Raw genomic sequence first — 72,089 nt, 5'->3', positions numbered from 1 at the left:
CCGTGCTGGGGGGCCTTGCCAGCTCTGGGCCCTGCTGTGCAGGAGGGTCCCTGTGTGCCACTGGCAGCTGGGGCCTCAGCCGCCTCCTCTCTCCACAGTCGCGCTGCCGCCGCTCCAGCATCCCGGCCGAGAAGGCGTGCCTCTCCCTCGCCCCCAGAGAGCCCAGAGACCGTCGCCTTTGACAGCTCTCACACGAGGCCTCGGCGGCAGCAGTTGCCCAAGAAAGCAGAGCACCAGCCCTCCTTGCCTCCCCCACGGCCCCCCAGCCCGGCCTTGAAGCGGAAGCCTCCCGAGATCCCCCCACCTCCTCCCCTCCCGAGCCCACCGCCCTGGTCCAACTAGGACTGCAACTGGGCCAGCCACGCAGGGCTTGGGCCACCAACAGCTTGGCCACCTGCCCTCCTCTACAATGAGCACGTGTTACCTACAGGCAACAGCCAGAGTCAGTTTTCACACTCTTGGACCTTCAACAGGAAGGGCTGAAGATTCTTCCCATGCCCTTTCTCATCCTTTACCTCTTTGCTTTTCATACAGCTGGGAGCTGGTTGCATCTCTTAAAGACTTTATTAGCACTGCATGTTTTGCCTTACCTGTCAAGGGAAAAATAAAAAAAATTTCAGTTTTGATTTCATTTTTAGTGTGGTTGGGCTGCTCACATTTTCAGCAATTAATTTTCCATGGTATTGCTTCCTTTTTCCTTACTATCCATAAAAAGTTCATCTGGACATAAAAATCACCAGCATTACTGAGATTTACCTCAAAGCCCAAATAGGGAATCTAGCACCAAACATTCTTCCTGTGTACTGCACAACAAGAAATATTCAGAGGAAAATATAGTTGCAGGTGAGGCTCGTGGAACTCCCAGAATACTGAGCCTGCAGAGGAGGCAGACAGCCCTGGCAGTGGCTGAGGGGACTTCTCGTCACAGACTCCTCTGAAAGTGTGTCACTCCAGGAGGAGAAAGCATTTAAACCTGTGCCTTACCTTCCTCCTGTGCTAAAATGTAAGGCTCCTCCTGAGCTACAAACAATTCTCCATTCCTCAACAAAGCTACTCATGTTCTTGACTTATCTTAAAGAGCAAAAGCAAATGTGGTCAGAAATTTCTCATCAAAGCCTCTTTGCAGAGAAACGCCACCATATGTGAGAAAATAGTTCTTAGCATCAATTCACTCAAAAGAAAGCCAACCCTGAATTGAGCAGTGCTTTAAATGAACTTGAATTCTCCTTCCTCACCTATCAGCCGGATTGGTTTTATGGTAAATAGGTATGAATTTTGCTGCCAAAATTTATACAATAATCAATATTCACTCAGTAATTAATATTTGGAAATAATAAAACAGTTAAAACGTGTCATGCCAAGAAAGAAAGGGAGAGGAGGGTTTCCACCCCCCACCTCTTTCCTGCAGATGTTCAAGGACATGAAAAAGCAAGAGATAACAGTTATTAAAATTAACAGAAAGAAGGGAAAATCTGGATGGGTCCCAGGAAAATGCCAGCTATAAAAGATTTATTGCTTTGATGCTTAAATGTGGTAATATGTTAGTCTTGCCTTACATTCTTCTGGCTGGATGCACATGTGTAACCCAAGGGTGAGTTAGGGACATCGAAGAAGAGGAGAGGCCTTCATCAAAAATGACCCCCAAAGAGAAAAGGAGGCCGTGAGTATCACCAGGTTTTGGGTCTGGGGGGTGGCTGTATGCATGTGTGAGTGTGTGTGGAGTATCTGAGACAGAGGCTGGGCAGTCCTGCACCCCTGAAGCGGGTGAGGCCTCCCGGTACCGCGTTTCCAAGATATCCGCAAGGAGACTGGCCAGTAAAGGAGGGATGTGAAAGAAAAGTGAACGAGTGGAGACCCCAGGAGGGTTTGACCATGGGGGAAGGACGGCGTCCCTGGTCCAAGCACCTGTGGGAAGGTCCATGGGCAGGAGGGATTGACTCAGTAGGGAGAATGAGAAGGAGAGTGATTGAATAGGTTCAATTTCCTTGGAGGGGTTGGTAGCTGGCAATTTAGTATGAGATTAGATGGTGAGAGAACATGGCTAATGGATTCAGAAAGAGTGAGAAATAGGAGTGGAACAAGTAGATTGAAAAGGCAGTGAGACAGAGTAGTAAGTGAGGAAGTTGAACCACGAGGTGAGTGTGGAAAACCAAGACTCTCCTGGTACTGGGGATCTCTTAGTTTGTTGCTGCCAGAGATGGGTCAGGGAAAAAGTAAGTCCTTAGACCCAGGGGCTGCGGATTGTGTGAAAAATTCGCAGGAGTTTAGGGTATCTGGGAACTTTGAGGGCGGTTCTCAGGAAGGGAGCGTTCCTCAGGACAGCCCACTGGCGATGATACAGTTTTGGGATGGAATGGGAATCTTGAAAGGGAAAAAGTAAACGAAAATGATTAATTATTGCATGTTTGAATGGACAAAGGAAATGATCCTGAAAGATATATTGGCCAAAGTTTGGATCATTTGAGGATTGGATTTCCAGGCTCTAAATATTTATGTGAATTCGAAAAACCCTGTTAATCAGGAGGCGAGTGAGTATGCTGCCTTATGGAGTCCTGAGGGGAGAAGTAGGTTTGTTGTTCAGAGGCAGGAAGCTGGGGGTTCCCGATGTATCCTTTATTAACCAAAGGGCAGGTGGTTAAAAGGAACAGGCAGGAGCCGCGGGACCCACTAAATCAACTCCCACCCCCTAATGGACAACCCAACCAACTAGCTCAGCCACAGGCCCCTGAGAGTCCCCCCATAAATCCAAATGCACCTCCTCTTCAAGAGGAGCTGGTGGCACACAGAACCAGAGGCAGAGGGAGACAAGGGGAGGAAAATGATGGAGATGAGGGGGAATCAAGGGAGAATCAATTGTACCCACTTAGAGAGGTTCCCACTGTTAGCGTTCAAAAACACATAATCACAGAGCGATTATATGCGGTGCTTTTTATTAAGAGCTCTGGGAATCGGGGTATATTCAACCCAAATCTGACTCCGACCATACATCCGAATTGATCATGTTTTATACTCTATCGTTACATAACTTTCATGTTAATTATTAAACTTATATTGTTCTATTGTGTACATAAATTTAGCCCCTCTCTGAATTTCCAACATAGTTTCTCACTATTCTTCTTATGGTTATATAATAATTACATTTAATTACTAAACAATCATCACATCTAACAATTATATAATTTATCATACTGCTTATGCAGGTGCAGTTGATCTGGGAAAGCACAAAGCCTAACATTTTAGATTCTATCTTTAACTTTTTCCAGGGTTCCACTATCACCATGGCAAATCCAGGACAGAGGCAACCTATTGGTTATGTGAGTGTTCCCCTAAAGACCGAGGATGTCAGGGAGTTTAAGAAGGAAATGGGTACACTGATAGAGGACCCCGTCAGAGTGGCAGAAAAGTTAGATCAGTTTTTGGGACCAAACACATATACCTGGGTGCAGATGCAGTCTATGCTAGGAATTTTGTTTACAAGAGAAGAGAGAGAGATGATCAGACAGGCAGGAATGTGGATTTGGGACAGAGAACTGAGGGACAAGGGCAGAGTAATCAGAAATGGCCTATGCAGGATCCAAATTGGAATAATCAGAATGCAAAGCATAGGTAGAATATGAGTGATCTCCAGTGAATAATTGTTCAAGGAATTTGTGGGGCAGTCCCTAGGGGACATAATATAGGAAAAGCTTTGAGTCAGCAGCAGAGAAAGAATGAGTCCCCGGCAGAATGGTTAGAGAGATTAAAGAAAGACTTGCAATTATATTCAAGCATAGATACTGATACTGCAGCGGGGCAGGTTCTTTAAAAACTCAGTTTGTAGCAAAATCCTGGGGAGACATCAGGAAGAAGCTGGGAAAATTAGAAGATTGGCAGGACAGGGGACTTCAGGAATTACTGAGAGAAGCACAAAAGGTGTATGTAAGGAGAGATGAGGAAAAGCAGAAGGCAGGTGCATGAATTTTGGTGGCAACAGTTAAAGAAATGCAGGCAGCTTTGATTACAGAAAAACCTGCAGGAAAGAACAGAGCAAATGTCAGCATCTATTTTTAGGAACACAGGACCCATGTGTTTTTCTTGCCACAAGAAGAGGCATTTAAAAATTCTTGCCCTACCTTGAGGGGTGCAGGACCCACCTGTTTTTACTGTCATAAAAAGGGGCACCTACAAACAAGTTTTAGGAAGAAACAGCAAGAGGAGAAAAAGTTTCAGGAGGATTAGGGAGGTCAGGGGCTCTATTTAATGAAGGGGACCAAAACACCACCAGAGGAGCCCTTGATAAAGTTCAAGATAGGTCCCCATGGTAAAGAAGTTGTATTTTTAGTGGATACTGGAGCTTCTTGGGCAACAGTTAGAAAATTACCCCAGGGATGTAAGATAAGTCATGAGCGAGTTCCAGTAATTGGAGTTAAGGGAGAGGCATTTCCCGTCCCTGTAATTAAAGGGATGCAAATTGAAACAGATGACAAATTTGGAGTAAATGATTTATTGTTGATGCTGGAGGCCGAGAATAATTTATTAGGCAGAGATCTAATAATAGCCTTGGATTTACAGATAAAACCCTATGAAGAAAAATCTAAAAGTTATTCTTTAACTGGAGAGGATAATCTGGAAATTAATGATATGGTTTGGCATTCGGGTGAAGGGGGGAACCTCAGCATTCCGCTTATTAAAACTGAAATACAGAATCGAGAAGTACCAATCTGAGTGAAGCAATATTCAATATCACTAGAGGGGCAGAAGGGATTAAAACCAGTGATTGAAAATTTAATACAGCAAGGAATATTAGAACTTTGCACGTCACCCCCTAATACTCCCATCGTACGGGTAAAGAAACCTGACGGGAGTTACAGGCTGGTTCAAGATTGAAGGGCAATAAAACAAAGGACTATTACACATTTTCCAATAGTGGCTAACCCCTATACTTTGTTGAGTCAATTGCCTCCTAATTACATGTGGTATAGTGTGGTGGATTTAAAAGATGCCTTTTGGACTTGCCCTTTGGATGAGGGCAGTAGAGATTATTTTGCTTTTGAGTGGGAAGATAGGCAGACAGGTAGAAGAAAACAGCTCAGGTGGACGGTACTACCGCAGGGTTTCACCGAGTCACCTAATCTTTTTGGGAGAGCATTAGAAAATCTCTTAAAAACTTTTGAGTTGCCTGAAGGAATCAAGTTGTTACAGTATGTGGATGATTTGTTCTTAGCAGAGGAAAGGGAGGAGAAAACTAGGAGGAGCACTATTCATTTGCTGAATTTTTGAGGTGAAAATGGTCTGAAAATATTCAGATCCAAATTACAGTTTGTGGAGTCAGAAGTCAGGTACTTAGGTCATTGGATCAGTAAGGGAAAGAAAAAGCTGGACCCTGAGAGGGTTTGAGGAATATGAAAGATGGGACCCCTGAAATAAAAAATAAGACAGTTTTTAGGTCTTTTGGGTTATTGCAGACAGTGGATTGAAGGATTTAGTGGAAAAGTGAAATTTTTGTATGAAAAATTGCCTACAAACCATTTTAAGTGGACTACGGAGGATTAGAAAAAATTTGAAGAGGTTAAAGAAGTTTTGTTGCAGGCTCCTGTACTAAGTCTTCCTCATTTGGGAAAACCCTTTCAGTTATTTGTAAGTACTACTCATCAGACAGCCTATGGGGTACTGACTCAAGACTGGGCAGGAAGCTGGAAACCAGTGGGCTATTGTTCAAAACTATTAAATCCAGTTAGTAAAGGCTGGCCAACATGTTTAAGGCTTTGGTAGCGCCTGCCTTGCTAGTGGAAGAGGCCCAAAAAGTAACCTTTGGTGCACCTTTGGAAGTATACACCCCTCACAATATTAGGGGAATTTTAGCACAAAAAGCTGAAAAATGGTTAACAGATAGACGAATACTGAAGTACGAGGCTGTCTTGATTACCTCCCCGGAATTAGACTTGAAGGTGACACAAGTACAGAGCCCTGCTCAGTTTCTTTATGGGGATCCAGGGGAACAGCTGGTACATGATTGCATAGAGGTTACAGAATTACAAACAAAAATACCTCCAGATTTGGGAGACCAAGAATTACAAAGGGGAGAAAAGCTAGTTACAGATGGGTCATCTCGGGTAGTGAGTGGGAAAAGAAAATCAGGTTATGCTATAATCAGTGGGGGACAGCTTGAGGTAAAGGAATCTGGTCCCCTTAGTCCATCCTGGTCAGCACAAGCTTGTGAACTTAATGCATTACTCCGTGCATCATTAATACTAGAAGGGCGAGAAGGGACTATTTATATGGACTCCAGATATGCTTTCAGTATAGTACATACTTCTGGAAAAATTTGGAAGGAAAGGAGACTTATAAGCACTCAAGGAAAAGGGTTAGTACACGAGAGATTGATAATTCAGATACCTGAAGCTTTAAAGGGCCCAAAGAGAATAGCAGTGGTTCATGTAAAGGGGCACCAGAGAGGGAGGGATATTAGTCAGAGGAAATAATCTGGCCAATGAAGAAGCAAGAAGAGCAGCCTTAAGGAAAAGAGATACTGAAATCATGACCTTACAAGAAACAGACATTCAGCAGGAGACACTTTCCCTTTCACTAGCAGAACTGGCAGCTATAAGGAAATTAGGAGCAACATTTAAGGAGGGAAAGTGGCTTCTTCCTGATGGCAGGATTATGATGCCAAAGCCAGTGGCACATCAGATCTTAGATAACTTGCATAGACAGACACACTGGGGAACAAGAGCCCTTTGTGATCACTTTTTAAAATCTTATGGGTGTTTAGAGATATTTGAAAGTGGAAAACAAATTACCCAGGGGTGTCTAAGAACGTGTTGAGGAGCCCTCTCTCTGGAGGACACAAAACAGCCTACAGGCCATTTGAAAAGATCCAGGCTGACTTCACAGAATTGTCTAAAGTGGGTCAGTGGAAGTATTTGTTAGTTATAATAGATCCATTAACTCAGTGGGAGAAGCATTTCCAGCAGCTTGGGCTACAGCTCAAACAGTGCCTAAAATCTTGTTAGAACATGTAATTCCAAGATTTGGATTAGTGAGGGTCATTGATTCAGACCAGGGTACGCATTTCACTGCAATTTTAGAAACTGAGATTGATAACACCTGTTGTTAAAAGACCTCAGAGACAAGTAAAACGTTGGGAGTGCGGTGAACATGGTTTAAAGTGTCATCTCTGGATGTGTATTGTTTGCACACTTTGCTTTAACTTATGGTTGAGAGTAACTAAGAGGAAAGAGAAGGAGAGACAATTGATTTGTTGGTTTTGCTATGGTTATGTATTTAGCTGGCTAACTATAGAACGCATTGCTAGCGATTTTTTGAGATACCTTTGACACTGGGAGACGGGACCCTTCCCGCAACAATTGGATTAGCAGAGAACTTAGATCAATTGGTTCTTGCTATATTGGCTGTAGCACAAATAAGAGAACGAGCAATTAATGCTCTTATAGACCAGTGTCTTATAATCAATAGTTGTTGTGGAGAAGAAGTCTATATACCACATCATAGGCACATTCCAGGGGCATATTGGTGCTGCAAGTTTGCCTATTGGAGGCGGTGACTTAATGAACTCCCCGCCCTTGAAGCAGAAAATAATTGGAAAAATCCTATTATGGTTGGCACATCCCTGAGATTTTGGAAAATATAGGTTTATGGTGTTTCAGCCTAACCTTTTCCCTGTTCTTTTAATTTTAATTATCTTTCCTTAACCAGCCTGAACTGGGAAATGGCATTTAAAAGGGGAAAAGCAAGCTCTGTGGGGCTATGGGTACCAAGGAAACCAAAAGCACCAGTGACTGGATCCCGGGATATTACCTTTGCTACTGAGAAGACTGGCATCTTGGCCCTTGGTAGCAACCCAAGGGGCCTTGAGAATGGTAGAAAGGTAGATTTCCTGAGGATTATTTTCACTGTGTTTATTATGGTACCCTGGACAGTTGGCCAAAGCCAGAAAGCCACACTGGACAGAGTTCAAGAAATGAAAGGATTGGCAATGAAAAAGCAAACAGAGAAAAACCAAGTCCCAGCAATTTCAACATTTGTGACTATTGCAATCACCCTGTTTGGATTAGGGACAAAATAGAATCTGTGTTAGTTCTGCCTGCTACAATTGCAGCAGCTTTATAGATGTTTGTGTTAAAAAGGGAAAGATGTATTGGGTAAGGAAAAATTTGGAATACAATGAACGAGCTCCTTATCCCCATGGCGATCAGATTTGCCCTCAATACGAAAGATTCTTTTGTTTTGAAAGCGATGATAATGGAGATGATCCACGTATAGGCATAGGAGGCCAAGAAATAGGAGAAAAATTAAAAGAGAACAGGAAAGAAGAAAAGGAACCAAAGGGGAATAGAGTAAAGAACAGGAGAAAAAAGAGTCAAAAGAACTGGCCGAATTGTATAAACAACTAAAACAGCACTACAAAGATTGGGACCTGCCAGCCTCAAAAAGAATCCGTTTGTGGGATTGATGCAAGAGATTGCTGCAGAATTGGGATTATCCAAATGTTGGATTTATGGGGGTCTAAAAATGGCTGAAACATGGCTGTGGAAAGGTGAGAGCTTAGCTCCAGAGCAATTTTTAAAATGGAACCACACCCAAATTTCTGGAACATTGAAGACCTGAAGGATAGATTTTAAGCCATCAAGTAATTGGAACCATTTGTATAACCCGAGAAGGAAAGAAATGTAATAAAATAGTGCAGCATACTCCTCTTAAGTCCACATTAGTAGTCAATATGGATAATGGTTCAAAAGTTTGGCGACCTGAAATTCCTGATGGATATGGGGGACCAATAAAAGAAATAAACTGGGAGTGGGATGATCAAATTGATTTATGCTGGTACAGAAGTCCTGGAGCTAACCCCTACCAATCCATCAACAGCCTGAGGTCTTATTGGGAACAGCCAGAGAAAACTGATAAGAGATGGAAAGCCCCATAGGGGATATATTAGATTTGTGGGCAACGAGCATACAGTGAGTTACCTCAAAAATGGGGAGGAACCTCTACCTCAGGAGTAATACAACCGTCCTTCTTTGTTCTACCGAGTTCTAGGAGCAATACTTTAGGAACTCCATTGTATGAAACCCTGCAGTGGAATAAAGGAGATTTGAATTTCAATTTTCCAACAGCAGGAGGGAACCAAAAATGGGGAGAGAACAAATGGCCTGCAGAAAGAATTATAGCATATTATGACCCAGCAACATGGGCTCAGGACGGGCCATGGGGATATAGGACCCCAATTTACCCGTTGAATTGATTGATAAGGCTCCAAGCAGTAGTGGAAGTGGTGTCAAATAACACCTCCGGTGCCCTAAAATTGCTGGCCAGGCAATATTCACAAATGCGGGCGTTTGTGTACCAAAACAGGATTGCCCTAGACTATCTGTTAGCAGAAGAAGGAGGAGTTTCTGGCAGATTTAATGAATCTGAGTGCTGCATAGAAATTGATGATTATGGAGAAGCTATCACCGAACAAGCGGAGGAAATTAAAAGGGTGGCCCATGTGCCAGTACAAAAGTAGAATTCAATCTTGAAAGCAGATTGGTGAGATAACCTCTTTGGAGGTGTTTGGTGGAAAAAGTTAGGATTCACGTGGTTATGTTCAGTTTTGGGACTTTTGTTTCTGCCTTGTATGATTCCGTGTTTTAGTAGGCTAATTCACTTGTGATTCAAGGGATGCAGATTACAACAATGCCTCTAGATCCAGAATCAGCAGTGAAAGGAAAACCAAGATCTATCATGGTAGTAAGAGCTAAATCGACCTGTGTTAAAGAACAAGGAACCGATTAACTGTGGCAGGACCTGGAGAGATTGAAATAACCCAGGAAATGCTAACCAAATTTGAAAAAGAGTGTGAAAAACTAAAGGCAGCGAAAGAAATGCTAGAAAAGTTTGAAGTTGAAATGAGACAACGAGAAAATCCAAATTCTGAAGAATATAAAGGATATCAGGGCACAGTTTTTTAATAAAGCACAAATCAATGATGAAGAAGAGAAATGGGGGATTTGTGGTAAATAAGTATGATTCCTGCTGACAAAATTTAAACAGTAATCAATATTCATACAGTAATTAATATTTGGAAATAATAACACAGTTAAAACGTGTCATGCCAAGAAAGAAAGGGAGAGGAGGGGTTCAACCCCCCTCTTTCCTGCAGATGTTCAAAGCAGGAAAAAGAAAGAGGTATCAGGTACTAAAAATTAACAGAAAAAAAGGAAAATCTGGTTGGGTCCCAGGAAAATGCCAGCTAACAAATTTATTGCTTTGAAGCTTACATATAATATTATGTTCGTTTTGGCTTGCATTATGCTACCTTAGTGTACATGCGTAACCCAAAAGTGAATTAAAAGACATCGAAGAAGAGGAGAGCCTTCATCCAAAGGTGACCCCCAAAAAGGGGTGCGACCACCAAAAGAATGGTGGAGCATGCGTAGTAAAGGTGGTGATCAGGGCGGAGGTAGAAGTGTGATGAATCGAAAATGGGAGGAGATGCCATTGGCATATGGCATAGAAGAGGAGAATCTTCAATTGGCAAGCTTGTTCATGAGGTGGCAAGGGTCCAAGAACCTTGCAACCTGTACCCCACAGTTATCTTTTGCTTATGCACTATTATTGGAACCAAATGATCCCTTATTTTTAATCAAAATATACTGTCAATATTTCAAGTGTATCCAATTTTATATATTTTCTAAACTATTCAATTAGATTTGCTAATACCTCTAATATTGTTGGGTTTTTCTGATGATGGGGTAATTGGGGAAACATAACAATGAGCACAAAGCCTTTATTTCTGCAAGCTCAGGGATGCTGGGGGGATCTTTGCACCATCAGGCCGAGGTACAAGGCTCGGGATACTCCAAAGGAACAGAGCCAGCCCCCTTGAGTGGGAGAAGGTGCGGCCTCAGTTGCAGCCCCGGGTGCCTCCTGTGGGCCAGGGTACAGCCCTGGCTGTAAATGTGTTGGGCTGCAGCACAGGGCCAGGGCGGAGCTCAGCAGCCTCATCAGAGCCCAGGGCCATGGCCCTTCCCTGCCGGGGCCCGAGCCTGGCCCGGCCCGGCCCGGCCTGAGCAGCCCGGCCTGGCCCCAGGGGATGAGCTCCACCTGTCCGCTGTGCCCGCAGGCCGGGCCCAAGGCTTTGCAAGAGGCTTTCTCCCAGCTTTGCAAAACCTCGGGCAAGTGACCCTTTGCTGTGCTGAGAAGAGTAAAGAACCCCCTCAAATGTAACCCCGCTGCACACCTCATGAGGGATCCCTGCACACCTTAGGAGTGGCCATCAATAATCATTTGTGATTCCTGAGGGATCCCTGAACCCCTCAGCAGGGACCCCAAAATATCACTTTTTGCCTCATGAGGGACCCCTTCACCTCTGAGCACAGACCCCAAAATATCACATTGTTTCTCATGAGGTTCAGGCCCAGATCATCCCCCAGACGGCAATGTGCCCTCAGCCCAGGGACGCTCAGCATGGGCTCCCCCAGCCCTCGGTGCCCCGCTGCTGGTCACAGCAGCCCCTGCCTGGCTCCTGCCTGCCCACACCGTAGGCATCCACGGCTGCTCCTGGGCACGGAGCTCAGCCTGTGCTGCTGCCAGGTGGGCTTTGCTGCTGCTGCTGCCACCCGGACACTGGGCTGGCAGCTCCATCTCTTTATTGCAAGAGAAGAGCTCATTTGGGAACTGCTGCAGTGCCCAATTTCTTCAGCCCGACTAGCTGTCAACACCACCAGCCAGAGTGGGCCGCCCCCAGAAAACTGTCAGCTCTGGGGTCTGTCTGTAGGGCACAGCTGCTTTACAGCACAGGTGGACTGCGCTGGGGTAGGGACAAGGAACACGGAGAGCTCTTCTGTATGCTTGTTCCCTGCCGACTCGGCAACAGAATGACACTGAATTAAAGCCATACACCGATTTCCAAACTGGGGAGGTCCCTGGGGAGGACACAGTCCAATTGGGAGAAACTGAGGGTGGAACATAAGGCGAGGAATACAATGTTTAAACCAATAGGGGATTACAGGGGAGGAGGACAACTTAAACAAACCAATAGGGTTTCAAAGCATAACTAATTGATAGGGAAGTATCTAGAGAAAGGGGCAGGCTTGGGGAGGGATTGACATTGAATGGGAGGAGGAACAGGAAACAAAAGGGCAGGTCTTTGGGGAGATGGACAACTAGGGAAAAACCAGCAATACAGGGGGGAATCGAGCAACTCACTGGCAATAAAATATGGTATAACAATACCAAATAAGGGGTTGTGATAAAACTGACTAGTAGGACCGAATTACAATCAAAAACATGCACCACAACAGGGAAGCTCTCAGTCAGGGCTCTGGTGAGTGCTTCCAAATCCTTTCCAGCATCAACAGAAGGTCAAACTTGCCCTTATCCCAAGCAAACAGAGTGTTCCCCAACAGCAACCCATTCTGAGGTCCTCTGAGAAATGTGTATTTTATGATTGGCTTTTTGCAAATATAGCAGCCACAGGACACCGACATCTTCCACAGAGAAAGAATTTATTGCTCTCCTATCAGAAGAAACTGACTACTTCTGCCTCGCTCAGCCCACAAGAAGCCGGTTAGGACTAAGAGGGAGAAGCTGACGATGACCAGACAGAATCCTGTGCTTGAATGGAATTTATGCATCATGTATGAGATGCATGAATAGGCAACAGGTTATGGTTTCCAAGGGTTAATCCTCCGTTCAAGTCTGTCCTTTATCGGGCTTATGCTGCCCAGAAAATAGGTAGGCAGATGTCTGTAGCTCTATCTTTCTATTGTCTCCTATTCTCCTAATCCAGATTGTCCAAAATTTTTATCACTCTAATGATATTGCTATTTTTATAAACATTTTATTATTAATAAAATTTAAAAATTTTAAAAACAAGTGATTAACATTTTTCACCCCTCTTCTGGGAATCAGGAACACGTGTGGTGGGGCTGGCTGCACCTGTGGGAGCAATGGGGAGCGTGAGCTTGTGCTATGCTGCACTGCTGAGCTGCCAGCACAGTGGATGCGGGCAGGACGTTCTCCGTTTCCCCCAGAGCTGGGGCCTGCAGGCACCTTGCCGCCCCTTGGCACAGGCTGTGCCACCCAACAAAGCCCAGCAGGCCGGGAGGAGAGCCCGGGGCCAGCGCAGCTGCTTGGGCAGTGGCTGCTTGGAGGGACACGGGCCAAAGCCATCCCTGAGCAGCCACTGCCAGCCCTGGCCCTCCCTGCCCCATGACAGCTCCCCCAGCCCCAGGGCACAGAGTCAGGCCCTGTCAGGACCCAGTGCAGCCCCTGCCCAGTCGGGAGCCAAGGCTGGCTCTGGCCCTGGGCTCGTGGCAGGGCTCCCACTCAGGGCTGCTCCTGTGCCTTGGGCCTCTGGGCACTCAGGGCCAGCTCCGGAGCAGCTGCAGCGGGAGGGACGTTGGTGCACGGGTCCCCTTTCCCCGGGGCTGTGAACGAGCTCCAGAGGCCTCCAAGGCTCCAGAGGCCTCCAAGCCTCCAGAGGCTCCTCCAGCTTTGGCTGGTACTGGGCCATGCAAGGGTAGGCTTTGGTGGAAAGAGCTACCACCACACAGCCCCTCCAAGGGCTGACCATGGCAGAGCAATTACCTCCTGCGCCAGTGCCCATGTCTGGCATCTCCTCGTCTCCTGCAGCAGGGGCTGCCAGTCGGCCTCTGCTTGCTTGGGGAAACACTCCCTTCTGTCCTGCCTTTTGCTCCATCACTTGAAAAAGGAAAAAGTTCAGCTGGTTCAGATGGAACAATTTCTGATTTCTTTTGGTGGCATCTTCAGGACATCATGCTTATCAAAAATGGGGATAAGATTCAAAACCATCTGGCCTTTTGGGGCTGGGCCAGGGCCCACCTTCCTCCAAATAGCTGCCAGGCCTGAGCAGAAGGTGTGAGGGCATTGTGCAGGGCAAGGGCACACACGTGCATGGCTCTGTCCTGGCACCTGCAGCGATGCCCCCTTGGCCGAGCTTTGGGCTCTGAGCTGGCAGCTCTTCCAGGGGAAAGGCCTTGACCTACCCTCGCCATGTCCCAGAGGCTCAATCCTGAACGTGGGTTGGGAAGCCAGATCCCCTTCACCAACAGGTTCAGCTGCAAAGAAAGGGAGGACAGAACAGCTCCTGTGTCACTGCAGGAGATCCTCAGGCTGCAGGAAAGGCTCAGCCCCAGGGCACAGCCCTGGGCCCGGCACCTTCCCTCTCTGCTTTTCTCTGTGACTGGACAGACTGCACGGAAGGACACAGTGGCATTGCACATGGGAGGAGGACGGACGGCTAAATGCTCCTTCCTCCCACTGACAGTCATCCTGTGGGATCACTCAGGGCTCCAGAAAGGAGCAGGGCAAGGTTTTCAGAACCCTTCTGCCCTGACTTAAGCTCTAACGAAAATGGCAGATGAACGAGCTCTTGCCACTTGGATTCTGATTAATATGTCACTAGAAAAGGGAAATTCAGAACTTACCTCCAGCATTCTTCAAGACATTCGAAATGTCATTCAACAACAATTCTAAATCATCAAAGTCACGATCCAAATCTAGAAGGGAGCAAAGACCAGACCCATTTCCATGATGCACTGGCATCCCCTTCTCCCTCCGGGAACTGGGCACTGCAAAGTGGTCGGGTAAGGCTGTGGGGGCCAGATGTCAATGGACAAGGCCTGAGCTGCACAGGGGCCTGGGAAGCTCTGAGCAGGCTCCTGGTCACTCTGCACCCTCTTTGCAGGCCCTGTGACACATCCCGGGAGAGGAAACTGGGGCAGCCCAGGGCCCTGGGGGCTCTCTCCCTCCCCCAGAAGAAACCCTCCCTCAAGGCCTGGGGAAAACCATCCCCAGCGCTTCCCGGGGAGCAGGGAGCGCTGTCCCGGGAAAGGGGAGCCAGGCTGCCAGCTCACCTGCTCGCTGCGCTTGCAGCGGAGCAGCCTGGGCAGCCCTGGCAGGCAGGGCCACGGCCAGGAGGAGCAGGAGGAAGAGGCGCAGAGCAAGGGCCATGCTGCCTTGCCCTCTGCCAGTCCCGCAGCTCTTGCTGCCACCGCTGTCCTGACACCGCTGTCCCAATGTCAGCACCACTGCTGCCACCGCCGCTGCTGCTGCCGCAACAGTTGTGCTCAAGCACTGACTGCTCGCTCCTTCTGCTGCTGTGCAACCACGGGGCTCTGCCACCTCTGTGACCTCAGAGCATGCTGTGACCTCATGGCTGGGGCAGGATTTTGTTGGAATGGATCTCAAGTGGTACCCTTCCAGGGAGGAGAGGATGTCCCTCCTGGTACCTATTTGCAATATCATTTTGTTTTTCACAGGAAGTTAGTTATAAAACATTGGACAAGTGAGGCTTTTCATGGTTCTACATACAACAGCAATGCCAAATCCAAAATTCCACTCATGTTGGTGATTCCCACTATTGCAGGCAGCAGCAGCCCTGCCATGCTAACACCGAGTCCCTGCTCTGCGCTGTGCGGCCATTTGGCCCGTGTTTAAAAAGTGAAGAACTTGATGCCAAAGCTGACAAAAATTATGCAGCACGGGACATCAGGGTACCTGCACGCTATAGGGGACACCGAAACCCCGTGCACATCGCATGGTTGTCCTCAGCCGCCCTAAAATCCCCCTGTGGCCTCCACAAGAGACCCCCAAGCCCTGCTCAATTTACAGCTGTCCCTCAGCCCCTGTACACCTTTCGGCACACGTTAAATTCCCTTCACAAATTCTTGGTGTCCCCAGTCCCCTGTACAGCACAGAGGTGACCCAAAGCCCCTGCATGCCTTTAGAGGGACCCAAATATAACACTCAGGGAGCAGCACCAGAGCGGATCCATCTTCTGTCTGTTTGTGTTCACCATGTGTCCCTTGGTGAACACATGAGGCCTGGGGGGCAAATCCCCTCTCTGCTCATAAGAGATCCAGGGCTGCCACAGGCCCAGTGTCTGTCGGGCTCTGAGCTCATCCCTCAGGCTATGAAGGACTTCCTTCAGAGTCCAGCCTCTTTCCATTATTCTCAATGAAAGCACCTCCGATGGCTTCCCTCTTTCCCTGGGCATGCCACTGGAGGCGGCCCAGGCCCAGCTGATGCCAGGGAAGGAAATGTGCCCTCAGCCCAGGGACACTCAGCATGGGCTCCCCCAGCCCTCGGGGCCCCCGCCGCTGGTCACAGCAGCCCCTGCCTGGCTCCTGCCTGCCCACACCGTGGGCATCCACGGCTGCTCCTGGGCACGGAGCTCAGCCTGTGCTGCTGCCAGGTGGGCTTTGCTGCTGCTGCTGCCACCCGGACACTGGGCTGGCAGCTCCATCTCTTTATTGCAAGAGAAGAGCTCATTTGGGAAGTGCTGCAGTGCCCGATTTCTTCAGCCCAACTAGCTGCCAACACCACCACCCAGAGTGGGCTGCCCCCAGAAAACTGTCAGCTCTGGGGTTTGGCTGTAGGGCACAGCTGCTTTACAGCACAGGTCACTGTGCTGGGGTAGGGACACGGAACAGGGAGAGCTCTTCTGTATGTTTGTTCCTTGCCGACTCGGCGACAGAATGACACTGAATTAAAGCCATACACCGATTTCCAAACTGGGGAGGTCCCTGGGGAGGATACAGTCTTTAGCCAATTGGGAGAAACTGAGGGTGGAACACAAGGCAGGGAATACATTGTTTAAACCAATAGGGGATTACAGGGGAGGAGGACAACTTAAACAAACCAATAGGGTTTCAAAGGATAACAAATTGATAGGGAAGTTTCTAGAGAAAGGGGCAGGCTTGGGGAGGGATTGGCATTGAATGGGAGGAGGAACAGGGAACAAAAAGGCAGGACTTTGGGGAGATGGACAACTAGGGCAACACCAACAACACAGAGGGGAAAGGAACAACCCATTGGCAATAAAATATGGTATAACAACACCAAAAAGGGGGTGTGATAAAATGGACCACTAGCACCGAATTGCAATCAAAAACATGCACCGCAACAGGGAAGCTCTCAGTCAGGGCTCTGTTGAGCACTTCCAAATTGTTTCCTGGCATCAATAGAAGCTCAAACTTGCCCTTATCAGAAGTAAACAAGAGTGTTCCCCAACAGCCATCACTTCCAAACCCCTGGGAAACATGGTTGTTTTATGATTGGCTTTTTGCAAATATTAAAATGAAATTTATATGTGTTATTTTAGAACTAATGTATTAATTTTCTCAAGTACTCTTATAAATATAATTATAGGTTATAACAGAATGTTAGAATATAAACTACACTATGTAAGATACTTGTTTGAAAGCAAGGGCTCATAGCGACGTAGCAGCCATAGAACACTGAAATTTTTCAGAGATAAAGAATTTATTGCTCTCCTATCAGAAGAAACTAACTTCCTCCTGCGTCGTTCAGCCCTCAGGAAGCCAGTTAGGATTAAGAGGGAGAAGTTGACGAGGACCAGACAAAATCCTGTGTTTGAATGGAATGTATGCCGCATGTATGAGATGTATGAACATGCAACAGCTTATTGATTTTAAGGGTTAATTCTCCGTTAACATGTGTTCCTTTCTGGACTTCTGTTGCCCAGAAAATAGGTACCCAGATGTCCGTAACTCTTTGTTTCTATTGTCTCCTATTCTCCTAATCCAAATTGTCCAAAATTTTTATCACTCTAATGATATTGCTATTTTTATAACCATTTTATTATTAATAAAAATTTAAAACTTTACAAACAAGGGATTGCCATTTTTCACACCTCTTCTGGGAATCAGGAACACGTGTGGTGGGTCCGGCTGCACCTGTGGGAGCAATGGGGAGCGTGAGCCCGTGCTGTGCTGCACTGCTGAGCTGGCTGCACGGTGGATGCGGGCAGGACGTTCTCCGTTTCCCCCAGAGCTGGGGCCTGCAGGCACCTTGCCGCCCCTTGGCACAGGCTGTGCCACCCAACAAAGCCCAGCAGGCCGGGAGGAGAGCCCGGGGGCAGCGCAGCTGCTTGGGCAGTCACTGCTTGGAGGGACACGGGCCGAAGCCATCCCTGAGCAGCCACTGCCAGCCCTGGCCCTCCCTGCCCCGTGACAGCTCCCCCAGCCCCAGGGAACCGACTGACACAAACTCCACAGGCAGCAAAGAGATTGTCCCAGTAATTGTCTGCTGCTCTTCTTCACTGCGGTTGGTCCCAGAAGCATCCCTCACACTGCTCTAAATGCCCACACATGGGCTGCCCAGCCCCTATGCTTTTCCAGTCTGCCCTCTGAAATTTTGCAACAAATCCACCAATAAATTCCACGTTACCTCTGGGAATTGCATACTAAAATTTTCTTCATTTTTCCCAATACCTGGAATTTCCTGTATATAGTAATGCTCTTAAGGATCTCTGATACTTTTCAGCAATTTTTTTGTACTTAGACAGATGAAACAGCCTTAGTGGTTTTAGTATTGGCAGGTCTGGTTTTTTTCTTAGCAAGGTGGTTTACCTATTATCTACATGTAAACTTATTTTTATTTATGGTATATTGTTCCCCAATTACTTTGACAACCTGTCATTCACTTCTTAGCCAATGCTCCATACAAGATTCAAAATTGTGCACTTTCTATAGGAATATAAAAATCTCAGAAAGCTGTCTTTTTAATTTTGATGACACACTTTCTGCCCATTCCTAGCTTTTATAATGATCCTTTTTGAAACATCCCTGAGCATAGGTAGGCTTACTTGGGAAATGATTGGTTTTACCTGGGAATGGATTATTACTTTTAGTGCTATAAATCTACATTGCTTCAAGCTTCACAGCCACAGGCCAGATTTGTTGCTCAAGGCATGGATGCCTGTCTGAATTAAAACAATGTTTGTGAGGCAGCTGAAGAGCTTAGACCTCAGACATTGAAATTCCTGGGACGAGGAGGAAGAAAGGATAAAATTGTGTTTCAAAGGCTGTTTTTTCACTTCTAGTATGCCAGAAGTATGGTAGACTACACATGTCTTCAAGTGTCATTTAATTCCAGAACAACTCTCTACAGTGCCAGACACCAGGACAAATTACTCAAAACTTTACATCCTAATGCATCAGCTTTAATTCTAGTGAGAGGTAGACCTTAATTCCAGTCCGATTACCAAATTCACAAAGCAATCTTGCCGCTGTGTGAATGGAAAGAAGAGTTTGTTTGTGAACAGGTGAATATGTCCCACTCAATCATGACCAAAATTTGCCTTGACTTGGAAGCAAGTAGACAAGGAGCAATGCAGTAATTGTGTTTCATCCAGTGATAAATGAGGCAAGAAGCATTAACAACTTACATTATATACAGAACACAAGTACTGATACGGCCAATAATGCGCCCACATGAGGGGATCTTCAGCACATTCCTTTATTTCTTAACTAGGAATGGGTAGCAAAATTTATCTGAAATAGAAGCAGTGTTCCTCCCCTGTTTCTCCTGGAGCACAATGTCTGTTATTTGCAGACTTCACTGCCCAGCCCATGAATGCTCTCAGGGCCAATTGCTAAAGGACAGAACTAGCAAAATGCAGGTGCCACATATTCACCCCAGCACTAATCCAGCACTGCTTTGATGGTGCCCAGGAGCACAGAATGGCTTGGCTTGGAAGGGACATTTAAAGGATATCTAGTCCAATACCCTGCAGTGAGCAGGGACACCTTTAAGTAGGTCAGGTTGCTGAGAGCATGAGCTTGAATATCTGCAGGGATGGATGTCCACCTCTCTGGGCAACCTGTGCCAGGCCTTCCAGACCTAGTGTAAAAAATGGGGTCCAGTCTGAATCGACCATCTTTTAGATTGAAAGCATTCCCTCTCGGTCTGCTCACAAAAGGCTCTACTAAAAGTGCTGTCCCATCTCTTTTACAAGCCCCCTTAAGGTACTGAAAGGCAGCAATCAGGTCTCCCTGGAGTCTGCTCTCTTCCAGGCTGAACGCCACCAGCTCTCCCAGCCTGTCTCCAATGCAGAAGGGCTCCAGCCCTCAGAGCAATTTGTCCCTCCTCTGGACTAGATCCAACAGGACCATGGCCTTCCTGTGTGGGGAGCCCAGAGATGGATGCAGTACTCTGTCGTGGTACAGACAAAGATAGTACAAAGCAACACACTCCATTTCCAGAAGGCTTCGAACACTGTTTTTATTCTAGCATGCATGCTCGTTCTACATTCTTACAAAGCTCATAGGTTTACACTTTACTCACTGGTCACGAGAGACAAGCAAAATGCTTCATGGAGTAGGCAGTTTCAGATTTATCTTATTTATCCTTCTTTCTTTTTTGGTTTCTTTGTCAACAACCTTGGTAGGAAATTCTTTCAGGGGTAAACATGGATCCTCTTGTCAAAGTTCTCAGTGGCTCACAGAGGCCACTGTAAAACCTCTTCCACTGTACTCCAGGTGGGGTCTCACCAGAGCAGAGGGGTGGAATCACCTCCTTCAAGCTGCTGGGCACTCTCTTTGGATGCACATAGCTGGCTCATGTGCAGCCTCTCATCTTGCAGCACCTCCAAGTCCTTCTTGGCAGGGCTGCTCTCCATCCCTTCATGGCCCAGCCTGTGAGATCAGCTGGGCTGGGACTGTGTCACAGCCCTTGGACAGAGCAGCTGGGCAGGACGAGCTCCCTGCCAAAGAAGGCAGATCCCACTCCCCACACAACTCCACCCTGGCCATGAGGTCACAGCAGGCTCTGAGGTCACAGAGGTGCCAGAGCCCCGTGGTTGCACAGCAGCACAAGGAGCGAGCAGTCAGTGCTTGAGCACAACTGTTGCGGCAGCAGCAGCGGCGCTGGCAGCAGTGGTGCTGACATTGGGACAGTGGTGTCAGGACAGCGGTGGCAGCAAGAGCTGCGGGACTGGCAGAGGGCAAGGCAGCATGGCCCTTGCTCTGCGCCTCTTCCTCCTGCTCCTCCTGGCCGTGGCCCTGCCTGCCAGGGCTGCCCAGGCTGCTCCGCTGCAAGCGCAGGGAGCAGGTGAGCCGGCAGCCTGGCTCCCCTTTCCTGGGACAGCGCTCCCTGCTCCCCGGGAAGCGCTGGGGATGGTTTTCCCCAGGCCTTCAGGGAGGGTTTCCTCTGGGGGAGGGAGAGAGCTCCCAGGGCCCTGGGCTGGCCCTGTTTCCTCGCCAGGGATGTGTCACAGGGCCTGCAAAGAGGGTGCAGAGTGACCAGGAGCCAGCCCAGAGCTCCCCAGGCCCATGTACAGTTTGGCCTTGTGCATTCACATCTGGCACCCACAGCCTTACATGACCCCCTTGCAGTGCCCATTTCCTATAGGCAGTGGGGGATGCCAGCACACCATGGAAATGTCCTGGTCTTTGCTCTCTTCTAGACTGGAACGAAAAGATTGCTTATATGGAAAAGCTGGTGAACGACAGTATGAAGACTCAAGGGCATGGTGCAGGCAAGTTCTCTGTGTTCCTTTCCTGAAAAATAATCAGTGTCAATGTGGCAACGGCTCATTCATGAGCCTGCTCCCTTAACATAATCTCTGGGTTTAAAGAAGCTGTAAATATTGCCCTTCTCCCTTCTGTGATCCCACAGGATCGCTGTCAGTGGGAGGAAGGAGCATTTATCTGTCCATCCTCCTCCCGTGTGCAATGCCACTGTGTCCTTCTGTGCGCTCTGTGCAGCCACAGAGAAGAGCAGAGAGGGAAGGGGCCGGACCCAGGGCTGTGCCCCGGGGCTGAGCCTTTCTCAGCTCCTTTGCCGGCCCCAGGGAGCCTGAGCTGCTCCTGCTGCCACTGCCAAGCCCTGGCCCTGCCTGGGGCTGGGTTTGGAGCTGCTGGCAGCTCCAGGGAGTCCTTTCTGCCCCGACTGCCCCGCAAGGGGCTCCTTCCATCCCAGTGTGGGGCCACTGCAGGCACGAGGTGCCCCTGGCCCTGCTCCTGAATGGAAGGCAGAGCCGAGGGAGTGCCTTGGAGGGCACCAATCACCCAGGTGCCCTCACTGCCACTTGTGCCTGAAGGAGAAATGGGACTTTCCATTAAGGTCCTCCTAAATGGAAGAACCAAGACATAGGAGACACGAAATCCTTGGACGCAGCCAAACTTCTGGAGCAGATGCTGAATGACCTGGAGAGGCGCCGTGGTGGGTGCATTTCCCTCAGCCTTGTCCTGGGGCTTAGCAGCCGGGGGCTTTGGCTGCACATCTGGACACGCCGTGCCCGGTACAGCAGGAAGGGATCCATGGCAGCCTCGCTGCCCCGCTGCTGCTTCCACGCCCTGCAGGGCTGTTTGCCAGCCTGGCCTGGCTGCAGCTCCTCCCCAGCCTCTGCAGGAAGGCATTAGGCATCAGTTCACAGGCAGCCCAAACTGCACCACGGGCCATACATGCCCTGAGATCCCCTGCAATTTCCTAATCTCCAGTCAAATCAGGTGTAGGGGCTTTTTCTGTCAGGGAGGGCCCTGGCCCAGACCCAATAACCTGGCTATTTTTCTGATCCTTATCTATGACTTGACAAGTATTGTCTCCTGAAGTTGCCACCTCCTGCAATGATTCCATTGGATCCAGCTGTGCTTTTTCCTTTCTCAAGCGATGGAGCAAAAGTCCATGCAGATGGGGCCATATCCTGTAGGAAGCAATGGCTTTGTGCCAGCCACTGATGCAGGAAAGGAGGAGATGCCAGACATGGGCACAGGTACAGGAGATAATTGCTCCGCTAGGCTCAGCCCTTGGCGGGGCTGTGTGGCAGCAGCTCTTCCCCCAGGACCTGCCCTTGCCCGGCCCGGCAGCAGCCAAAGCTGGACGGGCCTCTGGAGCCTTGGAGGCCTCTGGAGCTCGATCACAGCCCCGGGGAAAGGGGACCCGTGCACCACTGTCCCTCCCGCTGCAGCTGCTCCGGAGCTGGCCCTGAGTGCCCAGAGGCCCAAGGCACAGGAGCAGCCCCGAGCGGGAGCCCTGCCGCGAGCCCAGGGCCAGAGCCAGCCTTGGCTCCAGACTGGGCAGGGGCTGCACTGGGTCCTGACTGGGCCTGACTCTGTGCCCTGGGGCTGGGGGAGCTGTCACGGGGCAGGGAGGGCCAGGGCTGGCAGTGGCTGCTCAGGGATGGCTTTGGCCCGTGTTCCTCCAAGCAGTCACTGCCCAAGCAGCTGCGCTGGCCCCGGGCTCTCCTCCCGGCCTGCTGGGCTTTGTTGGGTGGCACAGCCTGTGCCAAGGGGCGGCAAGGTGCCTGCAGGCCCCAGCTCTGGGGGAAACGGAGAACGTCCTGCCCGCATCCACCGTGCTGCCAGCTCAGCAGTGCAGCACAGCACGGGCTCACGCTCCCCATTGCTCCCACAGAAGTGCTTGGCAAGTCAGACACTGACGCCCAGAATCCACGGAACACCCCAAGAATTATCTGCCCCCATGACGTGCGCTGGTCCTGCATGATAGGCACGGTAGTGACACTGTTCACTGTGCCAATTTCCATGGTGCTGTGCTATGTTGGGTTCCGGTGGTGGAAGGGAAAGAAACGGTAAGTTGTTGCTCATCTCTACCCGCCAGATTCTTTAAAGGCCGCACACAATCAGGGAACATTCACGGAACAAAGAGGCTGCAGTGTCGGTGTGGCCAGTCCATGGCTGTCCAAAGAACTCTCCTGAGGGTTCTGCTGCTGCCCTGAGCTTTCCTTGGCCTCTTAATTGCTGGACCTTGTCCTGGGGGGCCCGCTGGGGCTGCAGCCAGTGCTGGCTCCCACTGAGGCTGCCTGGCCAAGGGAAACCCCAGGGGCACAGGGCAGAGGCACAGCAAGGTGGGGAGGAAAAAGAGCAGGGATGAGATTGCCCTTGAAAGGCAGAGGTGCTCTGGGGCCCGCTCCTGGCCAGGGAGCCTGCCCAGAGCCGTGCCCTGCTCCCCGGGGCCTTGAGGGGCAGCTGTGCAGCTGGGCCAAGCTGTGCCAGCAGCTCCAGCCATGCTGGGGGGCCTTGCCAGCTCTGGGCCCTGCTGTGCAGGAGGGTCCCTGTGTGCCTCTGGCAGCTGGGGCCTCAGCCGCCTCCTCTCTCCACAGTCGCGCTGCCGCCGCTCCAGCATCCCGGCCAAGAAGGCGTGCCTCTCCCTCGCCCCCAGAGAGCCCAGAGACCGTCGCCTTTGACAGCTCTCACACGAGGCCTCGGCAGCAGCAGTTGCCCAAGAAAGCAGAGCACCAGCCCTCCGTGCCTCCCCCACGGCCCCCCAGCCCGGCCTTGAAGCGGAAGCCTCCCGAGATCCCCCCACCTCCTCCCCTCCCGAGCCCACCGCCCTGGTCCAACTAGGACTGCAACTGGGCCAGCCACGCAGGGCTTGCGCCACCAACAGCTTGGCCACCTGCTCTCCTCTACAATGAGCATGTGTTACCTAAGGGCAACAGCCAGAGTCAGTTTTCACACTCTTGGACCTTCAACAGGAAGGGCTGAAGATTCTTCCCATGCCCTTTCTCATCCTTTACCTCTTTGCTTTTCATACAGTTGGGAGCTAGTTGCATCTCTTAAAGACTTTATTAGCACTGCATCTTTTACCTTACCTTTCAAGGGAAAAAAAATAAAATTCTTCAGTTTTGATTTCATTTTTAGTGTGGTTGGGCTGCTCACATTTTCAGCAATTAATTTGCCATGGTACTGCTTCCTTTTTCCTTACTATCCATAAAAAGTTCATCTGGACATAAAAATCACCAGCATTACTGAGATTTACCTCAAAGCCCAGATAGGGAATCTAGCACCAAATATTCTCCCTGTGTACTGCACAACAAGAAATATTCAGAAGAATATTCACTGGCAGCTGAGGCTCATGGAACTCCCAGAATACTGAGCCTGCAGAGGAGGCAGACAGCCCTGGCAGTGGCTGAGGGGACTTCTCGTCACAGACTCCTCTGAAAAAGTGTCACTCCAGGAGGAGAAAGCATTTAAACCTGTGCCTTACCTTCCTCCTGTGCTAAAATGTAAGGCTCCTCCTGAGCTACAAACAATTCTCCATTCCTCAACAAAGCTACTCATGTTCTTGACTTATCTTAAAGAGCAATAGCAAATGTGGTCAGAAATTTCTCATCAAAGCCTCTTTGCAGAGAAACGCCTCCATATGTGAGAAAATAGGTCTTAGCATCAGCTCAGTCAAAATAAAGCCAACCCTGAATTGAGCAGTGCTTTAAATGAACTTGAATTCTCCTTCCTCACCTATCAGCCGGATTGGTTTTATGGTAAATAGGTATGAATTTTGCTGCCAAAATTTATACAATAATCAATATTCACTCAGTAATTAATATTTGGAAATAATAAAACAGTTAAAACGTGTCATGCCAAGAAAGAAAGGGAGAGGAGGGTTTCCACCCCCCACCTCTTTCCTGCAGATGTTCAAGGACACGAAAAAGCAAGAGATAACAGTTATTAAAATTAACAGAAAGAAGGGAAAATCTGGATGGGTCCCAGGAAAATGCCAGCTATAAAAGATTTATTGCTTTGATGCTTAAATGTGGTAATATGTTAGTTTTGCCTTACATTCTTCTGGCTGGGTGCACATGTGTAACCCAAGGGTGAGTTAGGGACATCGAAGAAGAGGAGAGGCCTTCATCAAAAATGACCCCCAAAGAGAAAAGGAGGCCGTGAGTATCACCAGGTTTTGGGTCTGGGGGGCGGCTGTATGCATGTGTGAGTGTGTGTGGAGTATCTGAGACAGAGGCTGGGCAGTCCTGCACCCCTCAAGCGGGTGAGGCCTCCCGGTACCGCGTTTCCAAGATATCCGCAAGGAGACTGGCCAGTAAAGGAGGGATGTGAAAGAAAAGTGAACGAGTGGAGACCCCAGGAGGGTTTGACCATGGGGGAAGGACGGCGTCCCTGGTCCAAGCACCTGTGGGAAGGTCCTTGAGCAGGAGGGATTGACTCAGTAGGGAGAATGAGAAGGAGAGTGATTGAATAGGTTCAATTTCCTTGGAGGGGTTGGTAGCTGGCAATTTAGTATGAGATTAGATGGTGAGAGAACGTGGCTAATGGATTCAGAAAGAGTGAGAAATAGGAGTGGAACAAGTAGATTGAAAAGGCAGTGAGACAGAGTAGTAAGTGAGGAAGTTGAACCACGAGGTGAGTGTGGAAATCCAAGACTCTCCTGGTACTGGGGATCTCTTAGTTTGTTGCTGCCAGAGATGGGTCAGGGAAAAAGTAAGTCCTTAGACCCAGGGGCTGCGGATTGTGTGAAAAATTCGCAGGAGTTTAGGGTATCTGGGAACTTTGAGGGGGGTTCTCAGGAAGGGAGCATTCCTCAGGACAGCCCACTGGCAATGATACAGTTTTGGGATGGAATGGGAATCCTGAAGGGGAAAAAGTAAACGAAAATGATTAAGTATTGCATGTTTGAATGGACAAAGGAAATGATACTGAAAGATATATTGGCCTAAGTTTGGATCATTTGAGGATTGGATTTGCCAGGCTCTAAATATATATGTGAATTCAAAAAACCCTGTTAATCAGGAGGCGAGTGAGTATGCTGCCTTTTGGAGTCCTGAGGGGAGAAGTAGGTTTATTTTTCAGAGGCAGGAAGCTGGGGGTTCCCGATGTTTCCTTTATTAACCAAAGGGCAGGCGGTTAAAAAGAACAGGCAGGAGCCGTGGGACCCACTAAATCAACTCCCACCCCCTTATGGACAACCCAACCAGCTAGCTCAGCCACAGGCCCCTGAGAGTCCCCCATTAAATCCAAATGCACCTCCTCTTCAAGAGGAGCTGGTGGCACACAGAACCAGAGGCAGAGGGAGACAAGGGGAGGAAAATGATGGAGATGAGGGGGAATTAAGGGAGAATCAATTGTACCCACTTAGAGAGTGGGTACTTTTGAACACTGTTAGCGTTCAAAAACACATAATCACGGGGGATTATATGCAGTGCTTTTTATTAAGAGCTCTGGGAATCGGGGTATATTCAACCCAAATCTGACTCCGACCATACATCCGAATTGATCATGTTTTATACTCTATCGTTACATAACTTTCATGTTAATTATTAAACTTATATTGTTCTATTGTGTACATAAATTTAGCCCCTCTCTGAATTTCCAACATAGTTTCTCACTATTCTTCTTATGGTTATATAATAATTACATTTAATTACTAAACAATCATCACATCTAACAATTATATAATTTATCATACTGCTTACGCAGGTGCAGTTGATCTGGGAAAGCACAAAGCCTAACATTTTACATTCTATCTTTAACTTTTTCCAGGGTTCCACTATCATTCTCCCCCCTTTGAAAGCATTTTCACTTCACTATAGGTGTAAATGTTTTCACTTGATACAGTCCTTTATTCCTCAGTTCGTACTTGGTTCTTCAAATCCAGGGTTGATGTAAACGTTGTCATGGATGCTGTTACAAACTGGAGAACCAGAAGATGGTGGGCGTGGATCTCGTGTTAGTGCCTTTATTATCCTCTGGTTCCAGGATGTTTTCTTCTCTATCTCTCCCTTTAAGATGCTGTAAACTAACCAAATTGCTAAGAATACCTAAGAATACAATTAGTAAGATTATCACACTCTCAATGATAGATTTAATAAATGAGCTCACATTCCACCCTAATCCTTTAAAGATTTTTTCCTAACCAGCTTGTAGCCAAATCCTTTTGCTCTTCTTGTGCTTCATGATCTATTTGTTTCAACTGATTGATGTCATATTCTACATCTGCAGTTACATTTGGGATATCAACGCAGCAACGATCAACTTGTCCCTTTAAAAATCCACATGCTCCATGCTCTTTCAGGAGTAACATATCTAGGGCCAATCGATTTTGTAAAGTCATTTTTGTGTCTGCTTGTAACTGTATATTTAATTCTTTAAATCCTTCCCGGGTGACTCTTGCCAGTCTACCTACCGGACCTGTAAGTTCGTACAGCATCTCTCTGCTCTTATAGTTTGCTATAGGACCAAGCAATGACTCTAGGGCCCATCCAAATTTCACTCCACTAGAGGGTTCTTGCCAAGTGTCATCTGGATTTTCATTGTCTATAACTTCTCGTCTGGCTCTTATCTGCAGAAGTTCATGTTTTCCATTAAATGGGGACTTTTTCCAAATTGGACATAAGGTTGGCAGGCCTAAAGTAATCTCCTTTACTTTCCCGTCTACAGGCAGATGTGTTGTCCAGGTACCATCACTTGCTGCCCATACAAATTGTCCTGGACCTCGGATTGTAATCCTGGTACACCCTATAATTACTTTATAATTCACTCTGCCTTGGTTATGTTTGATCCCTCTGCAAGCGCAACCAATTTGTAGGGCTATTGCCAGGGGTGGCATCTGTTTTATCTCTTCATCATCTGAAGTGCAGTCGTAAGTTTTATTACATGTCCACCAACTTACTTTGTCTGCCCTCGTTCTGCTACTAGTGTCAGTGTTCGTTATTGCTGGATCTGTTTCATTCTCAGGGCCTTCCCACTTAATACACCAAGGGGTGTTTGCCATATATTGGAATCTTTGAAGAATACTCATAGACCAAGCACTGTCCCAAGGTTCTATCTGATCTTTCTTATCCTTGGCCTCACATTCCCATACCAGAGTTGTTTCTGTAACTTGTCTTGATTCGGGTACCAGTTTACATGTAATTGTTTTGTTCTTTTGTATTTCAGGTAGTTTTGATGTTATGATTCCCCAATTTACTGGGTCTCCTGCTGCCTTTGGTATTGGCAGACAGGCAGTTATTCAGCTGGTGTTTTGCATTTTGGCAAAATCGTTGACTAATCCAATCATTACATTCTCAGCCTGAACTGCATTAGAAACCTTTATCACCTGTGTTTCCATTTGTACCTCTCTCTTCATTCTAGAATGAAGAGTGGTTAGTTGATCATTTTGCATTCCACATCCCAAAGATATTAATAACCATAACATTAGCACAATTACGGATAGCATTCTGAAAGCAATTAAACACGTCTTATCTGCAGCCTTTGTTCATTCCAGAGTTTATACAGTCTGTGATCCAGGATGGACTTTCTTCACTCGGGTATAGTGAATCCAGGGGTCCACGCCGGCTACTTTGACTGCTGTAAAGGTGGTCAGTAGTACCTGATGGGGTCCACTCCACTTTTCTTTCAGCGGTTCCTCGTTCCAGTTCTTGATGTACACCTCGTCTCCTGGATGTATGTTATGGACTGGGTTCTCGAGAGTCAGTGGTCTACTCCACACAAGGATACTCTGGAGCCAAGCTAAAGCTTTCCCAAGAGACAGAACATAATTATACACTTCCCGCTTTACTGTGACATGTACATTAGGGTTAGGCTCAGGAGATTCATATGGTTTCCCATACAATATCTCATAAGGACTGACTGACATCCCACTCCTAGGCTTTATCCGAATCCTCAACAGTGCTATTGGCAAAGCCTGGGGCCACTGCAATTTGGCTTCTTGGCATATTTTACTGATTTTCCTTTTTAGTGTCTGATTCACCCTCTCTACCTGTCCACTTGACTGGGGTCTCCACGGTGTGGGGAGGTCCCAATTTATCCCCAACAATCTACTTACCTCTCTTACTACTGTAGCTATGAAATGGGGTCCCCTATCTGATGATACCCCTAGGGGTACCCCAAACCTGGGAATAATCTCTTGTAGTAACCACTTAACCGTTTCCTTTGCTTGGTTCGTGCGACAGGGAAGGGCTTCTGGCCACCCAGAGAATGTGTCAACCCCCACTAACAGGTATTTGTATCCTCGAGTCCTTGGTAGTTCTACAAAATCTACCTGCCAATAGTCTCCTGGTTCTATTCCTATCTGCATTCTTCCTAGCTGTGCCTGTCACCTGGCCACCGGGTTGTTTTTCAAGCAGGTATTACATTTTGACATTACTGATTTTGCCATTGTTAACATCCGTCCTGAAATTAAACTCTGCTTTAGCAATTTTACCAATGCCTCTGCTCCCCAGTGACATTTGTTATGTTTAATTTGTAGAACTTCTCTCATTATCAAGGGGGCTACCACTATTTGTCCTTGTGTAGTTACATACCATCCCTCTGAATTCTTTTGTGCATTTAGCAAATGTGCCAGTCGCTCATCTTCTACTGAATATTTTGGTTTTGGAGGCAAATTGAATTGGGATACATTAAGCTTCAAAGGTATCAATGCCATTGTTGTTTGTACCTCTCGAGCAAACTGTCGGGCTGCCTAGTCCGCCTTTCGATTTCCCTCACAGATTTTGGAGTTTCCTGATTGGTGTGCTTTGCAGTGTATGATTGCCACTTGTTCAGGTTTTTGTACTGCCTTTATCAATTGCAGGACTGCATCCTGATGTTTAATGTGTGTACCCCGAGAAGATAACAGTCCTCTTTCTTTCCACAGTGCTCCGTGTACATGCACCACTCCAAAAGCATATTTTGAGTCAGTCCAGATATTTACCTTTTTCCCTTCACTTAATTTTAGTGCCCTGGTTAAAGCAACCAGTTCTGCCTTCTGGGCAGATGTATTTGGTGGTAATGCCTTTGCCTCCACTACTGTATTGACTGTTGTTACCGCATATCCAGCATATCTGGTTCCGTTTTCCACGAAGCTGCTCCCATCTGTAAACAGCTCCCACTCCGGCTGGTCTAGTGGGACGTCTTTCAGGTCTTCTCTTGCTGAATAGGTGTACTCTATTACTTCTACACAGTCGTGTTCTAATGGGCCTTCTTCAGTTGTGGTACCTAGGAACAAAGCTGGATTCAAAAGGTTAGTTGTTTTTAATGTGACATCATCCTGTTCAGTCAGGACTACCTGGAATTTCATCATCCTGCTGGGAGATAGCCAATGGCCCCCCTTTTGTTCTAAGACAGTGGTTACCATGTGTGGTACATAGACATCTATGTGCCTTCCCATAGTAAGTTTCCTGGCTTCTTGTATCAGGATCACAGTAGCTGCGACTGCCCGCAGACATGGGGGCCATCCGGCACTTATGTTGTCGAGTTGTTTGGAAAAGTAGCCCACCAGCCTTTTCCAGCTTCCCAGACGTTGGGTAAGGACTCCTAGTGCTAGGCGCAGCCTTTCGTGTACAAACAGCTGAAAATCTTTAGACAGATCAGGTAACCCTAATGCTGGAGCAGTTGTCAGTGCTTCCTTTAATTTTAGGAAGGCTTCTTTCTGTGGTTTGCCCCAGGTGAATGGCTGCGTCTTCTGAGCTTCATACAGGGGTTTCGCAATCAGTCCATAGTCCATGATCCACAAGCGACACCATCCTGCCATCCCGAGGAAGACTCGCAGCTCATGTAAATTCTGGGGCTCTGGAATAGCACAAATAGCTTGGATACGATTAGTACCTAGTTTTCGTTGCCCTTGTGAAATTTCACACCCCAGGTAAATCACAGTCTGTTGTGTGATTTGTGCCTTTCTTCTGGATACTTTATAGCCTCCCATTCCCAGTGAATTTAAAATCTCAACGGTTACCTTTATACAGGTTGCTCTTTCTTCTGTAGCTATGAGTATATCATCAACATACTGCCACAATAAGTATTGTTCTCTTGGTACTTGCCCATTTTCAGTCCAAATCTCCAGTTCCTTTGCCAGTTGGTTTCCGAATAGGGTGGGACTGTTCCTGTAGCCTTGTGGGAGTCGTGTCCAGGTGAGCTGGGTCTTTCTTCCGTTCCCTGGGTTTTTCCACTCAAAGGCAAACAGTTTCCTACTTTCTTTGTCAAGGGGGATGCAGAAAAAGGCATCTTTTAAATCAATTACGGTAAACCATTTATATATCTCCTTTACGGATGTTAGCAATGTATAAGGGTTTGTTACCACTGGATAAATGTCCTTTGTTATTTTATTTATTGCTCTCAAATCCTGCACTAATCTATATTCACCATTTGGCTTCTTTACTGGAAATATTGGTGCATTAAATTCTGATTCACATTCTTTTAAAATTCGGTATTTCAAAAATTTCTCAATAATCTTTACTATTCCTTGCTGTGCTTGTGGTTTTATGGGATATTGTTTGACTTGTACAGCCCTTGCCCCTTCTTTTAACTCTACATGCACTGGTTGTGCCAATTTAGATTTCCCTGGTATATCTGTCTCCCATACAGAGGGAATCACTGCATCTTCTACTTCCCTAGGGATAGAGGGGACAGGTTTTTCTTTGATCATTAATATCTGTCCCATCTTTGATTCAGGTATTTTCATTATAAGCTCTCCATTTTCAAAGGTTATTACTGCATCAAGTTTTGCTGGCAAATCTCTCCCTAAAAGCGGAATTGGACACTCAGGTACGTATAAAAATTCGTGTGTTATAACCTTGTTTCCAAAACACAAATCTAGGGGTTGCAGGAAAGGCCGTTTTTCCTCTTTCCCTGTAGCGCCGACTATTGTTTCCTTGTCCCCAATTTGTCCTTGCAAATCATTCAATACAGAAAAAGTAGCTCCCGTATCTATTAGAAATCTGACCTCTTTATGCCCTAACTGTATATTTACAACAGGTTCCTTAACTTGTTCTACCGGTTCTACGTCTAGTCAGCTGGTATACTCTCCCAGGACCATCTCCTTGGTAGCCTGCTGGAACTGATTGCCCTGGTCAAACTGGTTATTCAAACTTGGGCAATTTCGCTTCCAATGCCCCTCCTGCTTACAATATGCACATTGATTCAGGCTTAACCCCTGGGTAACTGGTCTCCTACCCCAACGATTCCTGTTACGCCCCCTGAAATTTGGGTTCCCTCTCCCCTGTATTACTGCCAAAAGATTCTGCTGCTGCCTTTTACTGCCTTTTACTGCCTTTTCCCGATTGTTATATACCTTCCAGGCGACCTCGAGTAACTTATCCAAATTCCTTAATTCTTCCCCATCTAATTTTTGCAATTTTCTACCAATGTCATCCTGTGATTGGCCCAAGAATATGAGAGCAAGCTGAACCTTTGCTTGCTCTGTATCCATTTGAAGGTCTGTATATTTCTTTGCTACCTCCTTAAGCCTCTCCAAAAACGCAGTGGGAGATTCCTTCTTTTCCTGTCGAACCTCATATAGTTCGGACCAATTTATAGTTTTGGGGACAGCATTCTGAACTCCTATTTGGATCCACTCTTTGTATTTCCATAATCTCCTCATATAGCACAATAAATTAGGGTCCCAATTTGGATCCTCAATTGGGAAATTCACATCTAAATTCCCTGTTACCAGCCCATTTCTAATATCTTCTCTTGCCCTCTCTTTGGCTGCCTTAAGTACCATTTCTTTTTCAGTAGAATCCATCAGAGTATCTAATATTACTTGTATGTCATCCCAGTCAGGATTTTGAGTTTTCATAACCATTTTACTACGCGTGCCACTTTATCAGGATTTTCTCTATAAGTTCCGGCTGACTGTTTCCAAATAACTAACTCTGCCGGGGAAAAAGGCACTTTTACAAATACTGGCCCTTCCACTCTGACACCTTGTCACAAGGGGGCAATCACAGTCCGTTTTTGTTTCCTTATGCCATCTCTATGCACAACTGGAGCAAGCTTTGCCCGACCCCGGGTTCTATGGGCTATTGGGGTCATTGATTCATTACCATTGCTATATTTTTCACTCGCATACCTCTTTCCCCTTTCTATCACAGTTAGGTTTTGCTCATCTTCCGAGGAAGAGGGCTCAGGTGATGATGGGAGAGGAGGATAAAGAGGGAAAGGTGTACTAGATGAGACAGGTTCAGGGTAGGTGGGTGAGGAGCAGGTAGTGGGATAGGGACAGATGAAACAGGTGGGATAGGGTTAGGTTCTCTTGTTCCTATTGGAGCTACTTGTAAATCAATATCTGTATAATTTTCCCTACTCAAGCTTTCTCTTAACGCCAAGTGTTCTAAACAACGTTCCTCACAAACCCCACACTTTGCAGATGTTTTAACCACTATTAATCCACATTGGTCCTGCCATTCTGGCCTTCCCTGTAAGTAGAAAAACAGATCAACATATGGGACTTCATCCCATTTTCCTTCTTGTTTACAAAACGACATTAACTGCGAAATAGTGTTATATTGCAGAGTACCGTATTTTGGCCATTTTTCACCGTTCTCCAAGGCATATTCTGGCCACTATGAATTACAATAATCAATCAACTTAGTTTTACGTAATCCTTCCCCAAAGTTACCTTGTTTCCAATGTGCTAATAAGCACCCCAAAGGAGAATTTTGCGGGATAGGGGTGTTACTGCCCAAAATCCCTTTAAGTTTCTCCATTTCAAAAATACCACAAATGCCGAACCCGCAACGCTTTCGCGATTGTCTTACGGAACGGCGCCTAGGCTTACACCAACAGGAATTCCTTTAGCCCAACCAAGCGTAGGTTTCGCTGCGTCTTATTGGCAGGCATCCAAACCAAAGTAAAAAGCACCTTACCTTTCTCCCGGGGACGTTTGTGAGCGGTGGAAGCGGTCGTGACCGATGTGCTCCCCGAGAATCCCTCGGTGCCGGCTGGAGCGTGATCGAGTCGCGAACTCGCTCAGCAGCACTCACAAGGGTCCCTTCTGGGTTCGCCAAAATGTTAGCATTCAAAAACACATAATCACAGAGCGATTATATGCGGTGCTTTTTATTAAGAGCTCTGGGAATCGGGGTATATTCAACCCAAATCTGACTCCGACCATACATCCCAAATAATCATGTTTTATACTCTATCGTTACATAACTTTCATGTTAATTATTAAACTTATGTTGTTCTATTGTATACATAAATTTAGCCCCTCTCTGAATTTCCAACATAGTTTCTCACTATTCTTCTTATGGTTATATAATAATTACATTTAATTACTAAACAATCATCACATCTAACAATTATATAATTTATCATACTGCTAACGCAGGTGCAGTTGATCTGGGAAAGCACAAAGCCTAACATTTTACATTCTATCTTTAAGTTTTTCCAGGGTTCCACTATCACCATGGCAAATCCAGGACAGAGGCCACCTATTGGTTATGTGAGTGTTCCCCTAAAGACCGAGATGTCAGGGAGTTTAAGAAGGAGATGGGTACACTGATAGAGGACCCCGTCGGAGTGGCAGAAAAGTTAGATCAGTTTTTGGGACCAAACACATATACCTGGGTGCAGATGCAGTCTATGCTAGGAATTTTGTTTACAAGAGAAGAGAGAGAGATGATCAGACAGGCAGGAATGTGGATTTGGGACAGAGAACTGAGGGACAAGGGCAGAGTAATCAGAAATGGCCTATGCAGGATCCAAATTGGAATAATCAGAATGCAAAGCATAGGTAGAATATGAGTGATCTCCAGTGAATAATTGTTCAAGGAATTTGTGGGGCAGTCCCTAGGGGACATAATATAGGAAAAGCTTTGAGTCAGCAGCAGAGAAAGAATGAGTCCCCGGCAGAATGGTTAGAGAGATTAAAGAAAGACTTGCAATTATATTCAGGCATAGATACTGATACTGCAGCGGGGCAGGTTCTTTAAAAACTCAGTTTGTAGCAAAATCCTGGGGAGACGTCAGGAAGAAGCTGGAAAAATTAGAAGATTGGCAGGACAGGGGACTTCAGGAATTACTGAGAGAAGCACAAAAGGTGTATGTAAGGAGAGATGAGGAAAAGCAGAAGGCAGATGCATGAATTTTGGTGGCAACAGTTAAAGAAATGCAGGCAGCTTTGATTACAGAAAAACCTGCAGGAAAGAACAGAGCAGATGTCAGGATCTATTTTTAGGAACACAGGACCCATGTGTTTTTCTTGCCACAAGAAGGGGCATTTAAAAATTCTTGCCCTACCTTGAGGGGTGCAGGACCCACCTGTTTTTACTGTCATAAAAAGGGGCACCTACAAACAAGTTTTAGGAAGAAACAGCAAGAGGAGAAAAATTTTCAGGAGGATTAGGGAGGTCAGGGGCTCTATTTAATGAAGGGGACCAAAACACCACCAGAAGAGCCCTTGATAAAGTTCAAGATAGGTCCCCATAGTAAAGAAGTTGTATTTTTAGTGGATACTGGAGCTTCTCGGGCAACAGTTAGAAAATTACCCCAGGGATGTAAGATAAGTCGTGAGCGAGTTCCAGGAATTGGAGTTAAGGGAGAGGCTTTTCCCGTTCCTGTAATTAAAGGGGTGCAAATTGAAACAGATGACAAATTTGGAGTAAATGATTTATTGTTGATGCTGGAGGCCGAGAATAATTTATTAGGCAGAGATCTAATAATAGCCTTGGATTTACAGATAAAACCCTGTGAAGAAAAACTTAAAAGTTATTCTTTAACTGGAGAGGATAATCTGGAAATTAATGATATGGTTTGGCATTCGGGTGAAGGGGGGAACCTCAACATTCCGCTTATTAAAACTGAAATACAGAATCGAGAAGTACCAATCTGAGTGAAGCAATATTCAATATCACTAGAGGAGCAGAAGGGATTAAAACCAGTGATTGAAAAATTAATACAGCAAGGAATATTAGAACCTTGCACGTCACCCCCTAATACTCCCATCTTACGGGTAAAGAAACCTGACGGGAGTTACAGGCTGGTTCAAGATTGAAGGGCAATAAAACAAAGGACTATTACACATTTTCCAATAGTGGCTAACCCATATACTTTGTTGAGTCAATTGCCTCCTAATTACATGTGGTATAGTGTGGTGGATTTAAAAGATGCCTTTTGGACTTGCCCTTTGGATGAGGGCAGTAGAGATTATTTTGCTTTTGAGTGGGAAGATAGGGAGACAGGTAGAAGAGAACAGCTCAGGTGGACGGTACTACCGCAGGGTTTCACCGAGTCACCTAATCTTTTTGGGAGAGCATTAGAAAATCTCTTAAAAACTTTTGAGTTGCCTGAAGGAATCAAGTTGTTACAGTATGTGGATGATTTGTTCTTAGCAGAGGAAAGGGAGGAGAAAACTAGGAGGAGCACTATTCATTTGCTGAATTTCTTAGGTGAAAATGGTCTGAAAATATTCAGATCCAAATTACAGTTTGTGGAATCAGAAGTCAGGTACTTAGGTCATTGGATCAGTAAGGGAAAGAAAAAGCTGGACCCTGAGAGAGTTTGAGGAATATGAAACATGGGACCCCTGAAATAAAAAATAAGACAGTTTTTAGGTCTTTTGGGTTATTGCAGACAGTGGATTGAAGGATTTAGTGGAAAAGTGAAATTTTTGTATGGAAAAATTGCCTACAAACCATTTTAAGTGGACTATGGAGGATTAGAAAAAATTTGAAGAGGTTAAAGAATTTTTATTGCAGGCTCCTGTACTAAGTCTTCCTGATTTGGGAAAACCCTTTCAGTTATTTGTAAGTACAACTCATCAGACAGCCTATGGGGTACTGACTCAAGACTGGGCAGGAAGCTGGAAACCAGTGGGCTATTGTTCAAAACTATTAGATCCAGTTAGTAAAGGCTGGCCAACATGTTTACAGGCTCTGGTAGCGCCTGCCTTGCTAGTGGAAGAGGCCCAAAAAGAAACCTTTGGTGCACCTTTGGAAGTATACACCCCTCACAATATTAGGGGAATTTTAGCACAAAAAGCTGAAAAATGGTTAAGAGATAGACGAATACTGAAGTACGAGGCTGTCTTGATTACCTCCCCCGAATTAGACTTGAAGGTGACACAAGTACAGAGCCCTGCTCAGTTTCTTTATGGGGATCCAGGGGAACAGCTGGTACATGATTGCATAGAGGTTACAGAATTACAAACAAAAATACCTCCAGATTTGGGAGACCAAGAATTACAAAGGGGAGAAAAGTTAGGTACAGATGTGTCATCTCGGGTAGTGAGTGGGAAAAGAAAATCAGGTTATGCTATAATCAGTGGGGGACAGCTTGAGGTAAAGGAATCTGGTCCCCTTAGTCCATCCTGGTCAGCACAAGCTTGTGAACTTAATGCATTACTCCGTGCATCATTAATACTAGAAGGGCGAGAAGGGACTATTTATATGGACTCCAGATATGCTTTCAGTGTAGTACATACTTTAGGAAAAATTTGGAAGGAAAGGAGACTTATAAGCACTCGAGGAAAAGGGTTAGTACACGAGAGATTGATAATTCAGATACTTGAAGCTTTAAAGGGCCCAAAGAGAATAGCAGTGGTTCATGTGAAGGGGCACCAGAGAGGGAGGGATATTAGAGTCAGAGGAAATAATCTGGCCAATGAAGAAGCAAGAAGAGCAGCCTTAGGGAAAAGAGATACTGAAATCATGACCTTACAAGAAACAGACATTCAGCAGGAGACACTTTCCCTTTCACTAGCAGAACTGGCAGCTATAAGGAAATTAGGAGCAACATTTAAGGAGGGAAAGTGGCTTCTTCCTGATGGCAGGATTATGATGCCAAAGCCAGTGGCACGTCAGATCTTAGATAACTTGCATAGACAGACACACTGGGGAACAAGAGCCCTTTGTGATCACTTTTCAAAATTTTATGGGTGTATAGAGATATTTGAAAGTGGAAAACAAATTACCCAGGGGTGTCTAAGAACGTGTTTTGGAGCCCTCTCTCTGGAGGACACAAAACAACCTACAGGCCATTTGAAAAGATCCAGGCTGACTTCACAGAATTGTCTAAAGTGGGTCAGTGGAAGTATTTGTTAGTTATAATAGATCCATTAACTCTGTGGGAGAAGCATTTCCAGCAGCTTGGGCTACAGCTCAAACAGTGGCTAAAATACTGTTAGAACATGTAATTCCAAGATTTGGATTAGTGAGGGTCATTGATTCAGACCAGGGTACGCATTTCACTGCAATTTTAGAAACTGAGATTGATAACACCTGTTGTTAAAAGACCTCAGAGACAAGTAAAACGTTGGGAGTGCGGTGAACATGGTTTAAAGTGTCCTCTCCAGATGTGTATTGTTTGCACACTTTGTTTTAACTTATGGTTGAGAGTAACTAAGAGGAAAGAGAAGGAGAGACAATTGATTTGTTGGTTTTGCTATGGTTATGTATTTAGCTGGCTAACTATAGAACGCATTGCTAGTGATTTTTTGAGATACCTTTGGCACTGGGAGACGGGACCCTTCCAGCAACAATTGGATTAACAGAGAACTTAGATCAATTGGTTCTTGCTATATTGGCTGTAGCACAAATAAGAGAACGAGCAATTAATGGCCTTATAGACCAGTGTCTTATAATCAAGAGTTGTTGTGGAGAAGAAGTCTATATACCACATCATAGACACATTCCAGGGCATATTGGTGCTGCGAGTTTGCCTATTGGAGGCGGCGACTTAATGAACTCCCCGCCCTTGAAGCACAAAATAATTGGAAAAATCCTATTGTGGTTGGCACATCCCTGAGATTTTGGAAAATATAGGTTTATGGTGTTTCAGCCTAACCTTTTCCCTGTTCTTTTAATTTTAATTATCTTTTCTTAACCAGCCTGAACTGGGGAATGGCATTTCAAAGGGGAAAAGCAAGCTCTGTGGGGCTATGGGTACCAAGGAAACTAAAACCACCAGTGACTAGATCCCGGGATATTACCTTTGCTACTGAGAAGACTGGCATCTCGGCCCTTGGTTGCAACCCAAGGGGCCTTGAGAATGGTAGAAAGGTAGATTTCCTGAGGATTATTTTCACTGTGTTTATTATGGTACCCTGGACAGTTGGCCAAAGCCAGAAAGCCACACTGGACAGAGTTCAAGAAATGAAAGGATAGGCAATGAAAAAGCAAACAGAGAAAAACCAAGTCCCAGCAATTTCAACATTTGTGACTATTGCAATCACCCTGTTTGGATTAGGGACAAAATAGAATCTGTATTAGTTCTGCCTGCTACAATTGCAGCAGCTTTATAGATGTTTGTGTTAAAAAGGGAAAGATGTATTGGGTAAGGAAAAATTTGGAATACAATGAACGAGCTCCTTATCCCCATGGCGATCAGATTTGCCCTCAATACGAAAGATTCTTTTGTTTTGAAAGCGAGGATGATGGAGATGATCCACGTATAGGCACAGGAGGCCGGGAAATAGGAGAAAAATTAAAAGAGAACAGGAAAGAAGAAAAGGAACCAAAGGGGAATAGAAGAAAGAACAGGAGAAAAAAGAGTCAAAAGAACTGGCCGAATTGTATAAACAACTAAAACAGCACTACAAAGATTGGGACCTGCCAGCCTCAAAAAGAATCCGTTTGAGGGATTGATGCAAGAGATTGCTGCAGAATTGGGATTATCCAAATGTTGGATTTATGGGGGTCTAAAAATGGCTGAAACATGGCTGTGGAAAGGTGAGAGCTTAGCTCCAGAGCAATTTTTAAAATGGAACCACACCCAAATTTCTGGAACATTGAAGACCTGAAGGATAGATTTTAAGCCATCAAGTAATTGGAACCATTTGTATAACCCGAGAAGGAAAGAAATGTAATAAAATAGTGCAGCATACTCCTCTTAAGTCCACATTAGTAGTCAATATGGATAATGGTTCAAAAGTTTGGCGACCTGAAATTCCTGATGGATATGGGGGACCAATAAAAGAAAGAAACTGTGAGTGGGATGATCAAATTGATTTATGCTGGTACAGAAGTCCTGGAGCTAACCCCTACCAATCCATCAACAGCCTGAGGTCTTATTGGGAACAGCCAGAGAAAACTGATAAGAAATGGAAAGCCCCATAGGGGATATATTAGATTTGTGGGCAACGAGCATACAGTGAGTTACCTCAAAAATGGGGAGGAACCTCTACCTTAGGAGTAATACAACCCTCCTTCTTTGTTCTACCGAGTTCTAGGAGCAATACTTTAGGAACTCCATTGTATGAAACCCTGCAGTGGAATAAAGGAGATTTGAATTTCAATTTTCCAACAGCAGGAGGGAACCAAAAATGGGGAGAGAACAAATGGCCTGCAGAAAGAATTACAGCATATTATGACCCAGCAACATGGGCTCAGGACGGGCCATGGGGATACAGGACCCCAATTCACCTGTTGAATTGATTGATAAGGCTCCAAGCAGTAGTAGAAGTGGTGTCAAATAACACCTCCGGTGCCCTAAAATTGCTGGCTAGGCAATATTCACAAATGCGGGCGTTTGTGTACCAAAACAGGATTGCCCTAGACTATCTGTTAGCAGAAGAAGGAGGAGTTTCTGGCAGATTTAATGAATCTCAGTGCTGCATAGAAATTGATGATTATGGAGAAGCTATCACCGAACAAGCAGAGGAAATTAAAAGGGTGGCCCGTGTGCCAGTACAAAAGTAGAATTCAATCTTGAAAGCAGATTGGTGAGATAACCTCTTTGGAGGTGTTTGGTGGAAAAAGTTAGGATTCACGTGGTTATGTTCAGTTTTGGGACTTTTGTTTCTGCCTTGTATGATTCCGTGTTTTAGTAGGCTAATTCACTTGTGATTCAAGGGATGCAGATTACAACAATGCCTCTAGATCCAGAATCAGCAGTGAAAGGAAAACCAAGATCTATCATGGTAGTAAGAGCTAAATCGACCTGTGTTAAAGAACAAGGAAACGATTAACTGTGGCAGGACCTGGAGAGATTGAAATAACCAGGGAAATGCTAACCAAATTTGAAAAAGAGTGTGAAAAACTAAAGGCAGCAAGAGAAATGCTAGAAAAGTTTGAAGTTGAAATGAGACAATGAGAAAATCCAAATTCTGAAGAATATAAAGGATATCAGGGCACAGATTTTTAATAAAGCACAAATCAATGATGAAGAAGAGAAATGGGGGATTTGTGGTAAATAAGTATGATTCCTGCTGACACAATTTAAACAGTAATCAATATTCATACAGTAATTAATATTTGGAAATAATAACACAGTTAAAACGTGTCATGCCAAGAAAGAAAGGGAGAGGAGGGGTTCGACCCCCCTCTTTCCTGCAGATGTTCAAAGCAGGAAAAAGAAAGAGGTATCAGGTACTAAAAGTTAACAGAAAGAAAGGAAAATCTGGTTGGGTCCCAGGAAAATGCCAGCTATAAGAGATTTATTGCTTTTAAGCTTAAATATAATATTATGTTCGTTTTGGTTTGCATTATGCTACCTTAGTGCACATGCGTAACCCAAAAGTGAATTAAAAGACATCGAAGAAGAGGAGAGCCTTCATCCAAAGGTGACCCCCAAAAAGGGGTGCGACCACCAAAAGAATGGTGGAGCATGCGTGGTAAAGGTGGTGATGAGGGCGGAGGCAGAAGTGTGATGAATCGAAAATGGGAGGAGATGCCATTGGCATATGGCATAGAAGAGGAGAATCATCAATTGGCAAGCTTGTTTGTGAGGTGGCAAGGGTCCAAGAACCTTGCAACCTGTACCCCACAGTTATCTTTTGCTTATGCACTATTATTGGAACCAAATGATCTCTCTTTTTAAATCAAAATATACTGTCAATATTTCAAGTGTATCCAATTTTATATATTTTCTAAACTATTCAATTAGATTTGCTAATACCTCTAATATTGTTGGGTTTTTCTGATGATGGGGTAATTGGGGAAACATAACAATGAGCACAAAGCCTTTATTTCTGCAAGCTCAGGGATGCTGGGGGGATCTTTGCACCATCAGGCCGAGGTTCAAGGCTCGGGATACTCCAAAGGAACAGGGCCAGCCCCCTTGAGTGGGAGAAGGCGCGGCCTCAGTTGCAGTCCCGGGTGCCTCCTGTGGGCCAGGGCACGGCCCTGGCTGTAAATGTGTTGGGCTGCAGCACAGGGCCAGGGCGGAGCTCAGCAGCCTCATCAGAGCCCAGGGCCACGGCCCTTCCCTGCCGGGGCCCGAGCCTGGCCCGGCCCGGCCCGGCCTGAGCAGCCCGGCCTGGCCCCAGGGGACGGGCTCCGCCTGTCCGCTGTGCCCGCAGGCCGGGCCCAAGGCTTTGCAAGAGGCTTTCTCCCAGCTTTGCAAAACCTCGGCCAAGTGACCCTTTGCTGTGCTGAGAAGAATAAAGAACCCCCTCAAATGTAACCCCGCTGCACACCTCATGAGGGATCCCTGCACACCTTAGGAGTGGCCATCAATACTCCTTTGTGATTCATGAGGGATCCCTGTACCCCTCAGCAGGGACACCAAAGTATCACTTTGTGCCTCATGAGGGACCCCTTCACCTCTGAGCACAGACCCCAAAATATCACATTGTGTCTCATGAGGTTCAGGCCCAGATCATCCCCCAGAAGGCAATGTGCCCTCAGCCCAGGGACGCTCAGCATGGGCTCCCCCAGCCCTCGGGGCCCCGCCGCTGGTCACAGCAGCCCCTGCCTGGCTCCTGCCTGCCCACACCGTGGGCATCCACGGCTGCTCCTGGGCACGGAGCTCAGCCTGTGCTGCTGCCGGGTGGGATTTGCTGCTGCTGCTGCCACCCGGACACTGGGCTGGCAGCTCCATCTCTTTATTGCAAGAGAAGAGCTCATTTGGGAAGTGCTGCAGTGCCCGATTTTTTCAGCCCGACTAGCTGTCAACACCAACACCCAGAGTGGGCCGCCGCCAGAAAACTGTCAGCTCTGGGGTTTGTCTGTAGGGCACAGCTGCTTTACAGCACAGGTGGACTGCGCTGGGGTAGGGACAAGGAACAGGGAGAGCTCTTCTGTATGTTTGTTCCCTGCCGACTCGGCGACAGAATGACACTGAATTAAAGCCATACACCGATTTCCAAACTGGGGAGGTCCCTGGGGAGGACACAGTCCAATTGGGAGAAACTGAGGGTGGAACACAAGGCGGGGAATACAATGTTTAAACCAATAGGGGATTACAGGGGAGGAGGACAACTTAAACAAACCAATAGGGCTTCAAAGGATAACAAATTGATAGGGAAGTATCTAGAAAAAGGGGCAGGCTTGGGGAGGAATTGACACTGAATGGGAGGAGGAACAGGAAACAAAAGGGCAGGTCTTTGGGGAGATGGACAACTAGGGAAAAACCAGCAATACAGGGGGGAATCGAGCAACTCATTGGCAATAAAATATGGTATAACAATACCAAATAAGGGGGTGTGATAAAACAGACTACTGGAACCGAATTACAATCAAAAACATGCACTGCAACAGGGAAGCTCTCACTCAGGGCTCTGGTGAGCGCTTCCAAATCCTTTCCAGCATCAACAGAAGGTCAAACTTGCCCTTATCCCAAGCAAACAGAGTGTTCCCCAGCAGCAACCCATTCTGAGGTCCTCTGAGAAATGTGTATTTTATGATTGGCTTTTTGCAAATATAGCAGCCACAGGACACTGAAATCTTTCACAGAGAAAGAATTTATTGCTCTCCTATCAGAAGAAACTAACTTCTTCTGCCTCGCTCAGCCCACAAGAAGCCGGTTAGGACTAAGAGGGAGAAATTGACGATGACCAGACAGAATCCTGTGTTTGAATGGAATTTATGCATCATGTATGAGATGCATGAATATGCAACAGGTTATTGTTTCCAAGGGTTAATCCTCCGTTCAAGTCTGTGCTTTATCGGGCTTATGCTGCTCAGAAAATAGGTACCCAGATGTCTGTAGCTCTATATTTCTATTGTCTCCTATTCTCCTAATCCAAATTGTCCAAAATTTTTATCACTCTAATGATATTGTTATTTTTATAAACATTTTATTATTAATAAAATTTTAAAATTTTAAAAACAAGGGATTAACATTTTTCACCCCTCTTCTGGGAATCAGGAACACGTGTGGTGGGGCTGGCTGCACCTGTGGGAGCAATGGGGAGCGTCAGCCCGTGCTGTGCTGCACTGCTGAGCTGGCAGCACGGTGGATGCGGGCAGGACGTTCTCCGTTTCCCCCAGAGCTGGGGCCTGCAGGCACCTTGCCGCCACTTGGCACAGGCTGTGCCACCCAACAAAGCCCAGCAGGCCGGGAGGAGAGCCCGGGGCCAGCGCAGCTGCTTGGGCAGTGGCTGCTTGGAGGGACACGGGCCAAAGCCATCCCTGAGCAGCCACTGCCAGCCCTGGCCCTCCCTGCCCCGTGACAGCTCCCCCAGCCCCAGGGCACAGAGTCAGGCCCTGTCAGGACCCAGTGCAGCCCCTGCCCAGTCTGGAGCCAAGGCTGGCTCTGGCCCCGGGCTCGCGGCAGGCCTCCCGCTCGGGGCTGCTCCTGTGCCTTGGGCCTCTGGGCACTCAGGGCCAGCTCCGGAGCAGCTGCAGCGGGAGGGACGTTGGTGCACGGGTCCCCTTTCCCCGGGGCTGTGAACGAGCTCCAGAGGCCTCCAAGACACCAGAGGCCTCCAAGCCTCCAGAGGCTCCTCCAGCTTTGGCTGGTACTGGGCCATGCAAGGGCAGGACCTGGGGGAAAGAGCTGCCGCCACACAGCCCTGCTAAATGGCTGACAGTGGCAGAGCAATTACCTCCTGTGCCTGTGCCCATGTCTGGCATCTCCTCCTTTCCTGCAGCAGGGGCTGCCAGTCGGCCTCTGCTTGCTTGGGGAAACACTGCCTTGTGTCCTGCCTTTTGCTCCATCACTTGAAAAAGGAAAAAGTTCAGCTGGATCAGATGGAACAAATTCTGATTTCTTTTGGTGGCATCTTCAGGACATCATGCTTATCAAAAATGGGGATAAGATTCAAAACCATCTGGCCTTTTGGGGCTGGGCCAGGGCCCACCTTCCTCCAAATAGCTGCCAGGCCTGAGCAGAAGGTGTGAGGGGATTGTGCAGGGCGAGGGCACACACGTGCATGGCTCTGTCCTGGCACCTGCAGCGATGCCCCCTTGGCTGAGCTTTGGGCTCTGAGCTGGCAGCTCTCCCAGGGGAAAGGCCTTGACCTACCCTCGCCATGTCCCAGAGGCTCAATCCTGAACGTGGGTTGGGAAGCCAGATCACCTTCACCAACAGGTTCAGCTGCAAAGAAAGGCAGGACAGAACAGCTCCTGTGTCACTGCAGTAGATCCTCAGGCTGCAGGAAAGGCTCAGCCCCAGGGCACAGCCCTGGGCCCGGCCCCTTCCCTCTCTGCTTTTCTCTGTGACTGCACAGACCGCACGGAAGGACACCAGTGGCATTGCACATGGGAGGAGGATGGACGGCTAAATGCTCCTTCCTCCCACTGACAGTCATCCTGTGGGATCACTCAGGGCTCCAGAAAAGAGCAGGGCAAGGTTTTCAGAACCCTTCTGCCCTGACTTAAGCTCTAACGAAAATGGCAGGCAGATGAACGAGCTCTTGCCACCTGGATACTGATTAATATGTCACTAGAAAGGGAAATTCAGAACTTACCTCCAGCATTCTTCAAGACTTGCGAAATGTCATTCAACAACAATTCTAAATAATCAAAGTCGCGATCCAAATCTAGAAGGGAGCAAAGACCAGACCCATTTCCATGATGCACTGGCATCCCCTTCTGCCTCTGGGAACTGGGCGCTGCAAGGGGGTCGGGTAAGGCTGTGGGAGCCAGATGTCAATGGAAAAGGGCAGAGCTGCACAGGGGCCTGGGGAGCTCTGGGCAGGCTCCTGGTCACTCTGCACCCTCTCTGCAGGCCCTGTGACACTTCCCGGGAGAGGAAACAGGGCCAGCCCAGGGCCCGTGGGGGCTCTCTCCCTCCCCCAGAGGAAACCCTCCCTCAAGGCCTGGGGAAAACCATCCCCAGCGCTTCCTGGGGAGCAGGGAGTGCTGTCCCGGGAAAGGGGAGCCAGGCTGCCGGCTCACCTGCTCGCCGCGCTTGCAGCGGAGCAGCCTGGGCAGCCCTGGCAGGCAGGGCCACGGCCAGGAGGAGCAGGAGGAAGAGGCGCAGAGCAAGGGCCATGCTGCCTTGCCCTCTGCCAGTCCCGCAGCTCTTGCTGCCACCGCTGTCCTGACACCGCTGTCCCAATGTCAGCACCACTGCTGCCACCGCCGCTGCTGCTGCCGCAACAGTTGTGCTCAAGGACTGACTGCTCGCTCCTTGTGCTGCTGTGCAACCACGGGGCTCTGGCACCTCTCTGACCTCAGAGCCTGCTGTGACCTCATGGCTGGGGCAGGATTTTGTTGGAATGGATCTCAAGAGGTGCCCTTCCAGGGAGGAGAGGATGTCCGTCCTGGTACCTATTTGCAATGTCATTTTGTTTTTCACAGGAATGAGTTATAAAACATTGGACAAGTGAGGCTTTTCATGGTTCTACATACAACAGCAATGCCAAATCCAAAATTCCACTCATGTTCGTGATTCCCACTATTGCAGGCAGCATCAGCCCTGCCATGCTAACACCGAATCCCTGCTCTGCGCTGTGCGGCCATTGGCCCGTATTTAAAAAGTGAAGAACTTGATGCCAAAGCTGACAAAAATTATGCAACACGCGACATCAGGGTACCTGCACGCTTCAGGGGACACCCAAACCCACAGCACAACTTGTAGGTGTCCTCAGCCACCCTAAACTCCCCCTGTGTGCTTCACAGGAGACCCCCAAGTCCTGCTCAATTTACAAATGCCCCTGCACAATTTGGGACATTCATTAAATTCCCTGCACAATTTCTTGGTGTCCCCAGTCCCCTGCACAGCACAGAGGTGACCCAAAGCCCCTGCATGCATTTAGAGGGACCCAAACATAACACTCAGGGAGCAGCACCAGTGCTGAGCCATCTTCTGTGTGTGTGTGTTCACCATGTGTCCCTGGGTGAACAGATGAGTCCTGGGGGGCAAATCCACACTCTGCTCATAAGAGATCCGGGGCTGCCACAGGCCCAGTGTCTGTCGGGCTCTGAGCTCATCCCTCAGGCTATGAAGGACTTCCTTCAGAGTCCAGCCTCTTTCCATTGTTCTCAAGGCAAGCACCTCCGATGGCTTCCCTCTTTCCCTGGGCATGCCACTGGAAGAGGCCCAGGCCCAGATGATGCCAGGGAAGGAAATGTGCCCTCAGCCCAGGGACGCTCAGCATGGGCTCCCCCAGCCCTCGGGGCCCCGCCGCTGGTCACAGCAGCCCCTGCCTGGCTCCTGCCTGCCCACACCGTGGGCATCCACGGCTGCTCCTGGGCACGGAGCTCAGCCTGTGCTGCTGCCGGGTGGGCTTTGCTGCTGCTGCTGCTGCTGCCACCCGGACACTGGGCTGGCAGCTCCATCTCTTTATTGCTAGAGAAGAGCTCATTTGGGAACTGCTGCAGTGCCCAATTTCTTCAGCCCGACTAGCTGCCAACACCACCACCCAGAGTGGGCCGCCCCCAGAAAACTGTCAACTCTGGGGTTTGGCTGTAGGGCACAGCTGCTTTACAGCACAGGTGGACTGTGCTGCAGTAGAGACAAGGAACAGGGAGAGCTCTTCTGTATGTTCATTCTCCGCAGAGTCATCGACAGAAATACAATGAATTAAAGCCATACACCGATTTCCAAACTGGGGAGGTCCCTGGGGAGGACACAGTCCAATTGGGAGAAACTGAGGGTGGAACACAAGGCGGGGAATACATTGTTTAAACCAATAGGGGATTACAGGGGAGGAGGACAACTTAAACAAACCAATAGGGTTTCAAAGGATAACAAATTGATAGGGAAGTATCTAGAGAAAGGGGCAGGCTTGGGGAGGGATTGGCATTGAATGGGAGGAGGAACAGGGAACAAAAAGGCAGGACTTTGGGGAGATGGACAACTAGGGCAACACCAACAACACAGAGGGGAAAGGAACGACCCATTGGCAATAAAATATGGTATAACAACACCAAAAAGGGGGTGTGATAAAACGGACCACTAGCACCGAATTGCAATCAAAAACATGCACCGCAACAGGGAAGCTCTCAGTCAGGGCTCTGTTGAGCACTTCCACATTCTTTCCTGGCATCAATAGAAGCTCAAACTTGCCCTTATCAGAAGTAAACAAGAGTGTTCCCCAACAGCCATCACTTCCAAACCCCTGGGAAACATGGTTGTTTTATGATTGGCTTTTTGCAAATATTAAAATGAATATTATATGTGTTATCTTAGAACTGATGTTGTATTAATTTTCTCAAGTAGTCTTATAAATATAATTATAGGTTATAACAGAATGCTAAAATATAAAATACAATATGTAAGATACTTGTTTGAAAGCAAGGGCTCATAGCGACGTAGCAGCCATAGAACACTGAAATTTTTCAGAGAAAAAGAATTTATTGCTCTCCTATCAGAAGAAACTAAACTTCCTCCTGCGTCATTCAGCCCTCAGGAAGCCAGTTAGGATTAAGAGGGAGAAGTTGACGAGGACCAGACAAAATCCTGTGTTTGAATGGAATGTATGCATCATCTATGAGATGTATGAACATGCAACAGCTTATTGATTTTAAGGGTTAATCCTCCGTTAACATGTGTTATTTTTTGACTTATATTGCCCAGAAAATAGGTACCCAGATGTCCGTAACTCTTTGTTTCTGTTGTCTCCTATTCTCCTAATCCAAATTGTCCAAAATTTTTATCACTCTAATGATATTGCTATTTTTATAAACATTTTATTATTAATAAAATTTTAAAACTTTACAAACAAGGGATTGCCATTTTTCACACCTCTTCTGGGAATCAGGAACACGTGTGGTGGTTCCAGCTGCACCTGTGGGAGCAATGGGGAGCGTCAGCCCGTGCTGTGCTGCACTGCTGAGCTGGCAGCACGGTGGATGCGGGCAGGACGTTCTCCGTTTGCCCCAGAGCTGGGGCCTGCAGGCACCTTGCCGCCCCTTGGCACAGGCTGTGCCACCCAACAAAGCCCAGCAGGCCGGGAGGAGAGCCCGGGGGCAGCGCAGCTGCTTGGGCAGTGGCTGCTTGGAGGGACACGGGCCAAAGCCATCCCTGAGCAGCCACTGCCAGCCCTGGCCCTCCCTGCCCCGTGACAGCTCCCCCAGCCCCAGGGAACTGACTGACACAAACTCCACAGCCAGCAAAGAGATTGTCCCAGTAATTGTCTGCTGCTCTTCTTCACTGCGGTTGGTCCCAGAAACATCCCTCACACTGCTCTAAATGCACACACATGGGCTGACCAGCCCCTATGCTTTTCCAGTCTGCTCTCTGAAATTTTGCAACAAATCCACCAATAAATTCCAGGTTACCTCTGGGAATTGCATACTAAAATTTTCTTCATTTTTCCCAATACCTGGAATTTCCTGTATATAGTAATGCTCTTAAGGATCTCTGATACTTGTCAGCAATTTTTTTGTACTTAGACAGATGAAACAGCCTTAGTGGTTTTAGTATTGGCAGGTCTGGTTTTTTTCTTAGCAAGGTGCTTTACCTATTATCTACATGTAAACTTATTTTTATTTATGGTATATTGTTCCCCAATTACTTTGACAACCTGTCATTCACTTCTTAGCCAATGCTCCATACAAGATTCAAAATTGTTCACTTTCTATCGGAATATAAAAGTCTAAGAAAGCTGTCTTTTTAATTTTGATGACACACTTTCTGCCCATTCCTAGCTTTTATAATGATCCTTTTTGAAACATCCCTGAGCATAGGTAGGCTTACTTGGGAAATGATTGGTTTAACCTGGGAATGGATTATTACTTTTAGTGCTATAAACCTACATTGCTTCAAGCTTCACAGCCACAGGCCAGATTTGTTGCTCAAGGCATGGATGCCTGTCTGAATTAAAACAATGTTTGTGAGGCAGCTGAAGAGCTTAGACCTCAGACATTGAAATTCCTGGGACGAGGAGGAAGAAAGGATAAAATTGTGTTTCAAAGGCTGTTTTTTCACTTCTAGTATGCCAGAAGTATGGTAGACTACACATGTCTTCAAGTGTCATTTAATTCCAGAACAACTCTCTACAGTGCCAGACACCAGGACAAATTACTCAAAACTTTACATCCTAATGCATCAGCTTTAATTCTAGTGAGAGGTAGACCTTATTTCCAATCTGATTAGCAAATCCACAAAGCAATCTTGCCGCTGTGTGAATGGAAAGAAGAGTTTGTTTGTGAACAGGTGAATATGTCCCACTCAATCATGACCAAAATTTGCCTTGACTTGGAAGCAAGTAGACAAGGAGCAATGCAGTAATTGTGTTTCATCCAGTGATAAATGAGGCAAGAAGCATTAACAACTTACATGACATACAGAACACAAGTACTGATACGGCCAATAATGCGCCCACATGAGGGGATCTTCAGGACATTCCTTTATTTCTTAATTAAGAATGGGTAGCAAAATTTATCTGAAATAGAAGCAGTGTTCCTCCCCTGTTTCTCCTGGAGCACAATGTCTGTTATTTGCAGACTTCACTGCCCAGCCCATGAATGCTCTCAGGGCCAATTGCTAAATGACAGAACTAGCAAAATGCAGGTGCCACATAATCACCCCAGCACTAATCCAGCACTGCTTTGATGGTGCCCAGGAGCACAGAATGGCTTGGCTTGGAAGGGACATTTAAAGGATATCTAGTCCAATACCCTGCAGTGAGCAGGGACACATTTAAGTAGGTCAGGTTGCTGAGAGCATGAGCTTGAATGTCTGCAGGGATGGATGTCCACCTCTCTGGGCAACCTGTGCCAGGCCTTCCAGACCTAGTGTAAAAAATGGGGTCCAGTCTGAATCGACCATCTTTTAGATTGAAAGCATTCCCTCTCGGTCTGCTCACAAAAGGCTCTACTAAAAGTGCTGTCCCATCTCTTTTACAAGCCCCCTTAAGGTACTGAAAGGCAGCAATCAGGTCTCCCTGGAGTCTGCTCTCTTCCAGGCTGAACATTGCCAGCTCTCCCAGCCTGTCTCCAAAGCAGAAGGGCTCCAGCCCTCAGAGCATTTTGTCCCTCCTCTGGACTAGATCCAACAGGACCATGGCCTTCCTGTGTGGGGAGCCCAGAGATGGATGCAGTACTCTGTCGTGGTACAGACAGAGACAGTACAAAGCAACACACTCCATTTCCAGAAGGCTTCAAACACTGTTTTTATTCTAGCATGCATGCTCGTTCTACATTCTTACAAAGCTCATAGGTTTACACTTTACTCACTGGTCACGAGAGACAAGCAAAATGCTTCATGGACTAGGCAGTTGCAGATTTATCTTATTTATCCTTCTTTCTTTCTTGGTTTCTTTGTCAACAACCTTGGTAGGAAATTCTTTCAGGGGTAAACATGGATCCTCTTGTCAAAGTTCTCAGTGGCTCACAGAGGTCACTGTAAAACCTCTTCCACAGTACTCCAGGTGGGGTCTCACCAGAGCAGAGGGGTGGAATCACCTCCTTCAAGCTGCTGGGCACTCTCCTTTGGATGCACATGAGATGCTCATGTTCTGCCTCTCATCTTGCAGCACCCCAAGTCCATCTTGGCAGGGCTGCTCTCCATCCCTTCATGGCCCAGCCTGTGAGATCAGCTGGGCTGGGACTGTGTCACAGCCCTTGGACAGAGCAGCTGGGCAGGACGAGCTCCCTGCCAAAGAAGGCAGATCCCACTCCCCACACAACTCCACCCTGGCCATGAGGTCACAGCAGGCTCTGAGGTCACAGAGGTGCCAGAGCCCCACGGTTGCACAGCAGCACACGGAGCGAGCAGTCAGTGCTTGAGCACAACTGTTGCAGCAGCAGCAGCGGCGGTGGCAGCAGTGGTGCTGACATTGGGACAGCGGTGTCAGGACAGCGGTGGCAGCAAGAGCTGCGGGACTGGCAGAGGGCAAGGCAGCATGGCCCTTGCTCTGCGCCTCTTCCTCCTGCTCCTCCTGGCCGTGGCCCTGCCTGCCAGGGCTGCCCAGGCTGCTCCCCTGCAAGCGCAGCGAGCAGGTGAGCCGGCAGCCTGGCTCCCCTTTCCCGGGACAGCGCTCCCTGCTCCCCGGGAAGCGCTGGGGATGGTTTTCCCCAGGCCTTCAGGGAGGGTTTCCTCTGGGGGAGGGAGAGAGACCCCACGGGCCCTGGGCTGGCCCTGTTTCCTCTCCCGGGATGTGTCACAGGGCCTGCAAAGAGGGTGGAGAGTGACCAGGAGCCTGCCCAGAGCTCCCCAGGCCCCTGTGCAGCTTTGGCCTTGTGCATTCACATCTGGCACCCACAGCCTTACATGACCCCCTTGCAGTGCCCATTTCCTATAGGCAGTGGGGGATCCCAGCACACCACAGAAATGTCCTGGTCTTTGCTCTATTCTAGACTGGAACGAAAAGATGGCTTATATGGAAAAGCTGGTGAACGACACTATGAAGACTCGAGGGCATGGTGCAGGCAAGTTCTCTGTGTGCCTTTCCTGAAAAATAATCAGTGTCAATGTGGCAATGGCTCATTCATGAGCCTGCACCCTTAACATAATCTCTGGGTTTAAAGAAGCTGTAAATATTGCCCTTCTCCCTTCTGTGATCCCACAGGATCGGTGTCAGTGGGAGGAAGGAATATTTATCTGTCCATCCTCCTCCCGTGTGCAATGCCAGTGTGTCCTTCTGTGTGCTCTGTGCAGCCACAGAGAAGAGCACAGAGGGAAGGGGCTGGGCCCAGGGCTGTGCCCCGGGGCTGAGCCTTTCTCAGCTCCTTTGCCGGCCCCAGGGAGCCTGAGCTGCTCCTGCTGCCACTGCCAAGCCCTGGCCCTGCCTGGGGCTGTGTTTGGAGCTGCTGGCAGCTCCAGGGAGTCCTTTCTGCCCCGACTGCCCCACAGGGGGCTCCTTCCATCCCAGTGTGGGGCCACTGCAGGCACGAGGTGCCCCTGGCCCTGCTCCTGAGAGGAAGGCAGAGCCAAGGGAGTGCCTTGGAGGGCACCAATCACCCAGGTGCCCTCAGTGCCACTTGTGCCTGAAGGAGAAATGGGACTTTCCATTAAGGTCCTCCTAAATGGAAGAACCGAGACATAGGAGACACGAAATCCTTGGAGGCGGCCAAACATCTGGACCAGATGCTGAATGACCTGGAGAGACGCCGTGGTGGGTGCATTTCCCTCAGCCTTGTCCTGGGGCTCAGCAGCCGGGGGCTTTGGCTGCACATCTGGACACGCCGTGTCCAGCACAGTGGGAAGGGATCCATGGCAGCCTCGCTGCCCCGCTGCTGCTTCCACGCCCTGCAGGGCTGTTTGCCAGCCTGGCCTGGCTGCAGCTTCTCCCCAGCCTCTGCACGAAGGCATTTGGCATCAGTTCACAGGCAGCCCAAACTGCACCACGGGCCATACATGCCCTGAGATCCCCTGCAATTTCCTAATCTCCAGTCAAATCAGGTGTAGGGGCTTTTTTCGGTCAGGGAGGGCCCTGGCCCAGCCCTAATAACCTGGCTATTTTCCTTATCCTTATCTATGACTTTACAAGTATTTTCTCCTGAAGTTGCAACCTCCTGCAATGATTCCATTGGATCCAGCTGTGCTTTTTCCTTTCTCAAGCGATGGGGCAAAAGTCCATGCAGATGGGGCCATATCCTGTAGGAAGCAATGGCTTTGTGCCAGCCACTGATGCAGGAAAGGAGGAGATGCCAGACATGGGCACAGGTACAGGAGATAATTGCTCCGCTAGGCTCAGCCCTTGGTGGGGCTGCGTGGCAGCAGCTCTTCCCCCAGGGCCTGCCCTTGCCCGGCCCGGCAGCAGCCAAAGCTGGAGGAGCCTCTGGAGGCTTGGAGGCCTCTGGAGCTCGATCACAGCCCCGGGGAAAGGGGACCCGTGCACCACTGTCCCTCCCGCTGCAGCTGCTCCGGAGCTGGCCCTGAGTGCCCCGAGGCCCAAGGCACAGGAGCAGCCCCGAGCGGGAGCCCTGCCGCGAGCCCAGGGCCAGAGCCAGCCTCGGCTCCCAACTGGGCAGGGGCTGCACTGGGTCCTGACAGGGCCTGACTCTGTGCCCTGGGGCTGGGGGAGCTGTCACGGGGCAGGGAGGGCCAGGGCTGGCAGTGGCTGCCCAGGGATGGCTTTGGCCCGTGTCCCTCCAAGCAGCCACTGCCCAAGCAGCTGCGCTGGCCCCGTGCTCTCCTCCCGGCCTGCTGGGCTTTGTTGGGTGGCACAGCCTGTGCCAAGGGGCAGCAAGGTGCCTGCAGGCCCCAGCTCTGGGGGAAACGGAGAACGTCCGGCCCACATCCACTGTGCTGCCAGCTCAGCAGTGCAGCACAGCACCGGCTGATGCTCCCCATTGCTCCCACAGAAGTGCTTGGCAAGTCAGACACTGACGCCCAGAATCCACGGAAAACCCCAAGAATTATCTGCCCCCAGGACGTGCGCAGGTCCTGCATGATAGGCACGGTAGTGACACTGTTCACTGTGCCAATTTCCATGGTGCTGTGCTATGTTGGGTTCCGGTGGTTGAAGGGAAAGAAACGGTAAGTTGTTGCTCATCTCTACCCACCAGATTCTTTAAAGGTTGCACACAGTCAGAGAACATTCAGGGATCAGAGAAGCTGCAGTGTAGGTGTGGCCAGTCCATGGCTGTTCAAGGAACTCTGCTGAGGGTTCTGCTGCTGCCCAGAGCTTTCCTTGGCCTCCTAATTGCTGGGCCTTGTCTTGGGGGCCCACTGGGGCTGCAGCCAGTGCTGGCTCCCACTGAGGCTGCCTGGCCAAGAGCAGCCCCAGAGGCACAGGGCTGAGGCACAGCAAGGTGGAGAGGAAAAACAGCAGGGACGAGATTGCCCTTGAAAGGCAGAGGCGCTCTGGGGCCCGCTCCTGGCCAGGGAGCCTGCCCAGAGCCGTGCCCTGCTCGCCGGGGCCTTGAGGGGCAGCTGTGCAGCTGGGCCAAGCTGTGCCAGCAGCTCCAGCCGTGCTGGGGAGCCTTGCCAGCTCTGGGCCCTGCTGTGCAGGAGGCTCCCTGTGTGCCTCTGGCAGCTGGGGCCTCAGCCGCCTCCTCTCTCCACAGTCGCGCTGCCGCCGCTCCAGCATCCCGGCCAAGAAGGCGTGCCTCTCCCTCGCCCCCAGAGAGCCCAGAGACCGTCGCCTTTGACAGCTCTCACACGAGGCCTCGGCAGCAGCAGTTGCCCAAGAAAGCAGAGCACCAGCCCTCCGTGCCTCCCCCACGGCCCCCCAGCCCGGCCTTGAAGCGGAAGCCTCCCGAGATCCCCCCACCTCCTCCCCTCCCGAGCCCACCGCCCTGGTCCAACTAGGACTGCAACTGGGCCAGCCACGCAGGGCTTGCGCCACCAACAGCTTGGCCACCTGCCCTCCTCTACAATGAGCACGTGTTACCTACAGGCAACAGCCAGAGTCAGTTTTCACACTCTTGGACCTTCAACAGGAAGGGCTGAAGATTCTTCCCATGCCCTTTCTCATCCTTTACCTCTTTGATTTTTATACAGTTGGGAGCTGGTTGCATCTCTTAAAGACTTTATTAGCACTGCATGTTTTGCCTTACCTGTCAAGGGAAAAAAAATAAAAAAAAAATTCAGTTTTGATTTCATTTTTAGTGTGGTTGGGCTGCTCACATTTTCAGCAATTAATTTGCCATGGTACTGCTTCCTTTTTCCTTACTATCCATAAAAAGTTCTTCTGGACATAAAAGTCACCAGCATTACTGAGATTTACCTCAAAGCCCAAATAGGGAATCTAGCACCAAACATTCTTCCTGTGTACTGCACAACAAGAAATATTCAGAGGAAAATATAGTTGCAGGTGAGGCTCGTGGAACTCCCAGAATACTGAGCCTGCAGAGGAGGCAGACAGCCCTGGCAGTGGCTGAGGGGACTTCTCGTCACAGACTCCTCTGAAAGTGTGTCACTCCAGGAGGAGAAAGCATTTAAACCTGTGCCTTACCTTCTTCCTGTGCTAAAATGTAAGGCTCCTCCTGAGCTACAAACAATTCTCCATTCCTCAACAAAGCTACTCATGTTCTTGACTTATCTTAAAGAGCAAAAGCAAATGTGGTCAGAAATTTCTCATCAAAGCCTCTTTGCAGAGAAACGCCGCCATATGTGAGAAAATAGTTCTTAGCATCAATTCACTCAAAAGAAAGCCAACCCTGAATTGAGCAGTGCTTTAAATGAACTTGAATTCTCCTTCCTCACCTATCAACCGGATTTGTTTTATGGTAAATAGGTATGAATTTTGCTGCCAAAATTTATACAATAATCAATATTCATTCAGTAATTAATATTTGGAAATAATAAAACAGTTAAAACGTGTCATGCCAAGAAAGAAAGGGAGAGGAGGGTTTCCACCACCCACCTCTTTCCTGCAGATGTTCAAGGACATGAAAAAGCAAGAGATAACAGTTATTAAAATTAACAGAAAGAAGGGAAAATCTGGATGGGTCCCAGGAAAATGCCAGCTATAAAAGATTTATTGCTTTGATGCTTAAATGTGGTAATATGTTAGTTTTGCCTTACATTCTACTGGCTTGGTGCACATGTGTAACCCAAGGGTGAGTTAGGGACATCGAAGAAGAGGAGAGGCCTTCATCAAAAATGACCCCCAAAGAGAAAAGGAGGCTGTGAGTATCACCAGGTTTTGGGTCTGGGGGGTGGCTGTATGCATGTGTGAGTGTGTGTGGAGTATCTGAGACAGAGGCTGGGCAGTCCTGCACCCCTCAAGCGGGTGAGGCCTCCCGGTACCGCGTTTCCAAGATATCCGCAAGGAGACTGGCCAGTAAAGGAGGGATGTGAAAGAAAAGTGAACGAGTGGAGACCCCAGGAGGGTTTGACCATGGGGGAAGGAGGGCGTCCCTGGTCCAAGCACCTGTGGGAAGGTCCTTGGGCAGGAGGGATTGACTCAGTAGGGAGAATGAGAAGGAGAGTGATTGAATAGGTTCAATTTCCTTGGAGGGCTTGGTAGCTGGCAATTTAGGATGAGATTAGATGGTGAGAGAACATGGCTAATGGATTGAGAAAGAGTGAGAAATAGGAGTGGAACAAGTAGATTGAAAAGGCAGTGAGACAGAGTAGTAAGTGAGGAAGTTGAACCACGAGGTGAGTGTGGAAAACCAAGAATCTCCTGGTACCGGGGATCTCTTAGTTTGTTGCCGCCAGAGATGGGTCAGGGAAAAAGTAAGTCCTTAGACCCAGGGGCTGCGGATTGTGTGAAAAATTCGCAGGAGTTTAGGGTATCTGGGAACTTTGAGGGGGGTTCTCAGGAAGGGAGCATTCCTCAGGACAGCCCACTGGCGATGATACAGTTTTGGGATGGAATGGGAATCCTGAAGGGGAAAAAGTAAACGAAAATGATTAAGTATTGCATGTTTGAATGGACAAAGGAAATGATCCTGAAAGATGTATTGGCCAAAGTTTGGATCATTTGAGGATTGGATTTGCCAGGCTCTAAATATTTATGTGAATTCGAAAAACCCTGTTAATCAGGAGGCGAGTGAGTATGCTGCCTTATGGAGTCCTGAGGGGAGAAGTAGGTTTATTGTTCAGAGGTAGGAAGCTGGGGGTTCCCGATGTTTCCTTTATTAACCAAAGGGCAGGTGGTTAAAAGGAACAGGCAGGAGCCGCGGGACCCACTAAATCAACTCCCACCCCCTAATGGACAACCCAACCAGCTAGCTCAGCCACAGGCCCCTGAGAGTCCCCCCATAAATCCAAATGCACCTCCTCTTCAAGAGGAGCTGGTGGCACACAGAACCAGAGGCAGAGGGAGACAAGGGGAGGAAAATGATGGAGATGAGGGGGAAGAAAGGGAGAATCAATTGTACCCACTTAGAGAGGTTCCCACTGTTAGCGTTCAAAAACACATAATCACAGAGCGATTATATGCGGTGCTTTTTATTAAGAGCTCTGGGAATTGGGGTATATTCAACCCAAATCTGACTCCGACCATACATCCCAAATAATCATGTTTTATACTCTATCGTTACATAACTTTCATGTTAATTATTAAACTTATATTGTTCTATTGTATACATAAATTTAGCCCCTCTCTGAATTTCCAACGTAGTTTCTCACTATTCTACTTATGGTTATATAATAATTACATTTAATTACTAAACAATCATCACATCTAACAATTATATAATTTATCATACTGCTTATGCAGGTGCAGTTGATCTGGGAAAGCACAAAGCCTAACATTTTAGATTCTATCTTTAACTTTTTCCAGGGTTCCACTATCACCATGGCAAATCCAGGACAGAGGCCACCTATTGGTTATGTGAGTGTTCCCCTAAAGACCGGGGATGTCAGGGAGTTTAAGAAGGAGATGGGTACACTGATAGAGGACCCCGTCGGAGTGGCAGAAAAGTTAGATCAGTTTTTGGGACCAAACACATATACCTGGGTGCAGATGCAGTCTATGCTAGGAATTTTGTTTACAAGAGAAGAGAGAGAGATGATCAGACAGGCAGGAATGTGGATTTGGGACAGAGAACTGAGGGACAAGGGCAGAGTAATCAGAAATGGCCTATGCAGGATCCAAATTGGAATAATCAGAATGCAAAGCATAGGTAGAATATGAGTGATCTCCAGTGAATAATTGTTCAAGGAATTTGTGGGGCAGTGCCTAGGGGACATAATATAGGAAAAGCTTTGAGTGAGCAGCAGAGAAAGAATGAGTCCCCGGCAGAATGGTTAGAGAGATTAAAGAAAGACTTGCAATTATATTAAAGCATAGATACTGATACTGCAGGCGGGGCAGGTTCTTTAAAAACTCAGTTTGTAGCAAAATCCTGGGGAGACATCAGGAAGAAGCTGGAAAAATTAGAAGATTGGCAGGACAGGGGACTTCAGGAATTACTGAGAGAAGCACAAAAGAGGTATGTAAGGAGAGATGAGGAAAAGCAGAAGGCAGGTGCATGAATTTTGGTGGCAGCAGTTAAAGAAATGCAGGCAGCTTTGATTACAGAAAAACCTGCAGGAAAGAACAGAGCAGATGTCAGCATCTATTTTTAGGAACACAGGACCCATGTGTTTTTCTTGCCACAAGAAGGGGCATTTAAAAATTCTTGCCCTACCTTGAGGGGTGCAGGACCCACCTGTTTTTACTGTCATAAAAAGGGGCACCTACAAACAAGTTTTAGGAAGAAACAGCAAGAGGAGAAAAATTTTCAGGAGGATTAGGGAGGTCAGGGGCTCTATTTAATGAAGGGGACCAAAACACCACCAGAAGAGCCCTTGATAAAGTTCAAGATAGGTCCCCATAGTAAAGAAGTTGTATTTTTAGTGGATACTGGAGCTTCTCGGGCAACAGTTAGAAAATTACCCCAGGGATGTAAGATAAGTCATGAGCGAGTTCCAGTAATTGGAGTTAAGGGAGAGGCTTTTCCCGTTCCTGTAATTAAGGGGGTGCAAATTGAAACAGATGACAAATTTGGAGTAAATGATTTATTCTTGATACTGGAGGCCGAGAATAATTTATTAGGCAGAGATCTAATAATAGCCTTGGATTTACAGATAAAACCCTGTGAAGAAAAACTTAAAAGTTATTCTTTAACTGGAGAGGATAATCTGGAAATTAATGATACGGTTTGGCATTCGGATGAAGGGGGGAACCTCAACATTCCGCTTATTAAAACTGAAATACAGAATCGAGAAGTACCAATCTGAGTGAAGCAATATTCAATATCACTAGAGGGGCGGAAGGGATTAAAACCAGTGATTGAAAATTTAATACAGCAAGGAATATTAGAACCTTGCACGTCACCCCCTAATACTCCCATCTTACGGGAAAAGAAACCTGACGGGAGTTAAAGGCTGGTTCAAGATTGAAGGGCAATAAAACAAAGGACTATTACACATTTTCCAATAGTGGCTAACCCATATACTTTGTTGAGTCAATTGCCTCCTAATTACATGTGGTATAGTGTGGTGGATTTAAAAGATGCCTTTTGGACTTGCCCTTTGGATGAGGGCAGTAGAGATTATTTTGCTTTTGAGTGGGAAGATAGGCAGACAGGTAGAAGAGAACAGCTCAGGTGGACGGTACTACCGCAGGGTTTCACCGAGTCACCTAATCTTTTTGGGAGAGCATTAGAAAATCTCTTAAAAACTTTTGAGTTGCCTGAAGGAATCAAGTTGTTACAGTATGTGGACGATTTGTTATTAGCCGAGGAAAGGGAGGAGAAAACTAGGAGGAGCACTATTCATTTGCTGAATTTTTGAGGTGAAAATGGTCTGAAAATATTCAGATCCAAATTACAGTTTGTGGAGTCAGAAGTCATGTACTTAAGTCATTGGATCAGTAAGGGAAAGAAAAAGCTGGACCCTGAGAGAGTTTGAGGAATATGAAACATGGGACCCCTGAAATAAAAAATAAGACAGTTTTTAGGTCTTTTGGGTTATTGCAGACAGTGGATTGAAGGATTTAGTGGAAAAGTGAAATTTTTGTATGAAAAATTGCCTACAAACCATTTTAAGTGGACTATGGAGGATTAGAAAAAATTTGAAGAGGTTAAAGAAGTTTTGTTGCAGGCTCCTGTACTAAGTCTTCCTGATTTGGGAAAACCCTTTCAGTTATTTGTAAGTACAACTCATCAGACAGCCTATGGGGTACTGACTCAAGACTGGGCAGGAAGCTGGAAACCAGTGGGCTATTGTTCAAAACTATTAAATCCAGTTAGTAAAGGCTGGCCAACATGTTTACAGGCTTTGGTAGCGCCTGCCTTGCTAGTGGAAGAGGCCCAAAAAGTAACCTTTGGTGCACCTTTGGAAGCATACACCCCTCACAATATTAGGGGAATTTTAGCACAGAAAGCTGAAAAATGGTTAAGAGATAGACGAATACTGAAGTACGAGGCTGTCTTGATTACCTCCCCGGAATTAGACTTGAAGGCGACACAAGTACAGAGCCCTGCTCAGTTTCTTTATGGGGATCCAGGGGAACAGCTGGTACATGATTGCATAGAGGTTACAGAATTACAAACAAAAATACGTCCAGATTTGGGAGACCAAGAATTACAAAGGGGAGGAAAGTTAGTTATAGATGTGTCATCTCGGGTAGTGAGTGGGAAAAGAAAATCAGGTTATGCTATAATCAGTGGGGGACAGCTTGAGGTAAAGGAGTCTGGTCCCCTTAGTCCATCCTGGTCAGCACAAGCTTGTGAACTTAATGCATTACTCCGTGCATCATTAATACTAGAAGGGCAAGAAGGGACTATTTATATGGACTCCAGATATGCTTTCAGTGTAGTACATACTTCTGGAAAAATTTGGAAGGAAAGGAGACTTATAAGCACTCGAGGAAAAGGGTTTGTACACGTGAGATTGATAATTCAGATACCTGAAGCTTTAAAGGGCCCAAAGAGAATAGCAGTGGTTCATGTAAAGGGGCACCAGAGAGGGAGGGATATTAGTCAGAGGAAATAATCTGGCCAATGAAGAAGCAAGAAGAGCAGCCTTAAGGAAAAGAGATACTGAAATCATGACCTTACAAGAAACAGACATTCAGCGGGAGACACTTTCCCTTTCACTAACAGAACTGGCAGCTATAAGGAAATTAGGAGCAACATTTAAGGAGGGAAAGTGGCTTCTTCCTGATGGCAGGATTATGATGCCAAAGCCAGTGGCACGTCAGATCTTAGATAACTTGCATACACAGACACTCTGGGGAACAAGAGCCCTTTGTGATCACTTTTTAAAATTTTATGGGTGTATAGAGATATTTGAAAGTGGAAAACAAATTACCCAGGGGTGTCTAAGAACGTGTTGAGGAGCCCTCTCTCTGGAGGACACAAAACAGCCTACAGGCCATTTGAAAAGATCCAGGCTGACTTCACAGAATTGTCTAAAGTGGGTCAGTGGAAGTATTTATTAGTTATAATAGATCAATTAACTCTGTGGGAGAAGCATTTCCAGCAGCTTGGGCTACAGCTCAAACAGTGGCTAAAATATTGTTAGAACATGTAATTCCAAGATTTGGATTAGTGAGGGTCATTGATACAGACCAGGGTACGCATTTCACTGCAATTTTAGAAACTGAGATTGGTAACACCTGTTGTTAAAAGACCTCAGAGACAAGTAAAACGTTGGGAGTGCGGTGAACATGGTTTAAAGTGTCCTCTCTGGATGTGTATTGTTTGCACACTTTGCTTTGACTTATGGTTGAGAGTAACTAAGAGGAAAGAGAAGGAGAGACAATTGATTTGTTGGTTTTGCTATGGTTATGTATTTAGCTGGCTAACTATAGAACGCATTGCTAGCGATTTTTTGAGATACGTTTGACACTGGGAGACGGGACCCTTCCCGCAACAATTGGATTAGCAGAGAACTTAGATCAATTGGTTCTTGCTATATTGGCTGTAGCACAAATAAGAGAACGAGCAATTAATGGCCTTATAGACCAGTGTCTTATAATCAATAGTTGTTGTGGAGAAGAAGTCTATATACCACATCATAGGCACATTCCAGGGGCATATTGGTGCTGCGAGTTTGCCTATTGGAGGCGGCGACTTAATGAACTCCCCGCCCTTGAAGCAGAAAATAACTGGAAAAATCCTATTGTGGTTGGCACATCCCTGAGATTTTGGAAAATATAGGTTTATGGTGTTTCAGCCTAACCTTTTCCCTGTTCTTTTAATTTTAATTATCTTTCCTTAACCAGCCTGAACTGGGAAATGGCATTTAAAAGGGGAAGAGCAAGCTCTGTGGGGCTATGGGTACCAAGGAAACTAAAACCACCAGTGACTAGATTCCGGGATATTACCTTTGCTACTGAGAAGACTGGCATCTCGGCCCTTGGTTGCAACCCAAGGGGCCTTGAGAATGGTAGAAAGGTAGATTTCCTGAGGATTATTTTCACTGTGTTTATTATGGTACCCTGGACAGTTGGCCAAAGCCAGAGAGCCACACTGGACAGAGTTCAAGAAATGAAAGGATAGGCAATGAAAAAGCAAACAGAGAAAAACCAAGTCCCAGCAATTTCAACATTTGTGACTATTGCAATCACCCTGTTTGGATTAGGGACAAAATAGAATCTGTGTTAGTTCTGCCTGCTACAATTGCAGCAGCTTTATAGATGTTTGTGTTAAAAAGGGAAAGATGTATTGGGTAAGGAAAAATTTGGAATACAATGAACGAGCTCCTTATCCCCATGGCGATCAGATTTGCCCTCAATACGAAAGATTCTTTTGTTTTGAAAGCGATGATAATGGAGATGATCCAAGTATAGGCACAGGAGGCCGGGAAATAAGAGAAAAATTAAAAGAGAACAGGAAAGAAGAAAAGGAACCAAAGGGGAATAGAGGAAAGAACAGGAGAAAAAAGAGTCAAAAGAACTGGCCGAATTGTATAAAGAACTAAAACAGCACTACAAAGATTGGGACCTGCCAGCCTCAAAAAGAATCCATTTGTGGGATTGATGCAAGAGATTGCTGCAGAATTGGGATTATCCAAATGTTGGATTTATGGGGGTCTAAAAATGGCTGAAACATGGCTGTGGAAAGGTGAGAGCTTAGCTCCAGAGCAATTTTTAAAATGGAACCACACCCAAATTTCTGGAACATTGAAGAGACCTGAAGGATAGATTTTAAGCCATCAAGTAATTGGAACCATTTGTACAACCCGAGAAGGAAAGAAATGTAATAAAATAGTGCAGCATACTCCTGTTAAGTCCACATTAGTAGTCAATATGGATAATGGTTCAAAAGTTTGGCGACCTGAAATTCCTGATGGATATGGGGGACCAATAAAAGAAAGAAACTGTGAGTGGGATGATCAAATTGATTTATGCTGGTACAGAAGTCCTGGAGCTAACCCCTACCAATCCATCAACAGCCTGAGGTCTTATTGGGAACAGCCAGAGAAAAATGATAAGAGATGGAAAGCCCCATAGGGGATATATTAGATTTGTGGGCAACGAGCATACAGTGACTTACCTCAAAAATGGGGAGGAACCTCTACCTTAGGAGTAATACAACCCTCCTTCTTTGTTCTACCGAGGTCTAGGAGCAATACGTTAGGAACTCCATTGTATGAAACCCTGCAGCGGAATAAAGGAGATTTGAATTTCAATTTTCCAACAGCAGGAGGGAACCAAAAATGGGGAGAGAACAAATGGCCTGCAGAAAGAATTATAGCATATTATGACCCAGCAACATGGGCTCAGGACGGGCCATGGGGATACAGGACCCCAATTCACCTGTTGAATTGATTGGTAAGGCTCCAAGCAGTAGTGGAAGTGGTGTCAAATAACACCTCCGGTACCCTAAAATTGCTGGCCAGGCAATATTCACAAATGCGGGCGTTTGTGTACCAAAACAGGATTGCCCTAGACTATCCGTTAGCAGAAGAAGGAGGAGTTTCTGGGAGATTTAAGGAATCTGAGTGCTGCATAGAAATTGATGATTATGGAGAAGCTATCACCGAACAAGCAGAGGAAATTAAAAGGGTGGCCCATGTGCCAGTACAAAAGTAGAATTCAATCTTGAAAGCAGATTGGTGAGATAACCTCTTTGGAGGTGTTTGGTGGAAAAAGTTAGGATTCACGTGGTTATGTTCAGTTTTGGGACTTTTGTTTCTGCCTTGTATGATTCCGTGTTTTAGTAGGCTAATTCACTTGTGATTCAAGGGATGCAGATTACAACAATGCCTCTAGATCCAGAATCAGCAGTGAAAGGAAAACCAAGATCTATCATGGTAGTAAGAGCTAAATCGACCTGTGTTAAAGAACAAGGAACCAATTAACTGTGGCAGGACCTGGAGAGATTGAAATAACCCAGGAAATGCTAACCAAATTTGAAAAAGAGTGTGAAAAACTAAAGGCAGCGAGAGAAATGCTAGAAATGTTTGAAGTTGAAATGAGACAATGAGAAAATCCAAATTCTGAAGAATATAAAGGATATCAGGGCACAGATTTTTAATAAAGCACAAATCAATGATGAAGAAGAGAAATGGGGGATTTGTGGTAAATAAGTATGATTCGTACTGACAAAATTAAAACAGTAATCAATATTCATACAGTAATTAATATTTGGAAAAAATAACACAGTTAAAACGTGTCATGCCAAGAAAGAAAGGGACAGGAGGGGTTCGACCCCCCCTCTTTCCTGCAGATGTTCAAAGCAGGAAAAAGAAAGAGGTATCAGGTACTAAAAATTAACAGAAAAAAAGGAAAATCTGGTTGGGTCCCAGGAAAATGCCAGCTATAAGAGATTTATTGCTTTGAAGCTTAAATATAATATTATGTTCGTTTTGGCTTGCATTATGCTAGCTTAGTGTACATGCGTAACCCAAAAGTGAATTAAAAGACATCGAAGAAGAGGAGAGCCTTCATCCAAAGATGACCCCCAAAAAGGGGTGCGACCACCAAAAGAATGGTGGAGCATGCGTAGTAAAGGTGGTGATGAGGGCGGAGGCAGAAGTGTGATGAATCGAAAATGGGAGGAGATGCCATTGGCATATGGCATAGAAGAGGAGAATCTTCAATTGGCAAGCTTGTTCGTGAGGTGGCAAGGGTCCAAGAACCTTGCAACCTGTACCCCACAGTTATTTTTTGCTTATGCACTATTATTGGAACCAAATGATCCCTTATTTTTAATCAAAATATACTGTCAATATTTCAAGTGCATCCAATTTTATATATTTTCTAAACTATTCAATTAGATTTGCTAATACCTCTAATATTGTTGGGTTTTTCTGATCATGGGGTCATTGGGGAAACATAACAATGAGCACAAAGCCTTTATTTCTGCAAGCTCAGGGATCCTGGGGGGATCTTTGCACCATCAGGCCGAGGTACAAGGCTCGGGATACTCCAAAGGAACAGAGCCAGCCCCCTTGAGTGGGAGAAGGTGCGGCCTCAGTTGCAGCCCCGGGTGCCTCCTGTGGGCCAGGGCACGGCCCTGGCTGTAAATGTGTTGGGCTGCAGCACAGGGCCAGGGCGGAGCTCAGCACCCTCATCAGAGCCCAGGGCCGTGGCCCTTCCCTGCCGGGGCCCAAGCCTGGCCCGGCCCGGCCCGGCCTGAGCAGCCCGGCCTGGCCCCAGGGGATGGGCTCCACCTGTCCGCTGTGCCCGCAGGCCGGGCCCAAGGCTTTGCAAGAGGCTTTCTCCCAGCTTTGCAAAACCTCGGCCAAGTGACCATTTGCTGTGCTGAGAAGAGTAAAGAACCCCCTCAAATGTAACCCCGCTGCACAACTCATGAGGGATCCCTGCACACCTTAGGAGTGGCCATCAATAATCCTTTGTGATTCCTGAGGGATCCCTGAACCCCTCAGCAAGGACCCCAAAATATCACTTTGTGCCTCATGAGGGACCCCTTCACCTCTGAGCACAGACCCAAAATTATCACATTGTGTCTCATGAGGTTCAGGCCCAGATCATCCCCCAGAAGGCAATGTGCCCTCAGCCCAGGGACGCTCAGCATGGGCTCCCCCAGCCCTCGGTGCCCCGCCGCTGGTCACAGCAGCCCCTGCCTGGCTCCTGCCTGCCCACACCGTGGGCATCCACGGCTGCTCCTGGGCACGGAGCTCAGCCTGTGCTGCTGCCGGGTGGGCTTTGCTGCTGCTGCTGCCACCCGGACACTGGGCTGGCAGCTCCATCTCTTTATTGCAAGAGAAGAGCTCATTTGGGAACTGCTGCAGTGCCCAATTTCTTCAGCCCGACTAGCTGCCAACACCACCACCCAGAGTGGGCCGCCCCCAGAAAACTGTCAGCTCTGGGGTTTGGCTGTAGGGCACAGCTGCTTTACAGCACAGGTGGACTGCGCTGGGGTAGGGACACGGAACAGGGAGAGCTCTTCTGTATGTTTGTTCCCTGCCGACTCGGCGACAGAATGACACTGAATTAAAGCCATACACCGATTTCCAAACTGGGGAGGTCCCTGGGGGGGACACAGTCCAATTGGGAGAAACTGAGGGTGGAACACAAGGCGGGGAATACAATGTTTAAACCAATAGGGGATTACAGGGGAGGAGGACAACTTAAACAAACCAATAGGGTTTCAAAGGATAACAAATTGATAGGGAAGTATCTAGAGAAAGGGGCAGACTTGGGGAGGGATTGGCATTGAATGGGAGGAGGAACAGGAAACAAAAGGGCAGGTCTTTGGGGAGATGGACAACTAGGGAAAAACCAGCAACACAGGGGGGAATCGAGCAACTCATTGGAAATAAAATATGGTATAACAATACCAAATAAGGGGGTGTCATAACACTGACCACAAGCACCGAATTACAATCAAAAACATGCACCGCAACAGGGAAGCTCTCAGTCAGGGCTCTGTTGTGCACTTCCAAATGCTTTCCTGGCATCAATAGAAGCTCAAACTTGCCCTTATCCCAAGCAAACAGAGTGTTCCCCAACAATAACCTCTTCCAAAACCCTGTGAAACATGCTTGTTTTATGATTGGCTTTTTGCAAATATTAAAATGAAATTTATATGTGTTATCGTAGAAACTAATACTGTATTAATTTTCTCAAGTAGTCTTATAAATATACTTTTAGGTTATAACAGAATGTTAAATAATAAACGACACTATGTAAGATACTTGTTTGAAAGCAAGGGCACATAGCGAGGTAGCAGCCATAGAACACTGCAATTTGCCAGAGAAAAAGAATTTATTGCTCTCCTATCAGAAGAAACTAAATTGTTCCTGCCTCGCTCAGCCCTCAGAAAGCTGGTTAGGACTAAGAGGGAGAGGTTGACGATGACCAGACAAAATCCTGTGCTTGAATGGAATTTATGCATCATGTATGAGATGCATGAATATGCAACAGGTTATGGTTTCCAAGGGTTATTCCTCCGTTCAAGTCTGTCCTTTATCGGGCTTATGCTGCCCAGAAAATAGGTACCCAGATGTCTGTAGCTCTATCTTTCTATTGTCTCCTATTCTCCTAATCCAAATTGTCCAAAATTTTTATCACTCTAATGATATTGCTATTTTTATAAACATTTTATTATTAATAAAATTTTAAAAACAAGTGATTAACATTTTCACCCCTCTTCTGGGAATCAGGAACACGTGTGGTGGTTCCAGCTGCACCTGTGGGAGCAATGGGGAGTGTCAGCCCGTGCTGTGCTGCACTGCTGAGCTGGCAGCACGGTGGATGCGGGCAGGACGTTCTCCGTTTCCCCCAGAGCTGGGGCCTGCAGGCACCTTGCCGCCCCTTGGCACAGGCTGTGCCACCCAACAAAGCCCAGCAGGCCGGGAGGAGAGCCCGGGGGCAGCGCAGCTGCTTGGGCAGTGGCTGCTTGGAGGGACACGGGCCAAAGCCATCCCTGAGCAGCCACTGCCAGCCCTGGCCCTCCCTGCCCCGTGACAGCTCCCCCAGCCCCAGGGAACTGACTGACACAAACTCCACAGCCAGCAAAGAGATTGTCCCAGTAATTGTCTGCTGCTCTTCTTCACTGCGGTTGGTCCCAGAAACATCCCTCACACTGCTCTAAATGCACACCCATGGGCTGACCAGCCCCTATGCTTTTCCAGTCTGCTCTCTGAAATTTTGCAACAAATCCACCAACAAATTCCAGGTTACCACTGGGAATTGCACAATACAGTTTACTTCATTTTTCCCAATACCTGGAATTTCCTGTATATTCTAATCATCTTAATGACCTCTGATTCTTTTCAGTGTTTTTTTTTTTTTTTTGTATTGAGACAAATGAAACATCCTTGTTGATTTTAGTATTGGCAGGTCTGGTTTTTTTCTTAGCAAGGTTGTTTACTTATTGTCTACATGTAAACTTATTTTTATTTATGGTATATTGTTCCCCAATTAATTTGACAACCTGTCATTCACTTCTTAGTCAATGCTCCATATATGAATATTTTTGAATCTCTTTCTATCGGAATATAAAAATCTCAGAAAGCTGTCTTTTTAATTTTGATGACACACTTTCTCCCCATTCCTAGCTTTTACAATGATCCTTTTTGAACCATCCCTGAGCATAGGTAGGCTTACTTGGGAAATGCTTGGCTTAACCTGGGAATGGATTATTACTTTTAGTGCTATAAACCTACATTGCTTCAAGCTTCACAGCCACAGGCCAGATTTGTGGCTCAAGGCATGGATGCCTGTCTGAATTAAAACAATGTTTGTGAGGCAGCTGAAGAGCTTAGACCTCAGACATTGAAATTCCTGGGATGAGAAGGAGGAGGAAGAAAGGATAAAATTGTGTTTCAAAGGCTGTTTTTTCACTTCTAGTGTGCCAGAAGTATGGTAGACTACACATGTCTTCAAGTGTCATTTAATTCCAGAACAACTCTCTACAGTGCCAGACACCAGGACAAATCACTCAAAACTTTACATTGTAATGCATCAGCTTTAATTCTAGTGAGAGGTAGACCTTAATTCCAGTCCGAGTAGGAAATCCACAAAGCAATCTTGCCACTGTGTGAATGGAAAGAAGAACTTGTTTGTGAACAGATGAATAAGTCCCACTCAATCATGACCAAAATTTGCCTTGACTTGGAAGAAAGTAGACAAGGAGCAATGCAGTATTTGGGTTTCATCCAGTGATAAATGAGGCAAGAAGCATTAACAACTTACCTGTTTTACAGAACATAAATACTGATGCAGCCAAAAATGCGCCTACATGAGGGGATCTTCAGGACATTCCTTTATTTCTTAACTAGGAATGGGCAGCAAAATGCTGGCATTTATCTGAAATGGAAACAGTGTTCCTCCCCTGTTTCTCCTGGAGCACACTGTCTGTTGTTTGCAGACTTCACTGCCCAGCCCATGAATGCTCTCAGGGCCAATTGCTAAATGACAGAACTAGCAAAATGCAGGGGCCACATAATCACCCCAGCACTAATCCAGCGCTGCTTTGATGGTGCCCAGGAACACAGAATGGCTTGGCTTGGAAGGGACATTTAAAGGATATCTAGTCCAATACCCTGCAGTGAGCAGGGACACCTTTAAGTAGGTCAGGTTGCTGAGAGCATGAGCTTGAATGTCTGCAGGGATGGATGTCCACCTCTCTGGGCAACCTGTGCCAGGCCTTCCAGACCTAGTGTAAAAAATGGGGTCCAGTCTGAATCAACCATCTTTTAGATTAAAACCATTCCCTCTTGGTCTGCTCACAAAAGGCTCTACTAAAAGTGCTGTCCCATCTCTTTTACAAGCCCCCTTAAGGTACTGAAAGGCAGCAATCAGGTCTCCCTGGAGTCTGCTCCCTTGCAGGCTGAACATTGCCAGCTCTCCCAGCCTGTCTCCAAAGCAGAAGGGCTCCAGCCCTCAGAGCATTTTGTCCCTCCTCTGGACTAGATCCAACGGGACCATGGCCTTCCTGTGTGGGGAGCCCAGAGCTGGATGCATTACTCTGTCGTGGTACAGACAGAGACAGTACAAAGCAACACACTCCGTTTCCAGAAGGCTTCAAACACTGTTTTTATTCTAGCATGCATGCTTGTTCTACATTCTTACAAAGCTCATAGGTTTACACTTTACTCACTGGTCACCAGAGACAAGCAAAATACTTCATGGACTAGGCAGTTGCAGATTTATCTTATTTATCCTTCTTTCTTTCTTGGTTTCTATGTCAACAACCTTGGTAGGAAATTCTTTCAGGGGTAAACATGGATCCTCTTATCAGAGTTCTCAGTGGCTCACAGAGGTCACTGTAAAACCTCTTCCACAGTACTCCAGGTGGGGTCTCACCAGAGCAGAGGGGTGGAATCACCTCCTTCAAGCTGCTGGGCACTCTCCTTTGGATGCACATGGCTGGCTCATGTTCTGCCTCTCATCTTGCAGCACCTCCAAGTCCATCTTGGCAGGGCTGCTCTCCATCCCTTCATGGCCCAGCCTGTGAGATCAGCTGGGCTGGGACTGTGTCACAGCCCTTGGACAGAGCAGCTGGGCAGGACGAGCTCCCTGCCAAAGAAGGCAGATCCCACTCCCCACACACCTCCACCCTGGCCATGAGGTCACAGCAGGCTCTGAGGTCACAGAGGTGCCAGACCCGGTGGTTGCACAGCAGCACAAGGAGCGAGCAGTCAGTGCTTGAGCACAACTGTTGCGGCAGCAGCAGCGGCGGTGGCAGCAGTGGTGCTGACATTGGGAAAGCGGTGTCAGGACAGCAGTGGCAGCAAGAGCTGCGGGACTGGCAGAGGGCAAGGCAGCACGGCCCTTGCTCTGCGCCTCTTCCTCCTGCTCCTCCTGGCCGTGGCCCTGCCTGCCAGGGCTGCCCAGGCTGCTCCCCTGCAAGCGCGGCGAGCAGGTGAGCCGGCAGCCTGGCTCCCCTTTCCCGGGACAGCGCTCCCTGCTCCCCGGGAAGCGCTGGGGATGGTTTTCCCCAGGCCTTCAGGGAGGGTTTCCTCTGGGGGAGGGAGAGAGCCTCAATGGGCCCTCGGCTGCCCCTGATTCCTCTCCAGGGATGTGTCCCAGGGCCTGCAAAGAGGGTGGAGAGTGACCAGGAGCCAGCCCAGAGTTCCCCAGGCCCCTGTGCAGCTTGGCCTTGTGCATTCACATCTGGCACCCACAGCCTTACGTGACCCCCTTGCAGTGCCCATTTCCTATAGGCAGTGGGGGATCCCAGCACACCATGGAAATGTCCTGGACTTTGCTCTCTTCTAGACTGGAACGAAAAGATGGCTTATATGGAAAAGCTGGTGAACGACACTATGAAGACTCAAGGGCATGGTGCAGGCAAGTTCTCTGTGTGCCTTTCCTGAAAAATAATCAGTGTCCATGTGGCAACGGCTCAGTCATGAGCCCTGTCCCTGAACATAATCTCAGGGTTTAAAGAAGCTGGAAATCTTGCCCTTCTCCCTTCTGTGATCCCACAGGATCGCTGTCAGTGGGAGGAAGGAGCATTTATCTGTTCATCCTCCTCCCGTGTGCAATGCCAGTGTGTCCTTCTGTGTGCTCTGTGCAGC

The sequence above is a fragment of the Melospiza melodia genome, chromosome 10, assembly GCF_035770615.1.
Source record: "Melospiza melodia melodia isolate bMelMel2 chromosome 10, bMelMel2.pri, whole genome shotgun sequence".
In the NCBI taxonomy this organism is placed as follows: domain Eukaryota; kingdom Metazoa; phylum Chordata; class Aves; order Passeriformes; family Passerellidae; genus Melospiza; species Melospiza melodia.
The sequence above is the reverse complement of the archived record's forward strand: the minus strand, read 5'-3'. Positions refer to the sequence as shown.